At 43.7% G+C, this 72089-nt stretch overlaps 1 protein-coding gene across 2 annotated transcripts; it reads right to left on the reverse strand.

The window, feature by feature from the left end:
- Window positions 1–223: 223 nt before the first annotated feature.
- On the reverse strand, window positions 224–30903 carry LOC138663618 (oocyte zinc finger protein XlCOF22-like). Of its 2 annotated transcripts, none has more exons than XM_069749890.1 (7): window positions 30853–30903; window positions 13407–13556; window positions 13098–13277; window positions 12892–13015; window positions 12720–12817; window positions 12070–12160; window positions 224–2031 (listed from the first exon to the last, which is right to left on the reverse strand). In XM_069749890.1, the coding sequence occupies exons 1-7, from the start codon at window positions 30877–30879 to the stop codon at window positions 842–844; spliced, it is 1860 nt and encodes a 619-aa protein (XP_069605991.1). In that variant the 5' UTR covers window positions 30880–30903; the 3' UTR covers window positions 224–841. The 2 variants fall into 2 exon arrangements, with proteins under 2 accessions (XP_069605991.1, XP_069605992.1); XM_069749891.1 differs by having other exon boundaries at window positions 224–2028; window positions 30853–30894.
- Window positions 30904–72089: the final 41186 nt, after the last annotated feature.

Genomic DNA, 72089 nt, shown 5'->3' on the forward strand with positions numbered 1-72089 from the left:
CTCTGCATAATATTTTCTTTTTACATGTTTTTATGTTTTGTTGAAATAAAAATATTGTATATCACGCTGAAATTGTGTTTATGGGAGTAATGTTTGTAGGCTATGTTGTTGATTTCTACTCCTGAATATATAGAGGACCTCATTTGGGCTTTTTATATATATATATGGTCAGACAAAGCAACTACATACTGCGACAAAAGGCGTATACATGATATCCTCATACTGCAAGGAAAGACATGTATTTTAGAACAACAAAGAAAGTGATAATACAACATGACAATATTTAGGAGTATTTCACCAAACTCCATTACAATCCATAAATCCCCATGTTCCTTTTAACTAATGTTGTTACTCCCATAACTCTTCACATATTGATAACTGTATTATCCTTGTCAGAGACACTACTTACTACCATATGACACCACTTATTGACTCTCAGAATCGCCTGCATCTACTCATATTAACCTTTGTGTATGCCAACTATACCTGCAAATGGCTCTGATGTCATTTTAGGTCTCCATTCTGGCTAGAGATCCCATAACGGCATCTCATTAGCTGAAAAGTTAGTTAACAAAAGATTTTCCAAGATGGCAGCTCAGTCCAACATGGCTGTTCAACATATTTAGTACTGATAATTCTCAAACAATAAGTGTTTTTATTTTAACGTGGCCAAACAAGAGGAATGACAAGGGGATGTCCTAGTAGTGGTCAACCCCTTTAAAAAGATGTAAATTTCAGTTAAAATATTTCCAACATTTTGAACATGAAAAAGACTTCTACCCACTGTGTGACTTCCCTGATGTTTATTAAGAGTTGATTTCGGTGGAAAGGACTTCCCACATTAAGAACATGAAAAAGGCTTCTCCCCTGTGTGAGTCCTTTGGTGACTAAGAAGAGATGATTTCTTCACAAAACATTTTCCACATTCCGAACATGAAAAAGGCTTCTCTCCTGTGTGAGTTCTCTGGTGTCTAACAAAATTTGATTGATGGTTAAAACATTTCCCACATTCTAAGCAGGAAAAAGGCTTGTCCCCTGAGTGAGTTCTTTGGTGACTAAGAAGAGATGATTTCTTCACAAAACATTTTCCACATTCCGAACATGAAAAAGGCTTCTCTCCTGTGTGAGTTCTCTGGTGTCTAACAAAATTTGATTGATGGTTAAAACATTTCCCACATTCTAAACAGGAAAAAGGCTTGTCCCCTGTGTGAGTTCTTTGGTGCTTAACAATATTTGATTGCTGGTTAAAACATTTACCACATTCTGAACAGGAAAAAGGCTTGTCCCCTGTGTGAGTTCTTTGGTGCTTAACCATATCTGATTTCTGGATAAAACATTTACCACATTCTGAACATGAAAAAGGCTTCTCTCCTGTGTGATTTCTTTGATGCACAACAAGATTACATTTCTGGTTAAAACATTTCCCACATTCTGAACAGCAAAAAGGCTTCTCCCCTGTGTGAGTTTTCTGGTGCTTAACAAAATTTGATTTATGGTTAAAACATTTCCCACATTCTGAACAGGAAAAACGCTTCTCCCCTGCATGATTTCTTTGATGTATAACAAGATTACATTTCTGGTTAAAACATTTACCACATTCTGAACAGGAAAAAGGCTTCTCCCCTGTGTGAGTTCTCTGGTGCTTAACCAAATCTGATTTCTGGATAAAACATTTCCCACATTCTGAACATGAAAATCTATTCTCTGCTGTGTGATTTTTTTCATGTTTAAGAAAAGTCTTTTTGAGAAAACTATTTCCATATTCTGAATATGAAAATGGCTTCTTTCTTTTAGAATCAATTTGTTTTTTAATGCTTATATTGTTACTTTGATTTTCTTTAGTAGACGGTAATGAACCAGAAGACAGAACCTGTTTCAAAGGATCAGATGGCAGATCTTTGCTGTGAAGGAATGATGGTATATCTGGAGTAATGGCATTCACTTCATTTGTATCCCGTGGGATCTCAAGATCAACTGATTTAAAAACTGAAGATGTCAGCTGTCCCTCCAATCTCCTGGTGCAGTCATCTGCTAAAAATAAAACCAATTATTAATTTTGAATAAAATATCCTCAGATTTTATACTTATAAAAATTTCTACTTAAGCTGTCCATAAAAATTAAAAGTTATGTAAAAATATTGAATTGTGGGGGGGCGTGTCCTGGCCATGATGGAGGAAGGCTGCTAATCCCTGAGCTCCTGCTTCCACGGACGAATAAAGCCCTGCAACAGCCCAGAAACTGACTTTACCGGAGCCTATGCCTGCTAAACGGAAGTCTGCACGCCCCACCACCCCTTCTGGACCCCCTGTGGAGTTCCCTGGGAGTATATCTTGCTTTTTAAGAAGATCTGGGAAGGGGCCTTGGAGCTGCACTGATCCTAAGATGGCTGATCCCGCCCCCAAGCCCTGCAGCACTACACATGAGGCAAAAAACAAACAGAGAGAAGGAGACACCACAGGCCTGCACGGAGGTTTCCAGAGTGTCTCACCAGACTGTTTACTCAGGAGAGGCCCCCCTGCAGGGGGTCTCAGATGAAGGTACTGGAGGGGAGAGGGAGGATGGTGGGGGCTCGGATCATGAGACTGTACAAACAGAGGGAGAAGCTGTGAAGTCTTAGACACAGAGAGCTGAGCTCTATCCCTCCCAAACTGAGTGGCCTGTGCTGCAGGAGATTCAGCTGCCTCCTAGCCTGTCACCTTGGCCACTTACACCTACAGAGGGGATGCTTCAACAACTCTCTATTCAGAAACCGGGCTGTGGAGCAGGTTATCTCCCCCCTCTACTAAACCACCCCACAGAAGCCACAGGGGGTGAGCGACGAGTGGAGCTGACCATCAGTGGAGGCCCCAGTGGTTCCCCTATTCTACCAAATATGCGGCCACAAGATAGCCCTGACCCAGACTTGTGGGAAGCTTTTAAGGCCCGTATTAGCAACGTTCCAACTAAAGAGGAACTTGCGGGCTTTATCTCCAGGGTGGAGAACTCCTTTAAAGTTGAAACAATGGCCCTGAGAGGGGATGTCTCAGCTCTGGCGGGCAGAGTCACACTTACTGACACTACTGTGGAAAATCTCTCCAGCAAGATCCTAGCCATTGAGGATAAACTGTCAGCCCAGATGTCCACCTTTGAGAGCTTTCTAGACCATATGGAGGACTTGGAGAATCGGGAGAGAAGGCAAAATCTGAGAGTGAGGGGTCTACCGGAATCAGTCCAAGCCAGTGACCTAACTGCGACTCTTCAAGCTTTGTTCAATTCCGTTAGGAATACTGCCCCAGAGTTGGGTATTGAATTTGACAGAGCTCATAGGTCGCTGGATCCTCCCCTTGAGGATGGAGGTCTGCCTAGAGACGTGATTTGTCGTTTTCATAGGTACCAAGTGAAGGAAGAAATCCTGAACTGTTCCAGAAAGACCCAGGAGATCCGATTCCAAGATTACCAATTACAGTTCCTTTCGGATCTGTCACGGAGAACCCTCCAAAAGAGGAGAGCTCTGCGACCTCTACTTAACCTCCTTCGCCAGAGCCAGATCCCCTATTCTTGGGGATATCCGTTCCGCCTTCAGGTTCGGCGGGGAACCCAGATGGTTTCCTTATCTCACCCCAGGGAGCATCGTTCATTTCTCTCCCTTCTGAACCTCGAGGATCCGGGCCTACAATTCCCTGACTGGCCTTATCCCGTTGGTCAGGATATGGGCCCTATGCCACAGCGCCGAAAGAGGGCGCGTCGCAACCGTGGAAGAGGCCGCACTAGATCTCGTGGTAGAGGACAGAACTGTAATGATGTATCTGAAGACGGCTGATATGCAAGCGTCCAGTATTTTTGGTTCAGTCGGTTGTGGACCCTTAGGTCTTTGGTCTAGCTTTAGGCAGTAATGGCCGTGTTGATATATGCTTTGCTCTTTTCCCTTGATCATTTTCCCTTCCCTTTCCACTATTCCATTCTCTTCCTTTCCCCTTCATATTCTTCCCCCTCCCTCTCCTCTCCTTTGATTACCCCTTCCTCCCCCTTTTTTCTTCTCCCTTTCCCTCCCCCTCTGGTGGTTCGGTTGTACTGGGTAATTTTGTGTATTTTCTTTGTCTCAGGGAAGTTCGCCGGGGAACATAGTGTGTTATACAGATATATTGTTTATCGAATCCGTCGGTATACGATTTATTTTGTTATATATTGTTTTGACTTTCTTCCTTTCTTCAGTGGAAAGGACACGACCCGTTAAGGGGTTATACGGTTGGTCCAAACCGTGATATTCGTGAAACGACTATACCCCATATCTTAAGTAAGAGTTTTTAATTTTCAGCTCCCCCAGGGGTACAATTTACTGCTACATTCCTTTTTTCTTCTATATTTGCCTACTCTTTTTCTTTTCTTTTTCTTCTAATTTGCTGCGTCTTGTTTTCTGCTCTCATCTCTCAGGTGGCAGGATAACCCCTTTTTGGGGCCTAACAGTTGGGTACTCGACGTTCTATTGAAAAATGGGTGTGACGGGGTGTACGGCAGAGCAAGAAGGGACAACAGGCCGAGGGATGATTCAACAGATTTATTATCAAGAACGCTGGAACAACACATGCAGGTAGATCTACAGAGTCCACAATTAGTCCAGTGGAACAGGTTCAGGGGCACCTGCCGATAATCCTTGTGCCAGGTAACAAAGCAATAGTCCACAATTAGTCCAAGGGATCCCAAAACAATCTCACGAACAACGAGATATGTCCTCAGCTCAAGTCTCGCCCCGTTCGCTTCCGCAGTCCCAGATGGACATGGGGTCTTGCCTCAGCTAAGAATCCCCACTCCTTCTCCTTCAAGGATCAACTCACATCTGATCTCAAAATAAGAATGGATTGTCTGAGCTCCTGGGATCCGCCCATGAAGGGGTAGGGGTTACACCTTCTATTCAATGGTTGGGTCCACCAGAAGATTCAAGACTGGTGGGCTCCAGGCAGTCTATGTAATATGTACATTTGACTAGCCACCTGCTGTGAGGAAGAATGGCTATTCCTCCACTAGTGATGTTGACAAAGCTTAATTACATTAGAGCTTAGGGCTGCAAGTATTGGGGGAAGGAGACATTGTTACAGGTGAACTCCCAGCCAAGAAAATACATAAATTACAGCTAATAGAAACCAGAGAACAGTTACATACATTAAATGGCATATTATTCAAATACAGGACAGGGCAAAAGTACATATCATGACAATGGGTTCCTTAAAATTTGGTTCCCTAAATGTACGGGGATTCAATACTCCCCAAAAACGAAGTCACGTACTTTCAGAAATGCACAAGCTAGGGGTTCAGATACTTTTTCTTCAAGAAACTCATTTTAGAACTGACCGGATACCAGTTGTCGGGGGTAGACTTTATGATAGATGGTCCCATAGTTCCAACCCCGATTCGAGGACAAAAGGTGTCTCAATAGCCTTTTGTAAGAATTTAAATATCACATTGATAGACACGGTCATAGATGAAGGGGGACGCTATATTTTTATGAAAGTTAAAGTTGCTGAACGGATCCTGACCCTAGTTAACTGGTATCTCCCGAACCGGGAACAGCCTAAGGTCCGCAAGTCTCTATTGTTGAAACTGTCTTCATTTGCGGAGGGCCAGGTTGTGATAGGTGGAAATTTTAACTTTGTCTTTGATCCCAAACTAGATACCTCCTCTGGTCGGGGGGCGGTCCCATCGAGAAAGGTGAGAGCCCTACAAAAATTCTTACTTAAACTACATCTGATAGATATCTGGAGAATCCTCAATCCTAGAGGTAAGGATTATACTTTCTATTCTACTCCACATAACTCCTACAGCAGAATTGACCTTTTTCTGGTCAGCAGGGGAGTCTTATCTTGGAGGCCTGATGCCAAAATTGGTAATATGGTTCAGTCGGATCATTGCCCTATTTTTCTGTCCTTGGAGATACCCAGGCTGGCTATGAAAAAATTCTCATGGAAATTGAATGGCAACCTTTTACGAGACACTACCTGTTTGAGTGATTTGAAATCTGACATTGCAGCGTTTGCCCATACTCATGCGACAGATCCCACACCTCAGGCAATTAAATGGGAAGCATTGAAGTGCGTCATGAGAGGCACCTTAATCAAACATGGGGCTAGAATCAAAAAACTCCAGACTGAGGAAATAGACGCTTTGCTGTCACAAATTCAGACCCTGGAAAGCAGGCATTCGAGGTCCTCTGAGACTTTGGTCGAGCTTACTACAAAAAGGCTTGAACTTAAAGGCCTGCTGGATAGACGGTTTATGGGTGACAAGGAAAGAACTAAAGGGTTTTTCTACAAAAGAGCTAATGTTTGTGGGCGCCCTCTAGCACGACTGCTTCATCCCAGATCGGGTCCCACCCTTATCTCATCACTCAAAAATGATAAGGGCCAACTGGTCCATAGTAATGAGGAGATCCTAGAGGTCTTTCAAAAGTTCTATAAATCCCTATACAACATTAGGGGCAGGTTCGCTGATTTGGATCCCACCACGTTGAAAAATAAAATTACATCTTATATGAATAGGATCAAGGTCCGGTCCCTTCTTGAGGCGGATTTGGCGGTCCTGGAAAAGGATGTAACCCCTGAGGAGCTGGCAGAAGCTGTTAAATCCACGTCCACCTCTAAATGTCCTGGGCCGGATGGGTTCACTCCCTTATTCTATAAATCCCTTCTATCTGACTTGCTTCCCCAAATGGTCCTCACCTTTAATGCGATTTCTGAGGAGAATAGTTTTACCCCCCAGTCCCTAGAGGCTCATATTTCTGTTCTGCCAAAGCCTAATAAAGATCCCCTGCTGGCCGGGAGTTATAGGCCAATCTCCCTGATCAACGTCGATGTAAAATTATTTGCTAAGGTATTGGCTGACAGATTGTCGGGACTTCTCCCATCTATTATTGACCTTGATCAGGTGGGCTTTGTCAGAGGCCGGGAGGCGCGGGACAGCATTATCAGGTCTCTTCTCCTTATCGAGAGGTCCAAGATGCAAAAGTCCCCTCTTTGTCTTCTGTCGATTGACGCAGAAAAGGCCTTTGATAGAGTCTATTGGGATTTTTTACGGGAGACCCTGACCCATATTGGCTTACAACCCAATTTCCTGGGGAAAATTATGTCATTATATTCAAAACCCTCAGGTCGTGTTAGAGTCAATGGATCTTTGTCCGATCGTTTTTATATCCAGAACGGTACTAGACAAGGCTGCCCGTTGTCGCCCCTTTTATATGTTTTAGTTATTGAGCATTTGGCTAAGGCTATCCGAGTTAATGACAGTATCTTAGGGATTCAGGTTGGAAACTCTAACCATAAAACGGCCCTATTTGCCGACGACATCCTCCTCTTCGTCTCTAACCCAGTCGTCTCTTTTTCTCTTTTCCAGTGCTTATGAAGGAGTTCGAATCCTTCGGGGATTTAAGTAACTTCAAGATTAATTACTCCAAAACTGAGGTCCTAAACATTTCTCTATCTTCTTCCGTGGTGGCTTCCTTGAAGCAGACCTTCCCCTTCAGATGGCAACAGGATCAGATTTCATATCTCGGGGTGAACCTCACCTCGGATCCTCTTCAATTATTTTCTTTGAACCATCAGGTCATTTTGAACAGGGTGGGATCCCTTCTGGAGTCTTACGGCCCATTGAGGCTGTCGTGGCTCGGTAGGATTCAGGTGGTTAAGATGGATATCCTGCCGAGATTTCTTTATATCTTTCAGGCGATTCCCATTTGGCCACATAAATCGTTTTTTATTAAAATACAGTCCTTGATTTCCCGTTTTATCTGGAAGGGGAAAACACCGAGTGAGTTACAAGGTTTTATCTAGGCCACGCCAGTTTGGTGGGGTTGGTCTACCCAACCTCCGAGACTATTGCAGGGCGGCTATATTAGTTCGCCTCTTGGACTGGAAATATAAAATTAAATTTAAAAAATGGGTAGAGTTGGAACAAGAATGGTCCGATTTGCCTCTTCATTATCTTCAGTGGATCCCAAAGCAATATGCTCTTCAATGGGGGAGATTTTCCTTCCTAACCTCAGAGGCTATGAGGGCATGGCACTGCAGTGGTGTGAAGGGGTCCGCTCCTGCTGGGGCGAGCCTTCTTACACCTATTTTTTGCAACCCGGCATTTCCTCCGGGCATTCACAGGAAAGCCTTCATGGGATGGAAATACGAGGATGACATACGGGTTGGTGATATCTTTCAGCGTGGCGAGATTCCCACCTTCTGTTCCCTGCAAACCCAATCTCCCTCCACTAAACTTCTATGGTGGGAGTACTTGCAGGTCCGGTCCTTCCTGGCCTCTTTGAATTTGCCAAGGGGTTCGAACTGTAGACTCTCTCCCTTGGAACTGTTGTTTGCCGGTGGTGACGCCCCGAGCAGGGGAATCTCTTCCCTCTACTCAATTTTTTCAACACCTGACTCTGACGCAAGGCTCTATTTCCAGTCTGCTTGGGAGAAGGATTTAGGGCGAATTCTGTCGGATGAGGAATGGGAGCGATGCTTCCTGATGAACCATAAACTCCCGAGTTCCAGTGAGGCCTCGGAGAAGGGGTATCAACTGCAATATAGGTGGTACCTCACTCCTGACAGATTACACAAATTTTCTTCCACAATTTCAAACTGCTGTTGGAGGTGTGGAAATGGCATTGGCTCCCTTTTGCATATCTGGTGGGGCTGCCCCTTGATTAGAACATTCTGGGACCAAGTGTTCAGAAATTATGGTTTGATCACAGGCAAGCACATCACCGGTACTCCGGAGATGGCATTGCTCTCCATGATTCCCAGTTCGGTGAGATCCCAAAAAAAGGACATCCTCAAATTTTGTCTAGCGGCTGCTAGAACGGTGATCCCCCGCCGATGGCGAGACCCGGTCCCCCCCGATATTGTGGAGTGGTTTTCAGAATTTGAAACCATCTTTAGGATGGAGGAAATTGATGCAGACCTTTCACAGACAAGGGTCTCCTTTTTAGGTATCTGGACTTTTGGATTCTATTTAAAGATTCTGCTCGTTTCCCTGACCTGTTTACCTGAATACACCTGTCTATTCTACAGTCGATTACTATGCTACTCTTCCTTTCTTTTCGTGTTCTCATTTTATATTTCTTTTCTTGAGCCCCACCTACTCGGGCTCCCCCTCTATTTCCTCTTCTTTCAATCTCCCCCCTGGGTGAGCTGTTCACCTTCCACCAGCTCGGTGTGATAGGTCTATACCATGATTTATCAGTTACTTTTATAATGATACTATTTGCGTGCATGTCTCGCTCTAGGGGACATGGGCGAACTGATTTTAGGTATGCTTTATTTTATTCACGGTAAGGAAAGTCCTCGCCTGTTGCGGAGGAAAGGAGTTATTGCTTATATGTTAAAGATACCGTAGTCATTCTAGAGGGTTTACTCCCTCTAATTTTTTTTTTTTTATTCTTTCTCTCTTTTATGTAAGATTTATGCAAGGTTTGTGAACGAGTGTTTTTTGTGTTACTCTTCTCGAATTGTATATTATAAGAAAAAGTACTTTGATCATTGACGTAGTTTTCAACTACTGTTTTTCTTGTAAAATTCTCTTCTCTTTAATAAAAATATATTTAACCACATAAAAATATTGAATTGTTCACCAAGACAATGACAGTCTAATTGAAAGCCTCACAGCATGAACCAGTGGAGCGTGGTGTTCAACTGTTTGTTCATTCTGCCTCCCAAACATGGAATAAAAAGCCACCAAACAATGTTATGTAGGTGAAAATTATACCAATAAAACTTCTACTCGTCTCAAGAAACATAGTAACATAGTAACATAGTTAGTAAGGCCGAAAAAAGACATTTGTCCATCCAGTTCAGCCTATATTCCATCATAATAAATCCCCAGATCTACGTCCTTCTACAGAACCTAATAATTGTATGATACAATATTGTTCTGCTCCAGGAAGACATCCAGGGCTTTCTTGAAATATAAGACACTACTAAGGTCCATCATCTGTCAATGGAAAAACAACATGGTTTCCATAAACCAATCCAGCAATATCCGCTCTCCCAAAGTCAAATTTCCACTCTCTTTTGTGTGTCCCATCTCCACTGGAATCTGCTCCTGCGGTGTCTGCTTCCATCACCAGTCAGCGCCTTATTTATTGTGCACGCATTGCTGGTAGTAGAGGAGACATCGAAACCAGAAGCTCTGGGTGGCGCTGACTCTATCCAGCCACCAAGATTAGGGTGTCTGAGACCAGTAGTACCATCCAGTCTGGCAGTATGGGTTTGTGTGCTGTCCAGCTGGAGCAATCTACTACCTGCTTAAGCCAACTGGAAAGCACCAAACTCTACTAAAGCTTGAAATATATTGCCAGAAACTGCCAGATACAGCCTTGTTTTCCTCTGGTTCAGTCCTCTGCTCAGCTCCCGGATTTTGTATTTGTTTCCTGTTGTGATCTCAGACCGCTTACTGCGTCTTCTCATTTTGTACTTTTTCTGCCCTCCTGGTTCTGACCCATCTATTTGACTATTACTCTTACCATCTGACACCAAAGAATAGCAGGTAACACGATGGCCCAAGCCTAGGGGTCCCTGTGTAAGTCCAGATCTATGTAGAGGGCTTAAAGGATGATGAGCAAGGGATCTGGAAAATGGAGTAGATAGAGCCAAGCCTTCTTGTAGTGGCCATATTTTGATCTGCCAGGTGATCACTAACAGTACTCCTAATACATTGTGTCTGCAAATTATTCCAGCAAGATCTGTGTTCAAATAGCTAAATGGCGCTCCTTCCTTTCTTAACCCTGCCATGTGCCCAGAAAGTAGTGTACAACCATATATAGGGTATTGTCGGATTCAAGAGATGTCGGAAAAAAAATTGTTAGGTCCATTGGTTTCCTATTATCTTGGTGAAAACTCTTTGGCTAATTAGAGTATGAAGCTTGGTTGCTATTGGCAATCTAAACAATCATAAGGGCCAATTTTTTCTGTCAGATGAGTTTCCACAAGAAATATTAGACATTCATAGAGAACTTTTTATAATAGAACAGAGCTGAGGTGTCTAAAACTTAGATCTCAGGCATTTGGAAGCGGTAATGGAGACCTTCTTTTAAAGGCTACTAGGTAGTTGCAGACTCACATAAGTGAGGCAGGCCGTTCCCACCATCATAAAACTACAATACAAAATGTACCTGTAAAAAAAGACATAGAATAAAAAAAATGTTATATCCCCAACAACAACATATGTCTGTAGGAAAGCTCCATCACTAAACCAGAGTTGCACTAATTTATGATGGACCATTGGAGCTACTGATTTCTGAAATTATTTATTGCTCCCCGTATCAGGAGAGATTGTGCAGTAATCTCAAATCCTTAGGATCGAAAACATAATGCAATTTATGACGTTGGCTGATTCCATGAACCCAAGGCTCGAGCCATGCCAACACATCTCCTTCAGGTGTGAAAAATGTATATTACAGCCATCAGCCACGCACAGCTAAGAGATATATTATGGCACAGGTGTAATATTTTATGTAGTTTATCACAATCCTGTTTGAAGTTCGTTGGTTTTAAAAGAAATTGAAAAGTCAAGATAAAAGGAAATCTGCTGTTATTGTACAGAAATTCACACTTGGCCCTCACTGCTCATTTAATGTTGTTGATCAAAAAAGTGAAGTTTGACCAGAAAGACTGGACCTGGTCTTGTAGGGACCATATGAGCACATTCAGCAGCACAGAAGGGAGAGAAGGTAGATTCATCCAAAAAGATATCAGGGTTCTAGGTAGCCAACAGCATCATTACCCTCCGTTTTCTTACAGGCCCATCATAATATTTTTCTTCAAGTGATTTTCTAACTTGTCAGCACATTCAACATACGCTGTCATTTGGCTTTGTAGTTTACAGGTCTGTATCTTCTAATTGAAGTAGGTGGATCTCCCAGGTTGTAAGTTCTATATAAAAGGGCTTTCAATGTCCAAACTCATTTGAATAGTTTGGCGGAGGAGAATGTTGTGGTCTAGAGGAAAACTGGTGACCGTACTATTCTGACACGGCCGGACTACATGACCGATAAAGCACTCACAGCAGGTGACTGAGAAGAATCTGTGACTTCTCTGCATTTATTGATCACTACTCACCTGGGTAGTCATATGTAAGAATCTCTTCTTTACACCGCTCATCACCCCTCACATATGTCTCTGTAGTATTAATATAGGTCAGATCTTCACCCTAAAAGAAATATTGTAAAAGTCACAGATAGATGGAGAAGTCACATCTATGATCAGCTCTAATCCTGCCATTTCCACCGTTCTCATTACACAAGTTCTAGGATGTGTTAAGAGAAGCATAGAGTCTAGATCACGTCAAGTAATTATTCTCGTCTACTCCTGCTTGGTCAGATCTTTTCTGGAATACTGTGTCCAGTTCTGGACACCACATTAAAAAAAAAACATTGAAACATTGAAAAGTGGGATCAAGTTCAGAGAAGAGCTACCAGGATGGTGAGCGTACTGCAAAAGGAACGGCTAAAGGATTTGGGAATGTTTATCTTGCAAAAAAGAAGGCTAAAAGGAGACTTAAAAACTGCCTACAAATATTTGAATGGATGTCACAGTGTAGAGGGATCATCCTTTTTCTAATTTACACATGGAAACCCGCGGAGCAATGGAAACTATGATTCTAAGTATAATAAATATAATACTGGTGGATAAAACAAGACTGGACACAAGACCTTCACAGCCATCTACACATTATAGGGGAGATCTCATGACACCTTCTCTCCATCTACCTGATGATCCTGAGGAACATTGTGATCTTCTTGTTTACAGTCCTGTGGAAGAAGAGGATGGGGACATCTCTCTGGTGTTGTCCTCTTAGTGGATAGAACTGGAGGAAACACATACAGGTACTAAATTTATGTAGATAATTATATTCCGTGTGCATTTAGTCCTGTCTATTACCTGGTGATGTGAGGGGCTGGGAAACCTTTATCATGACGTCCTTGTACAGATCTTTGTGTCCTTCTAAATAATCCCACTCCTCCATGGAGAAATAGACAGCGACATCCTGACACCTTATAGGAACCTGACACATACAATGATACCATCATCCCTCCATCCCTTTATAGCATTATTGTATAATGTCCCAGCATTCCCAGCAGTGTCACCTCGCCAGTCAGCAGCTCAATCATCTTGTAGGTGAGTTCTAGGATCTTCTGGTCATTCATGTCCTCATGTATCAGGGGTTGAGATGGAGGCCCAGTGATTGGGCTCTGGGGTCTTCCCCATCCCTCAGACACAGGGTCCTGACAGCGCTCACTAGAGGTCTTCTTCACTACTGTGTAATCCTAGTTATGGAGAGACACATTAATAAATCTCACTACAGACATTTCCAGAGTCCTCACCTCTCCCGTTCTGTCCATCTGTTATTCCCATAGATAAGAATGATGTAATGTGACGTCATCAGAATCTCTCACCTCTCCAGTAAGCCGGAAGAGGATCTCTAGGGTGAGGTGTATTATCCTCGCCGCCATCTTGTCCCTGTCCATATCCATCTTTGATGGATAAAACAGGAAAATTATCTTATATAAAAGATCTTCACTGAGAGGATCCGATATTGTAGAGACCTGAATGAGAAGAAGATGAGCCGATGTAATATCATAAAAATCCTGTGTAATTATACAATTACTGGAGATAATAAGGGAAACATATGAGGTTTATTATTTTACAGTATTTAGTTTTCTTCTTTACATCTACTAATAAAACCTTTATATTTTAAGCCACAGACAAGCAGTTTCTTCCTCGGAGTCGGCAGCTTAATACGTTTCTCGTAGACTCGTCTTCCATAATGCTAATTCTCGTCTCATTTACCGACATTAGCAATACTGCAGGAGATATTCATTACACGTGACAGGAGAAATAACTACTTCATGATGAGGACGACATCTTCATCTTCTACTATGGCTCTAGGAACATATTTGGCCAGAGTCCGTCACTGACTCCATCACCACCGGCCGTCTATATGAAGGTTTCCCGTCTTCCCCGCACTGTAATCTTCTATCACATGAGATCTCAGGTCTGATTCACACACAGAAGTTTGAGGCTTTTATAAAAGTTTTTTTATTTGCAGAAACACCGTGGACAGAAATGATCTGATCCCAAAGTCTCCATGTACAGTGTTTTATGGGGTTTATTTCTGGCCTTAGGCTTTTCTATATTACAGGAAAAACACCAGAAAAAAGTAGATATTAAAATAGAAAAAGGGAATAATATAAAAAAAAGTTTAACATTTGTCTTACATTTTTTTAAAACTCTTTTGGGCATCAGAACATACAGCTCTGGGAAAAATTTACAGACCACTTCAAAAGTTTCAGTTTGTCTGATTTTTCTTTTTATGGGTATATTTTTGAGTAAAATGTAAATTGCAATGCATTTTTTTGTTATTTTAATCATTTCTCATTTTCAGAAAATAAATGCAAAATTTGTTGCTTGGAACTTCGGAGACATGTTATCAGTAGTTTATAGAATAAAAGAACAATTTACATTTTACTCAAAAATCTACTATATAAAGCTGAATGTGTGTGTGTGTATATGTATGTCCAGGATTGGCATCTGCACCGTCGCAGCTACAGCCACAAAATTTTGCACAGTCACACGTCTGGACCCCGAGAGCGTCATAGGCTATATTGTGAGGCGAAATTTTAACCCCGCGCGTTCCAATTCGCCAAACAATTTTGCCCCTATCTACATAATGGGGAAAAAAGTGAAAGGAAAAGTATTGGAGGCGTCACAGCTACAGCAACAAAATTTTGCACAGTCACACGTCTGGACCCTGAGAGCGTCATAGGCTACGTTGTGAGGTGAAATTTTAACCCCGAGCTTTCCAATTCACCAAACAATTTTGCCCCTATCTACATAATGGGGAAAAAGTGAAATGAAAAGTGTTGGAGGCGTCGCAGCTACAGCCACAAAATTTTGCACAGTCACACGTCTGGACCCTGAGAGCGTCATAGGCTATGTTGTGAGGTGAAATTTTAACTCCGCGCTTTCCAATTCACCAAACTATTTTTCCCCTATCTACATAATGGGGAAAAGTGAAAGGAAAAGTGTTGGAGGCAAATTGACAGCTGCCAGATGTGAACAAGGGGGACTTAAAGAATGAGAGCGATGGCGCCAAAGAGTATATACCGTACAGTTGCTAAGGTGGGGCCCCGGAATGGGATACTCACCACACACGGGGATATGAACACACACACAAAATGCGCCACACACTACCACGTGCTTGAACACATATACCACCCTCAGCACACATTTCACCACACATACACCAACCTCGCCACATAAAAGTCGAAACACAAAAGTCGCCGCTCAAAACTCGCCACGCGCAAAACTCGCCACATGCAAAAATTAGGCTCACGCAAAACTCGCCACAAGTGCAAAACTCACCTCATGGAAAACTCGCCACATGCAAAACTTGCACACGCGGAAAAATTGCCACATGCACAAAATTTGCAACACATGCAAAAGTTGCCTCCCACAAAACTTGCACATACTCAAAAGGCACCACACATAAAACTCGCCACGCGCAAAACTCGCCATGCGCAAAACTTGCTGCACACAACCTGTCACATGCAACTCGACACACAAAAAGTTGCTACACGCATGTCGCCACACAAAACTCCTCTCACAAAAGTCACTACATGCATGTAGCCACATGCAACTCAACACACACAACTTGACACATGAAACTCGCCCTAAAACACACACAAGTCTGGTATTATCCTTCAAAAATAAAAATCTGATTAATAAGCAGACAAACTACAAGAGCAACAAATGTACCATATAGGAAATACGGCAGCTGTCAGTCACATGACCTGCCTATTATGTGTATGTGTGAGCTAATATATACTGCCAGGGGGAGGGCTTCCTGTTGGCTGGGGATTTATCAGGCTGCCAATTTATCTTACAAATACTGAGGTAAAAATACTGAGCAAATAACGTGTGAACGAGGTCTAATACAGGAGATCACACAGGTATATACTATATACAGGGGAGATGACACACAGATATATACTATATACAGGAGAGATGACACACAGGTATATACTATATAGAGGAGGAGATGACATACAGGTACATACTATATACAGGAGGAGATGACATACAGGTATATACTATATACAGGAGGAGATGACACACAGGTATATACTATATACAGGAGCAGATTACCTACAGGTATATACTATATACAGGAGGAGATGACACACAGGTATATGCTATATATAGAAGATGACATACAGGTATATACTATATACAGGAGGAGATGACACACAGATATATACTATATACAGGGGAGATGACACACAGGTATATACTATATACAGGAGGAGATGACATACAGGTATATACTATATATAGAAGGAGATGACATACAGGTATATACTATATATAGGAGGAGATGACATACAGGTATATACTATATATAGGAGGAGATGACATACAGGTATATACTATATACAGGAGCAGATTACCTACAGGTATATACTATATACAGGAGGAGATGACACACAGGTATATGCTATATATAGAAGATGACATACAGGTATATACTATATACAGGAGGAGATGACACACAGATATATACTATATACAGGGGAGATGACACACAGGTATATACTATATACAGGAGGAGATGACATACAGGTATATACTATATATAGAAGGAGATGACATACAGGTATATACTATATATAGGAGGAGATGACATACAGGTATATACTATATATAGGAGGAGATGACATACAGGTATATACTATATATAGGAGGAGATGACATACAGGTATATACAATATACAGGGGAGATGACACACAGCAGGTATATACTATATACAGGGGAGATGACATACAGGTATATACTATATACAGGAGATGACATACAGGTGTATACTATATATAAGGGAGATGACAAACATGTATATACTGAGGTGAAAATGAGAGGTGTGAGGTGAAAATGAAAAGGTGTGAGTGCAAAATGAGAGGAGTGAGGGAAAATAGTGGAGTGATCGGAAAATGACAGATGTGAGGTCGAAATGACAAGTGTTACGGGGGAATGAGAGGAGTGAGGGAGAAAATGAGAGGTGTGAGGGAGAAAATGAGAGATGTGAGGTGGAAAATTAAAGATGTGATTGGGAAAATGAGAGGCGTGATGGGAAAATAAGAGAAGTGAGGTGCTATAACTAACCACAGATATTTACTATGCCCAGGCAACGCCGGGCTCTTCAGCTAGTATACTTATAAAGAGAATAATCAGACAAACTGAATATTTAAACCACTCCCTGTTGTCAAAAGCAAACATGGCAATTAAGAAGGTGTTACAGAGTTCGGCTAAATGCCCCTCCTACCCCAAGTACTCAATAGTATGGGGCAGCCCAGTTACGATACTTATATGCCTAATAATGGTGTCTGGGCCTGCAATGTACGAAGGTCTATTAGGCCGGGCCAGAGGCAGCATCTAATAAGTTACCTTCTATTGCCCCCATACACATTAGAGTAAAATACATGAAAGCACTGATTTTGGGGGGTTTGGGCGACTATATAATGTATTTGGGTGCCTCCCGACAGATGATGTCATGGCAGAGAAGGATCTGGCATCCTGAATTTCAGAGGCTAGGCTGTTTGTTCTTCTTGTAGACAATCCTCCGCTAGAGGAGTCTGGGGGCAACTCTCTCATACAGACCACAGGAAAGCTGGAATATTTGTGTGTATGGGGGAGTCAGGAGAGATAGCCATCTGCCAAATAACCATTCAGCCAACACTTATCTCATGTGTATGGGGCCATTAGTATTACACTGACAGGCAGTGATGGTACACGGCTCTACAGTAGTACAGTGCATCACCCGAGCCATCAGAGGCTTGTATGTTGTATGATCACACTAATCAGAGTTGTTTAAAAAAAGATTAAAAAAGGTTTAAAGTGAAAAAAAAAAATCACAGTTTTGGCAAAAAGAAATATCCGTAACTATAGGGAAAACAGAGTCACTGTACAATGTTAGTTAAGTCTCGTCCATAACAACTTTATTATACTCTACTATCCTATACACAGTGGAGTAGATAGAAATCACAGCAATAGCTATAATTGGGCCCCCGAACTTAAAGGAAAAAGATATCTATATATATAATTGTCTAAGGGTTTTTCCGTCTGTTTGTCTGTCTGTCTGTCTGTCTGTCCTGGAAATCCTAGCTCTCTGATTGGTCGAGGCCGCCAGGCCTCGACCAATCAGAGACCGGCACAGCATCAACGTAGAAATCTTGCGTCTCTGATTGGTCGAGGCCGCTAGGCCTCGACCAATCAGCAACGGGCACAGCGACGATGATGTCATAAAGGACGTAGAAATCCCGCGTCTGATTGGTCGAGGCCGCCAGGCCTCGACCAATCAGCAACGGGCACAGTGACGATGATGTCATAATGGTTGCCATGGCGGCAATGATGTCATAAAGGTTGCCTCGACCAATCAGCAACAGGCACAGCGAGGATGATGTCATAATGGTTGCCATGGCGGCGATGATGTCATAAAGGTTGCCTCGACCAATCAGCAACGGGCACAGCGACGATGATGTCATAAAGGACGTAGACATCTCACGTTTCTGATTCAGCGACGGGCACAGTATCGACGTAGATGTCATAAAGGTTGCCTCGATCAATCAGCGACGGACACAGTCTGCCGCGAATTCTGGAATCATCATTGTCCATATATTACAGGGACATGCATATTCTAGAATACCCGATGCGTTAGAATCGGGCTACAATCTAGTATCAGATATATTTGTCAGAGTCATATTTCTAGGCTCAGAAGGCATATTGCCTTTGTCATTTTAAGTCTGCAAATAGACCAAAAGTCTGCATTTCTCACTTACTAATCCCTATCTGACTCATCATCAGAAAATATTCCCCCTAGTGACCCAAGTAACTCAGAATGAGGTCTCCCACACAGTATGATGGACCCCACAGAACCCACACAATACGATGGTCCAAACAGCACCTCACACAGTATTATGGTCACCACAGCCTGCTACACAATTTAAGGACCACCACTCAGGATGAAGTGGATTGCGGTATTATGGGAACATTATACTGTGTATGGGGGGGATGATGGTACTTTGGTGGCATTGTACTCTGTGTAGGGGGATAACGGTACTATGGGGACAGTATACTGTGTGGAAGAAAGACAGATATTTCTTACTGGTAATGTGTTTTTTCGTAACCCATGACTGCTCAATGAGAGAGGGGATCCGCCCTTCAAGGACAGGAAACCGTCAAGATAAAAAGGGTGGCTCCTCTCTCCGCATCAGTTGGTTTACAGAGCATAAGAGGAAACTCCCAGGTTAGTGTACACATAAATCATATACTCGTAATCCTATTCATTCTTGACTACCAACACCCAAATGAGTGCATGAACCAAAACAAATATCCATTAAACCTAAAAGAGTGATTAGAAAGGGAGTGAATATAAGGGAGCCATCATGGGTTATGAAAAAAACCATTACCGTTAAGTAATATCCGTGTTTTTCAGTCACCCTTGACATCACCACAAGAGAATTTCAGAGACTTATATTCTTAGGGAGGGACCACAGCCTGTAAAAACCCTTCTCCTGAATGTGAAGTCAGAGGAGGCAGACAGATCCAGCCTATAGTGTTTAAAGAACGTGGATGGAGAGGACCAAGTGGCCGCCTTACAAATCTGGTCGAGGGAGACATCTGCTTTCTCCTCCTAGGATGTCGCCACGGCTCTTGTAGAAAGGGATTTCAGACCTTCAGGAATGGGTGCTGGGATTAGAACAAAAAGATGGCAATACTATTTCCTAAGAGGAAATATGGAAAGAGGGAGGCATATCTAAAGAAGAATATAATACTGCCTGCAGAACCTGCAGGGCACGAATCATATTCTCTAAAGTTGACAATGAATTAAGGCTTGCAAGAGCCGTCAAAAGCAATAAAAAAGTATTTTTGGGATATGACAAAAGTAAAAGTCAAAGATGCTATAGGATTTTTACAGGATGAAAATAATGAAATTGTAAGAAAGGATGTTGAGAAGACTGAACTTTTAAATTCCTATTTTGCATCTGTTTTCTCTCAGAAAGAAAATGTAACAATAACTGATCTTCACTGTCCTTTTAAAGGAATAGAAGAATCCAGGATATTTACAAACAGAAAGATAGTGAGGAAACACTTAGCTAGCATAATTGAATCTAAGTCTTCAGGTCCAGATGAATTATACCCCAGAGTACAGAAGGAGATAGCAGAATAAATTTTTGAACCACTCTCCATAATCTTTGAAAATTCTTGGCGAACAGAAGACTGGAGAAGAGCAAATGTTGTTCCTATGTTCAAAAAGGGGAAGAAGGTGGACCCAGGGAACTATAGGCCGGTGAGTCTGACGTCTATACTAGGAAAGATCTTTGAACAAATTATTAAACAACATGTATGCAAGTACTTGGATAAGAATGAAGTGATTAAACGGAGTCAGCATGGGTTTGTAACTAATAAGTCATGTCAGACTAACTTAATTTCCTTCTATGACAGAATTACTGACTGGGTGGATCAGGGAAATGCTGTAGATATAGTATATCTTGACTTCAGCAAAGCATTTGAAAAAGTATCTCACACAATCCTTATTGAAAAATGACTAAGTATGGAATGGACAAGGCAACTGTTAGGTGGATTCATAAGTGGCTTAGGCTAGGTTCACATTTGCGTTCAGGAGGGCTGCGGATGGCTGCGTACTTCCTCCCTTCTTCCTCCCTGAAGCTCTGCTTATGCTCCACCTACTTCTTTATGCATCCTGTATACCTATCTTTAACATTGGATACGCAGCGACATGCGTTGTATGCGGATGCGTCCGAATGCTGTGCTTTCACGTGTGTGGCGACTGGCCAAAAATGCTAAATTTTGCATTTCCGGGCGCTCGCCGCACACGTCAAATCGCCACATATTAACGCATCCGCATACAACGCATATCCCTGCGTACCCAATGTTAAAGATAGGTACACAGGGAAACGCAGGACGCATACAGAAGTAGGCGGAGCTTCAGGAAGGAAGAAGGGAGGAAGTACACAGCCATCCGCAGCCCTCCTGAACGCAAATGTGAAACCAGCCTTAGTAATCGGACCCAAAAAGTGGTCGTAAATGGCTGCACATCCAGTTGGAAGAATGTTTCAAGTGGGGTACCACATGGCTTTGTCCTGGGCCCTGTATTGTTCAACATCTGTATCAATGATTTAGATGAAGGAATTGAGGGTAAATAGATTAAATTTGCTGATGACACAAAGCTAGGAGGGATAGCTAATACTAGAGGAGACAGAAAATTCAAAAAGACATAAATAAACTGGAGCAGTGGACAGCAATTAACAGAATGGTTTTTAATAGAGAAAAATGCAAAGTACTACATCTGGGCAATAAAAATGAAAAAAGCATATACAGAATGGGAGGAATAGGGCTAAGCAACAGCACATGTGAAAAAGACTTGGGTACACTAATAGATCACAGACTGAACATGAGTCACCAGTGTGATGCAGCATCCAAAAAGGCAAATACAATTCTGGGATGTATTAACAGAAGCATACAGTCTGGATCACCTGAAGTCATTATTGCCCTCTACTCCTCTTTGGTCATACCTCATCTTGAATACTGTGTCCAGTTTTGGGCACCACATTTTAAAAAAGACATCAACAAACTGGAGCAAGTTCAGAGGAGAGTGACCAGAATGGTGACTGGTCTGCAAACCATGTCCTATGAGGAATGTTTACAGGATTTGAGAATGTTTAGTTTGGCAAAAAGAACACAGAGGAGACTTCAAAGCTATCTACAAATCTCTCAAGGGCTGTCACATTGTAGAAGGATTATCTTTATTCTCATTTGCACAAGGAAAGACTAAAAGCAATGTGATGAAACTGAATGGGAGGAGAGACAGATTAGATACTAGAAAAAAACTTTTGACAGTTAGGGTGATCAATGAGTTGAACAGGCTGACACGAGAGGTGGTGAGTTCTCTTTCAATGGAAGTCTTCAAATAGAGGCTGGACAGACATCTGTCTGGGATGATTTAGTGAATCCTGCTTTGAGCAGGGGGTTGGACCAGATGACCCAGGAAGTCCCTTTCAACTCTACCATTCCATGATTCTATGATCCCTGTGGAATTTTGTAACCACCTTATTGAAGTGAGCTGGGTCTAACCTTAAAACCACCCTATCTTCCATGACCTGAGTGTAAGGAGGGTCTGCTGACAAAAATTGTATGTAACTTATTGTGCGGGCTAATGTAAGTGTCATCAGAAGAGTTGTTTTTAAACAGATTACTTTCTTTGAGATAGAGACTATGGCTCAAAGGGGCTCTCCGTTAATGCGATTAATACTAAATTCAGATCCCATGGAGGGGTTCTACAGGACGGAACCGACCTGGCTCTACCACAGGCCTTATTAAATCGGGAAACTCATCTATTACCCGTTAGGTCAGAATTATAAATAGCCCCTAGGACCGAGACCTGCAATTTAAGGGTGCTAACAGAAAGGCCAAGCTCTAGCCCCTTCTGGAGGACCTCCAGAACGGGACTTCTCCTTCTCGTTGCACCCCCAAAAAGGATAGGAACTTTCTCCAGGTCCTCTTGTAGATCTTAGTGTTCACCGGCTTCCTGCTATAAAGCAGGGTAGGAACTAACCTAGCCAAGAACCCTTTTCTTTCTAAAACTGACCTCTCAAATTACACGCTGTTAAATGCAGCCCAGACATCTGAGGATGTAGAAACGGCCCCTGGAATAGAAGATCCTGGTCCTCCGGAAGGACCGATGAATCCAAAACTGACATCTATAGCCATTAAAACCAAGGTCTCTCTGTGGCCAAAACGGGGCTATCAGGATAATTCTGGCTGTCTTTTCCGATTTTCCTCAAGACTGCCGGGATGAGGCACACCGGGGGAAGGCATAGAGTAGACTGGACGTCCATTCCATCCTGAAGGCATCTATTATGTAAGTGTTGTCTGCTGGACTCAGAGAACAGAACTTCCAGACCTTCCTGTTGTCCTGTGAGGTGAAAAGATCTATCTGGGGCAGACCCCACATGTCTACATCTGATTGAACACTGTATCCTTCTGGGACTATTCTCCCTGACTTAGCTGACCTTGGCTTAGGAGGTCGGCCTTGACATTCTCTGAACCTCTGATATGAGGGGCCGATAATGAGAGATGTTTTTCTGCCAGTAGAAACACCAACTCTGCAACTGACATTAACAACCAGGAACAAGTGCCCCCCTGGTGATTTATATAGGCTACTGTAGTCCGGTTGTCGGAGAGCATTCTCACATGGTGGCCCTGCAGAAAAGGTAACAGTCCTTTAATGCCTTTTCCACTGTGAGAAGCTCCCAGTTGTTCGATAAGAGTAACCTCTCCTCCTGCGACCAGGCCTCTTGTAGCCAGTGGACATCTAGGTGGGCTCCCCAGTGACTGAAACCCGTCGAGACTACTCTGGATATCTCGTTCACCCAGAAAACTCCCCTGGGTGTTGACTCGATCTCTAGCCACCAGCGGAGGGAGGGAATCACTAGAAGGTTTGGCTTGTCTTTCAACCCCCCCGCAAGACTGTCTCATTCTCCAAGACACACCACTGAAGACTTCGCGTGTGGTACTGGGCCCATTTGACAGCCAATATACAAGCGGTTAGAGATCCCAACAATGACGTTGCTCTTCTGAAAGACATTCTTGAACCTGCTACAGCTGATGAGATAAGGCTTTTGAGGTTTCTTTCCATTTCAGTTCCAAAATTAGTTTCGTAAATACACTGGTCAAAAAAATAAAGGGAACACTTAAACAACAGAATATAACTCCAAGTAAATCAAACTTATGTGAAGTCAATCTGTCCACTTAGGAAGCAACACTGTTTGACAATCAATTTCACATGCTCTTGTGCAAATGGAACAGACAACAGATGGAAATTATTGGCAATTATCAAGACACACTCAATAAAAGAGTGACTCTGCAGGTGGGGACCACAGACCACATCTCAGTACCAACGCTTTTTGGCTGATATTTTGGTCACTTTTGAATGTTGGTTGTGCTTTCACACTCGTGGTAGCATGAGATGGACTCTACAACCCACACAAGTGGCTCAGGTAGAGCAGCTCATCCAGGATGGCATATCAATGCGAGCTGTGGCAAGAAGGGTTGCTGTATCTGTCAGCGTAGTGTCCAGAGGCTGGAGGTGCTGCCAGGAGACAGGCCAGTACACCAAGAGACCTGGAGGGGGCCATAGGTGGGCAACAACCCAGCAGCAGTATAACCACTACCTCAGTCTTTGTGCAAGGAGGAACAGGAGGAGCACTGCCAGAGCCCTGCAAAATGACCTCCAGCAGGCCACAAATGTGCATGTGTCTGCACAAACGGTTAGAAACCGACTCCATGAGGATGGTCTGAGTGCCCGATGTCCACAGATGGGGTTGTGCTCACAGCCCAACACCGTGCAGGACACTTAGCATTTGCCACAGAACACCAGGATTGGCAAATTCGCCACTGGCACCCTTTGTTCTTCACAGATAAAAGCAGATTCACACTGAGCACATGTGACAGATGTCACAGAGTCTGGAGATGCCGTGGAGAGTGATCTGCTGCCTGCAACATCCTTCAGCATGACTGGTTTGGCTGTGGGTCAGTAATGGTGTGGGGTGGCATTTCTTTGGAGGGCCGTACAGCCCTCCATGTTCTAGCCTGACTGCCATTAGGTACCGAGATGAGATCCTCAGACCCCTTGTGAGACCATATGTTGGTGCGGTTGGCCCTGGGTTCCTCCTAATGCCGGACAATGCCAGACTTCATGTGGAAACTATTGGACTGGCCCACCCATGGCCATTGAAACTATGGACTGGCCCACCCATTCCCCAGACCTGAATCTGAGTGAATACATCTGGGACATCAAGTCTCGCACCAACCACCAGCGCCAAGTTGCACCACAGACTGTCCAGGAGTTGGCGGATGCTTTAGTCCAGGTCTGGGAGGAGATCCCTCAGGAGACCATCCCTGCCTCATCAAGAGCATGCCCAGGCGTTGTAAAGAGATCATACAGGCATGTGGAGGCCACACACACACTACTGAGCATCATTTCCTTGTCTTGAGGCATTTCCACTGAAGTTGGATCACCCTGTAACTTCATTTTCCACTTTTATTTTGATTATCATTCCAACTCCAGACCTCCGTGGGATATTAGTTGTGATTTGCGTTGATCATTTTTAGGTTTTATTGTTCTCAACACATTCCACTATGTAGTAAAGATTTACAACCGGAATATTTCATTCAGCAATATCTAAGATGTGGGATTTTAGTGTTCTCTTTATTTTTTGGAGCAGTGTATATGGGGGACGAGCCCAAAGGAAAGAGCCCTGTACTGGAAGTGTCTGATTTGTGACTGAATCTGTTCTGCCACTCTGAGGAATCTGCGATGTTGTTTGTAAATAGGTACATGATAATAGGCATCCTTGTGGTCCAGAACTGCCATGTAACAGCCTGGAAACAGGACCTTCACTGCTATTCTCACCAACATCATCATCTTGAATGATGGGACTACTAAGAACTTGTTTAATGCCTTTAAATTTATAATGGTCCTCAGAGATGCATCTGTTCTTTTAATCAGAAATAGGGGGTAGAACCCCTTCTTTCTTTCCCCTAGGTGAATTTCTTCCAGTATATTCTTCTCGCTGAGAGACAGGACCTCTATTACCAGCTCTAGTTGTTTGTGCGAAGATGGTTGTTCAGGAGTCTCCAAATATCTCTCATAGGGTGGAGTGTAGAATTTTAAATTCAGACCAACCTTCCTCAGGGGGACAAGGTTTATCGCCGAAACGTGCGTTGGGGAGGGCGCACGGACCCTGGATCTGGTCCACTCTTTTGCCCTGTTCTTTAGGTAAGGTATAATCATGATACTTACAATATTGGGCTCTTTTTAGTATCCATGTACGTTGATACTAAATATCAATATGTACTTATATTTTATAACATAGTGGTAATGATTTCTCAATCCACCTGGTATTGGTTATGAGTGGACTTTGACCCCGGCTCCGTGCGCTCTGTTTATGCTCTTTTCAGTGGTGTCCCTGTGCACCCTGTGGTGCTGAGCCACATCTGTTCTGTTGTTTATATGTATACATTTTTTCTTTTATACAATAAAGTTGATATTTATATAGTTATATTGGGTTTCTGATCGTTTTTGGGGTCTCTGTTGATCCATATTTTGGTTGGTCTGTAGTTGGTAGCGATTTACCCTTTAATATATATATAGATATTAGTCCCTATGGCATGGCATTTTCATTAATATCTTTTTGATTATATTATTTTGCTATGCATATTCTTGTCGTGTGCTTGTTTTCTAATTTTAAATTCAGGCCTGATCCTACGATGTGAAGGATGCAGGCACTGGAAGAAATTTTCTCCCAGGCCAGGAGGAAGAGAGAAAGCCTTCCCTCCACCAGGGAAACCGAGTCATTGGGATGTCTTTTTGGTCTCCGAGAAGGGCTTTCGGAAAAAGAAACTTCTCCTTTAGGCCGTCTCTCTGGTCTGTCCTGGTCCCTGAGTGGTTTCTTGTGGGAATAGTGACCCTTTTGAAAGGACCGCTGAAAGGATGGAAAGGTGCTCTAGGGAAACATTTTTTACTATACCCTGCTTTCTCGAGGATCTCGTCGAGGGCTGGACCAAATAGAAATTTTCCTTCACAGGTAAGAAAACAAAGCTTAATCTTTGCCTGAATGTCTCCTCGCCATCATTTTAGGCAGACCGCTCTGTGACCTGCATTGGACAGCATTCAGAAAAGAAAGACAGCGGGCACCGCTAAATTAAATTAATGTAATATCACCAGGGTGCGACAGTTGTACCCAAAAGCAGTAAATGTACAAAAGGAAGAAAAAGAAGGTACAAAAATAGTGCACTCAACCGGTAGCAATGTAGAAAATAGCTTTATCCCCAATTAAAGCTTTACCCCCAAATGGTGGGGGATCATTCATGCTGTCTTACATTGAATATTTGGTGAGTTTATATTATCCTCTTATTTCTCTAACAATATCACCACAACCTCTGGGTGACACTTGTTATACAGGCATTGCATGTAATGATCAGGATTCAGAGTTCATAATCATTTTGTAAGTAGCCTATGACCCCGCTGACTTGCACTAATTTTAGTCTATGCTTTATTCCTGAACAATAGTCATAGCTACATATTAACAGCTTATGGGTGGTTTAATCATGGTATAATATGCCTTCATCCATTATTTAATTATAGAGCATTATCAGTTAACATTTCTATCTTGATAGGCCATATTTTGGCTGCCATATGGTAATTTGAATCCTTGTGTTTGTTTTAAGTGTTTTTAAATGGTCTTGTTATGTATGTGCACTTTCTTTTGTTACCAATAAAGCTATTTTCTACATTGCTACCGGTTGAGTGCACCATTTTTGTACCTTTTTTCTTCCTTTTGTACATTTACTGCATTGGACAGCACGGCCGATCTAGCTGCTAATCTCACCGAGTCTGCCGGGATGGTTGGGACTGACGCCAGGTTGGTCTCCCTCGGTATTTGCTGCTCCAACTGGTTCTCCAATTTGTCCAGCCAAACCTTCAAGGACCTAGTTATGCATGTGGCTGCGATGGCCGGTCTCAGGGTCCCTGCTGAGGACTTCCAGTCCGCCTTAAAGAAGCTGGCAGTCTTCCTGTCCAATGGCTCTTTTAATGATCCCAAGTTCTCAAATGGTAGGGAATATCTCCTAGAAATCTTGGATACTGGCAAGTCCAACTTTGGGGCTTTATCCCACGGGGAGGATGCTTCCTCTTCAAAGGGGTTCTTCCTTTTAAGGGAGGCCAAACCTTGTCCCTTAGTATCAGGTGTTTTCCACTCTCTTTTAATGAGATACTGTACATGCTTGTTCACCGGGGAGGATGTCAATGGGACCAGGGATTCCCAGCCAGCCTCACATCTGGGTACTTGACCAGCTCCGGGCCCAGCGAGTCTGCTGGGGCGCTTGCTTCCTTCCCTCATGAGGACGTGACGGGTGACTTTTCTCTAGCTGCTGGGGTAACTCCTGTTGCTCTAGCTGACATGGTGGCTGTAGCTGCTCAGGCTATCGCTGAGCTTCCATCCTGACGCCACCATCTGCCTGCCGGCGGTCCCCCTTCATACATGGGACCGCAGATGGAGGAAGTCCTGCAGCCCCTACAGGTGAGGCTGCAGCGCTGCCTGCCTGCTATTCTTCACCCAGAACGCTGATGCGTCCAGACAGCATAGCATGGAGGCACCGTGCACCATTGCCCAACACATACCCACTCAGGGAGGGCACCCCACCAGGACCTCCGAGGCACTACCAAAACCTGGTGATGGCCGCAGCAGACCAATCCCCGACTGTCACAGGCATCTTCTATCTTCACCGTCGATCTTACTGCGGGTTTCCCATCAAGGGCAGGAAACCAACTGTTGTGGAGAGAGGAGCAGCCCTTCTTATCTTGAAGGTATCCTGTCCTTGAAGGGCAGATCCCCTCTCTCGTTGTGCTGTCATGGGTTACGAAAAAACACATTACCAGTAAGTAATATCCGTCTTTCCTCAACACAGTATACTGTTCCCATAGTACTGTTATCCCCCTACACAGAGTACAATGCTACCAAAGTACCATCATCCCCCCATACACAGTATAATGTTCCCACTGTACTGCAATCCCCTCCATACTGAGTGTCGCTCCTTAAATTGTGTAGCAGGCTGTAGTGACCATAATACTGTGAGGTGCTGTTTGGACCATCATATTGTTTGGGTTCTGTGGGGTCCATCATACTGTGTGGGAGACCTCATTCTGAGTTACCTGGGTCACTAGGGGGAACATTTTCTGGTGATGAGTCAGATAGGGATTAGTAAGTGAAAAATGCAGACTTTTGGTCTAACTATTTGCAGACTTAAATTGACAAAGGCAATATGCCTTCTTAGTCTAGAGATATGACTCCAACATATATATATCTGTATATCTTTTTCCTTTTCTTGAAAAATGACTGTGGGAGCATTATACTATGCATGGTGGAATGGTGGTATTGTGGGAATATTATACTGTGTGGAGGGAATGGTGGTACTGTAAGAAGATTTTACGGTGTGTCGTGGATTTGTGGTACTATGAGGACATTATACTGTGTGTGGTGATGATGGTACTGAGGAAACATTATACTGTGTGTGGGGGAATGGCATTGCCATGGGAACATTATACTGTGTGTGGTGGGATGATGGTACTGTGGAAATATTATACTATGTGGAGGGAATGGTGGTACTGTAAGAAGATTATACTGTGTGTGGTTGATTTGTCATACTATGAGAACATCATACTGTGAGAGTGGGTGGCGGGACCATGGAAATATCTTTTCTGTGAGATGTCAGCACTGTTTGAACATTATACTGTGTGAATGATGTCATACATACTGCATAAGGGATTTTAAAAAGGCGTGCCATAGGAAGCGGGAATTCTCAGAAATGTGCGGCATTTGTACAAAAAGACGACAATTTGCCCTCCGGGCTTGACCCTGAGGAATCAATGGGTAGAGGGAGAGTTTCGCCAAGGAAGATTCTAGATGACACCTTGATGATGCAGTTTCTTGATATAAAATGCCAGTACAAAAAAGAAGCAAATTTGACGGCAAGCAAAGAATGAGCAGGACGTGTGTCAGGGAAGAAACTGAGGCCGAGGTACCAGGCCGTGGTAAAGTGCCCGAGGAAGCGGGTTGTGGCATGCAAAGAAGCTGAACCCAGGCAGCACCAGATGAGTCCCAGAATCCAGGCTACGCCAGCCAAGTCATGAGAACCAGACATGCGCCAGTCAAGACCCGGAGTCCAGACCACCCCAGGCAACAGCTGAGTCAAAGCCCTCACTACTTCAGGTACGAGAGATGTCCGCCATTAGTCAAACACTGAAGATCTGAGAGGAGATTCTGCTCAAGAGTCTACGCCTGCAGTGAAGAGCAAGAGGCGCGAGTAATCTGGACCGCTGCTTCCAGCACTGACGTACAGTAAAGGGGTTGGTCTGAGATAGTACAACAGTCAGGACAGGTGCAGGTTGAACTGAAGGCAGTTCAGCGAGCCTTAATAGACTTTGTCAGGAGAATCAGAGATCTCAACTATGACCTGTGTTGCAGAAAAGCAGTATTGATGCCTATATGTTTTGGGACCATCACCTTTGTCAGTAGCTAAGGTAGCATATGGTTAGAGGCTTCTGTTACAGTGATAGTGAGCCGGAGAATTTATTGTATTTATGATATTGTATATTTCACCTCGTAATCACCCTGTTTTGCATTATTCACTGTTGCCATAGTGATCACAATTCTGTCACGTCAGGGAACTAAATAATGATATTGGTTACTTCTGCCTTGTGCTTGTGTGTTGTATCAGGTCACTCAATACAGGGACATAATGGGGGCATTACACTGTGTGGGGGGGATGCGGTCTGTGGGAACATTACACTGTGTGTAGGGGATGGCAGTACTGTGGGAATATTACACTGTGTGGGGGGGGGATGACGGTACTGTGGGAACATTATATTGTGTGGGGGAGGATGGCGATAATGTGGGATCATTATACTGTGTGGGGTGATGGCGGTACAGTGGGAACATTATACTGTGTGGAGGGCACCATACATATTGCATAAGGAGCATTATGGGAGCATTACACTGTGTTGCCAAGAAAGGGGCCCTGTACTATGAGAACAATACGTTTCCTCACTTCCTGTCTTCCATAGTTGGGTCGTATGTATCTATTACAGGAAACAGAACAAAAACGTTATGATTCTTTTAAAGTGGCAACAAAACCCCCAAAAGAGTCTCAGTGTTGAAGGGGTTAATGTCCCTCGCACCCAGTAATGGGGAATCTCCAGCACCTACCTCCACCTGCAGAGCCGCACACCACATATATGGTAAATCTGTGCGCACAGGACCTGTGATGAGGTCACAGGAGGGGAGGAGTCAGGGGTCACATGATCAGGGGCCTCAGTGAATGATATCCGCAGTGTAGACCCTACATGGAAACTTCTCAGTCAGTGACATTTCCGCCATTATTTCCCCTCACTACTGGCACAATTACCCCGCGCCGCCTTTTCTACACAGTGTTATGTGTGGAATGTAACGTGTGATTTCTCTGCTTGGAGACAAATAGACCCCACACGTTAGCCCCAGTTTTTTAATTTTCACAAGGGTAACCGGACATAGACTACATGGTGGCATATATCTTGAAAAAAAATCAGAAATTTAGTGACAATTTTGAAAATTTCGCAGTTATCAAACTTTTAATTTTCATGCCATTAAAACAGAGAGATATGTCACACAAAATAGTTAATAAATAACATTTCCCACATGTCTACTTTACATCAGCACAATTTTTGAAACATAATTTTTTTGTTAGGAAGTTAAAAGGGTTAAATCTTGAGCAGAAACTTTTATTATTTTTACTAAAAAAAATTAACAAAACCATTTTTTTTAGGGACCACCTCACATTTGAAATAACTTTGAGGGGCCTATCTGACAGAAAATAAAGTGACACCATTCTAAAAACTGCACCATTCAGGTTTCTCAAAACCTCATTCAACAAGTTTATTAACCCTTCAGGTTTTCAGGAATAAGTGGGCACCATTAGACACCATTTTTTATATTTTCACAAGGGGGAAAACGAACTGCAAAATTTGTTGTGCATTTTTTCCTGAGCACCCCGATAGCCCATATGTTGAGGAAAACTACTGTTTGGGCGCACGGCAGGCCTCGGAAGGAAAGGAGCACTATTTTACTTTTTGAATCCAAAAAATTTGCTGGAATCATTACCAAACACTGTGTCGCATTTGGAGAGCCCCTGTAGAGTGGAAATTCCCTCAAGTGACCCCATTTTGGAAACTAGTCCTCTCAAGGAACTTATCTAGATGTGTAGTGAGCACTTTAAACCCCCAGGTGCTTCATAAAAATTCATAACCTTGAGCAACGACAAAAAAAAAATCGCATTTTCCAATCAAAATAATCTTTTTGACCCCCAATTTTTTTTTTATAAGGTTAACATGAGAAAATTAACCTTAAAATTGGTTTTGCAATTTCTCCTGAGTTATGATGGGCGAACCCCTGGATATTTGGGGTTCGACCGAACAGTTAAAAGCAGTACCCGAACATGGAACCCTTTCACTTGAATAGGGGGCTGAACATTCGGTATTTGCCACACTGTCATGTACATGACAGCGTGGCAAACACTGCCTCTGATTAGCTGGTCAGAGAGCTGCGACTGTGACATTAAGTAAAATGTTTACTTCCAGTCACTGGCATAGGGTGATGGGACTACTACTCCCATCAAATTGAAAACATTAAGATGCTTAGTACATACTGTAATTTGGCAAATATATTCATGCCCAGCGGCCAATGATAAAGCGGTCACAAAACTGTTGGGAACCTACGTGTCTAGTGTGAATACCTCTCTTAAGGTACCTTCACACTAAGCGACGCTGCAGCGATACCGACAACGATGTCGATCGCTGCAGCGTCACTGTTTGGTCGCTGGCGAGCTGTCACACAGACAGCTCTCCAGCGACCAACGATGCGGGTAACCAGGGTAAACATCGTGTTACTAAGCACAGGGCCCCGCTTAGTAACCCGATGTTTACCCTGGTTACCATCGTAAAAGTAAAAAAAACAAACACTACATACTTACCTTCAGCTGTCTGTCTCCGGCGCTCTGCTTTCCTGCACTGACTGTGAGCACAGCGGCCGGAAAGCAGAGCGGTGACGTCACCACTGTACTTTCCGGCTGGCCGGCGCTGACACAGGATGCAGGAGGAGTGCAGAGAAGCAGAGCGCCGGGGACAGACAGCTGAAGGTAAGTATGTAGTGTTTGTTTTTTTTACTTTTACGATGGTAACCAGGGTAAACATCGGGTTACTAAGCGCAGCCCTGCGCTTAGTAACCCGATGTTTACCCTGGTTACCAGTGAAGACATCACTGAATCGGCATCACACACACCGATTCAGCGATGTCTGCAGGGAGTCCAGCGACGAAATAAAGTTCTGGACTTTCTGCAGTGACCAACGACATCACAGCAGGATCCTGATCGCTGCTGCGTGTCAAACTGAACGATATCGCTAGCCAGGACGCTGCAACGTCACGGATCGCTAGTGATATCGTTCAGTGTGAAGGTACCTTTAGGCTGAAGTCAGAAAGACTAGATGTGAATACCTCTTTTTAAAGCCTGAATTTATGGGTAGGTAGTAGAGATGAGCGAATATGTTCAGAAAATGATTGCCAAACATAAATTCGGGATGAATATGGCACATTCGGGTTCCTGATCGGAAACACCAGTGTCACAACTCGATGTCAGGTGACCCGGGACAGGGGCTTCTTCCCTGTCCCTAACGCTAAGGGTATGTTCACACGTTCCTGATTTCCATCCTTTTTTTTTCAGGACTGTTTTTTAAAAAACTGCAGCTCTTGGCAGAAAACGCAGGTCCTTTTTTTGTCCTTTTTTGATGCGTTTTTTGATCCTTTTTTTGATCCTTTTTTTTATGCAGTTTTCTATGCAGAGTCTGTGTGTTTTCTAGGAAGTTTTTTAGGGTTAAAATGGCTGAAAATACCCTAACCCTACCCCTAACCCTAACCCTACCCCTAACCCTACCCCTAACCCTATTGGAAAAAAAAAATTCTTAATTTTTTTTTATTGTCCCTACCTATGGGGGTGACAAAGGGGGGGGGGGGTGTCATTTACTATTTTTTTTTATTTTGATCACTGAGATAGATTATATCTCAGTGATCAAAATGCACTTTGGAACGAATCTGCCGGCCGCCCAGGCGGCGCCCAGGGAGAAGATGGCCGGACGGACACCGGGACGCCGGGTAAATATAAGGGGGGGAGATTAGGGCACGGGGGGGGCATCGGAGCACTGGGGGGGACATCGGAGCACGGGGCGGTGGGATTGGAGCACGGGGGGGCGGGATCGGAGTACGGGGGGGGGCAGCCACACTCCGCCCACGCACTTCCGCCCGCTTCCCCGCACTTCCTGCTGCAGCGGTTCTGCACCACAAACCGCAGTAAAACCCGCAGATATTTTTTTCATCTGCGGGTTTTACTGCGGGTTTGACCTCACAATGGAGGTCAATGGGTGCAGAACCGCTGCGGCTCCGAAAAAAGAAGTGACATGGTACTTCTTTTTTCCCGCAGCTATTCAGCGCGGCTTTTTTTTTTATTTTCCGCATTGTGGGCACAGCAGTTCCTGTTTTCCATAGGGTACAATGTAATGTACCCTGCATGGAAAACAGCTGCAGACCCGCAGCGGGAAAATCGCGGCAATTCCGCATGAAAAAAAGGATCGTGTGAACATGGCCTAAAGGTAACCTTAGCTTGCCCCGTTTCCCGGGTTACTTCTGAAGGTGAATATGCCTGGGCCACGTACTGTGCCTTGTTAAGTGATGATATTAGAGAAGGGAATGAGGATGTCGAGTCCATATGGGTCGAAATACATGGAGGGAAAAATAGTAACAAAATTCTCATTGGGGTCTGTTATAAACCCCCAAATATAACAGAAATCATGGAAAGTCTACTACTAAGGTAGATAGATGAAGCTTGAAGCTGCAACCCATAATGAGGTCCTGGTTATGGGGGACTTTAACTACCCGGATATTAACTGGGAAACAGAGACCTGCGAAATCCATACAGGCAACAGGTTTCTGCTAATAACCAAGAAAAATTATCTTTCACAATTGGTGCAGAATCCAACCAGAGGAGCAGCACTTTTAGACCTAATACTATCTAATAGACATGACAGAATAGCAAATCTGCAGGTCATCGGGCATCTAGGAAATAGCGACCACAATATTGTACAGTTTCACTTGTCTTTTGCTAGGGGTCTTGTCAGGGAGTCACGAAAACACTGAACTTTAGGAAGGCAAATAGGAAGGCAAAGTTTGACCAGCTTAGAGATGCCCTTAATCTGGTAGACTGGGACATTGTCCTCAGAAATAAGAATACAGATAATAAATGGGAAATGTTTAAGAACATCCTAAATAGGCACTGTAAGTGGTTTATACCTTGTGGGAATAAAAGGGACTAGAAATAGGAAAAACCCAATGTGGCTAAACAAAGAAGAGGGGCAATTATCAGGAAAAAGAAAGCATTTAAACTACTAAAGCAGGATGGCACCATTGAAGCTCTAAACAACTATAGGGAGAAAAATACTTTATCTAAAAAACTAATTAAAGCTGCCAAAAAAGAAACAGAGAAGCACATTGCTAAGAAGAGAAAAACTAAACCCCAAACTGTTCTTCAACTATATCAATAGTAAAAGAATTATAACTGAAAGTGTAGGCCCCTTAAAAAATAGTGAGGAAAGAATGGTTGTAGATGACGAGGAAAAAGCTACCATATTAAACACCTTCTTCTCCACGGTATTCACGGTGGAAAATTAAATGCTAGGTGAAATGCCCTATATTAAGGGTCACCAATCTAACCCAAGAACTATGGTGGCTCAGTGGATAGCCTTGCAGCGCTGTATTCCTGGGTTCAAATCCCAACAAGGACAACATCTGCAAGGAGATTGTATGTTCTTTCCGTGTTTGCGTGGGTTTCCTCTGGGTACTCCAGTTTTCTCCCACATTACAAAGACATACTGATAGGGAATTTAGATTGTGAGCCCCATCGGGGACAGCAATGATAATGTGTGCAAACTGTAAAGCGCTCCGGGTCCGGATGGCATACACCAACGAGTACTAGGAGAAATAAGTAGTGTAATAGACCAGCCATTATTTCTTATATTTAGGGACTCTAGTGACGGGGTCTGTTCCACAGGACTGGCGCATAGCAAATGTGGTACCAATATTCAAAAAGGGCTCTAAAAGTGAACCTGGAAACTATAGGCCAGTAAGTCTAATCTCTATTGTTGGTAAAATAGTTGAAGGGTTTCTGAGGGATGTTATTCTGGATTATCTCAATGAGAAGAACTGTTTAACTCCATATCAGCATGGGTTTATGAGGAATCGCTCCTGTCAAACCAATCGAATCAGTTTTTATGAAGAGTTAAGCTATAGACTGGACCAAGGTGTGTCATTGGACGTGGTATATCTTGATTTTTCCAAAGCCTTTGATACTGTGCCACACAAGAGGTTGGTACACAAAATGAGAATACTGGGTCAGGGGAAAATGTGCGTAAATGGGTAAGTAACTGGCTTAGTGATAGAAAGCAGAGGGTGGTTATAAATGGTATATTCTGCAACTTGGTCGCTGTGGCCAGTAGGGTACCGCAGGGGTCCATGTTGGGACCAATTGTCTTAAACACATTTATTAACAATCTGGTAGAAGGTTTACACAGTAAAATATCGATATTTGCAGATGATACAAAACTATGTAAAGCAGTCAATACAAGAGAAGATAGTATTCTGCTACAGATGGATCTGGATAAGTTTGAAACTTATGCCGAAAGGTGGCAGATGCGGTTTAACAATGAAATATGTTAAAGGTTATAACATGGGCACGTGGTTATACACATGCCACGTGCCCATGTGGCCTAATATACGTAGGCCTCACGTCTAGGGAACTACGTATAAGAACTAGGGAGCATGTGAGGGACATCAGGGCTGCTGTATCTGCTGTTGATGTAGCGTCCCTTAAAATGATTCCCCGCCACTTCAGGCTGTGCCATGCCTGCAACCCTGATCTGCTCCGAATCTGGGGCATTGATCGCATACACGGTGGAGTCAGGGGTGGTGATCTAAAGCGCAGGCTGGCGCAGCTTGAATGTCGATGGATCATTACCCTGGACACTATGGCCCCTTCGGGGTTGAATGAGAACATTAGTTTCTCGTCATTTTTATAGCTTATGCGTCTTTTTGGAATTCCCTTCTTGGCAGTTTTGGTCATTTGCCCTTGGAGTCCGTGTTTTAATTTGATTTTAATTTTGTGTGGTTTTGTGTTTTTTTTTCACTTATTCCTTTAGTGTCTATCATACTGGATGCCTGAGGCTTTATATGCCATGTGCTGTCTTATATGTGATGGATGTACCTGGTGGCCTGGATCCTTCCCCATTGGTGACATAACATTTGAGTCAGCAACGCACCCTGAATACCGGACTATTGTTACCTACTCCTCATGATGTGTGGATAACATTTGTATTATGTACTATTGATATATATGCATCATTTGTCGCCATATATTTTGTACCTTATGGTTCCCATTTTTGGGACCTATACTTGTGCATTGTTTACATTGTATTGATACTATTTGCTGCGGCCTCCCAGGTATATGGTCCCCATTCACATTTGTCCCCCTATCTTTTGTTCACCTTTTCCCTGTTGTACGCTGCGGCTCACATCGCGATAGTGATATTGGGAATCCTCCGTCACTATTCTCGCGCATTCTATCCGCCGCGGGTAACGCATGCGCGCTGGTGCATCCTCCCCTCTCATCCACGGTGGTGTCTGCTTGATGCGATGAGTGTCTAGTTACCATGGGAACTTTTCCCAGCACTCTCCGCTTCTTGCCGTCAGCCTGGATGATTGGGCGGTTCAGGCTCCGCCCACATGCGCTCGTCAGATGCGGCGGGGGCCTCTCCGGCTCCACACAGGTGTTTGCTTGTGAATCGCACATGGGACTATATATAGCCTCGCTTTTGGCACAATGTCACACTGCCCCTTGAAAAAGCAGCAGCGAAACGTGCGTTGGGGTATCTGCGCAGCGGGTCACGGTGTCCATAGGTGAGATATACCTATTATTTTATATGTATGTATATTTGACACTGCATTGCCAGTCTTTTGGGAACATGGCTAGCTTGTTATATGTTACATTGTTTGCCTGTTACTCTTTGTGACACGTGGTATATCTTGTCCTTATTTATCTCAGTGTACTTTTATCTGGCTGCTCTGTTACTCATACATACTATGTTATATGACACTTGGTCGGCGATTTATTATGTATCAGGTATGTGTGTTTGTTATATACTTGTGAGCGCCCTTTTTTGTTATGGATTGCCGGCCCCTGCTAGTTTGCATCATCTTCCTATAGACCTGTCCAGTTTGTTTTGTTCTCTTGTTTTTATGTAACGTATTTGTGTGTTTGGCCTATATATTTATATATTAATAAAGCTATATTTCCTATATTTTATGGCCTTACACTAGTCAATTTTTTCTTATGTTTGGATTATGTTTTGGGATTTAAAGACTCTTGGTTCTTTATGTTTTTCCTATAGCTCTGGCAGAGTTTTCCTCTTAATATAGTCACGCTACTATATCAGTTCTGGTATGCTATTGTAAATGGGTAAGTAACTGGCTTAGTGATAGAAAGCAGAGGATGGTTATAAATGGTATATTCTGTAACTTGGTCGCTGTGGCCAGTAGGGTACCACAGGGGTCCATGTTGGGACCAATTGTCTTAAACACACTAATTAACAATCTGGTAGAAGGTTTACACAGCAAAATATCGATATTTGCAGATGATACAAAACTATGTAAAGCAGTTAATACAAGAGAAGATAGTATTCTGCTACAGATGGATCTGGATAAGTTTGAAACTTATGCCGAAAGGTGGCAGATGAGGTTTAACAATGAAATATGTAAGGTTATACACATGGGAAGAAGGAATCAATATCACCATTACACACTGAATGGGAAACCACTGGGTAAATCTGACATGGAGAAGGACTTGGGGATCCTAGTTAACGATAAACAGGATCATGGGGTGCATTAAAAGAGGTCTGGATACACATGATGAGAGCATTATACTGCCTCTGTACAAATCCCTGGTTAGACCGCACATAGAGTACTGTGTACAGTTTTGGGCACCAATTCTCAGGAAGGATATAATAGAACTAGAGCAAACAAAGGAGGCCAACAAAATTAATAAAGGGGATGAGGGAACCACAATACCCAAAGAGATTAGAAAAATTAGGATTATTTAGTCTAGAAAAAAGATGTTTGAGGGGCGATCTAATAACCATGTATAAGTATATAAGGAGACAATACAAATATCTCTCAGTGGATCTGTTTATACCAAGGATGGTGATGGTCACAAGGGGGCATTCTTTGCATCTGGAGGAGAGAAGGTTTTTCCACCAACATAGAAGAGGATTCTTTATTGTTAGGGCAGTGAGAATCTGGAATTTATTGCCTGAGCTGGTGGTGATGGCAAACTCAGTCGAGGGGTTCAAGAGAGGCCTGGATGTCTTCCTGGAGGGTAACAATATTGTATATTACAGTTATTAGGTTCTTTGGAAGAACATAGATCTGGGGATTTATTCTGAAGGAATATAGGCTGAACTGGATGGACAAATGTATTTTTTCGGCCTTGCCAACTAAGTTACTATGTTACTATGACACAACGGCTTGTGTCATTGGCTGCTGAAATCACATGTCCCTCTCTATATAAAGAGCGAACATCTTGTTTTAGCTCCATTTTGTCACTGTAACAGCACAGAGGGGCTGCTCCTGATGCTGGGACTGTTTGCCGATAGATTTTAACTAATTAGCAAGGCAGTTGTTTCTAAGTCAGATAGTTTAGATATCTAGTGTCTTGTGTGCCGTGAAATCGACCTTCCAGCACATTCTTTTTTTCTTGTGCCATTAGTGAGGTCCACAAAGACAGCAGGGCACATTTCATAGAAGTGTATTGTGCACTGCTTATATTGTGCTCCATGCAGGAGTAGACCTTCCAAAATTTATTTTTTAAGTTGCTAAACGTGATTCAGCAAGGCATATGTCACCTTGTCATTTAGTGCCGCAGAACTTAATCTGTGTGCAGATCTGTTGCAGAGTAAAAAAATACTTTCTTCTGTTAGTAATGTCATACAGCAGGCCAGATGTCAGTTTGAAATTTATGGGTGCTGATATTGTTCCCCATACAGGGGGTACACATGATAAAATTGATATTGGTTTTCTCATTATTCTAAAGCAAGCTACATTTTATCTTTTCATTCTTTGGTGCAGATATTGTTCTCCATACAGGGGTACACATGATAAAATACTAATTTGTTCTGTTACTACCGTGTTCCAAAAAGTTGGCCATATCTGACATTGTAATTCTTTTATGCTGAGATTCTGCTGTATCCAAGGCTCATCCACAGTAAAAAATCTAATTTTTTCTGTTACTACCGTGCTACATAAAGCAGGATACATTTTATCTTTATATACTTGAGTATAAGCCGACACGACGGACAACAGAGAGGGAATCATTATCCTTTTCATCACCTAATTGTTGCGTGTCCATCACGTCTTCCTCCTCATCCTTCATTTGTTCCTCCTCATGGCAGAAATATTGTTAACCCTTCAGCATCGTCCTTTGCTTCCTCCTCTTTCCCCAGGACCACCACCACCTGCTCCTGAAGACTATTCAAAGTGTGCTACAGCATGTAGATGACAGTAATAGTGATGCTGATGATGGCATCGTCAGCACTAACCATCTTAGTAGCCATTTCCAAAACGTGCAGAAGGGTGCAGAGGTCCTTCATCTGTGTCCACTCCGCAAGTGTGAATTGCACCACGTCCATACTGCATTAGGCCAGGCTGTGCAAAATGTTGCTGCAACATGTGCACAGTTGAATTCCATGGAGTCATCACATCGCATATCAACTGGTTAAAGATCTTTATACCAACATAAGTGGAATGTTGAAAGTCAGCACTCAACGACAGTGGTTTCTGCAATAGCGCATTCAGGCTGGGACATTGGTGGAGGAATTACTGTACCATGAGGTTGAGGATGCGAGCCATGCCAGGCACGTGTGTGAAGTTGCCCTGATGTAGGGCCGCCACCAGGTTTGCACCAGGTGGTCCAGGTTCAGTGGAGACAGCCATGGCTCAAACTTAGAAAAAACTAGGATGAAAAATACAGCACAATAGGGTTCTATTCAGGGGAGATAAAACTGTTTAAATAAGGTTATACTAACATGATTTAGGCTTTACATTTGCGTTCAGGGGCTTTGCGGAGGGCTGTGTACATCCCCTGTTAAGCCCCACCTACGCTCCGCCTACTTCCACATATTTCTGCATGAGTCCTGCGTACCTATCTTTAACATTGGGTACGCAGGACATGCGGATGTATGCAGATGTATGCAAATGGGTCGTTTTGACGTGCCCGCCGTCCGCACAAAACGCAACTTGTTGCATTCCCGTGCAGTCTGCAGGCGCGTCAAAACAACGCATCCGCATACATCCGTATACATCCACATGTTCTGCATACCCAATGTTAAAGATAGGCACAAAGCCCACATGCAGAAGTATTCAGAAGTAGGCGGGGCTTAATGGAGGATGTATGCAGCCCTCCGCAAAGCCCCCGAACGCAAATGTGAACTTAGGCTTAGTTGTGTATACACAACATTTCAATCACTTGTACATCCAGTTGCTGCAGGTTCATAGGGTCTTCAGACCGAGAAAACACAGATAAGGAGGGTTTGCGGATAATCTGCGCTGCTGGTATCCCATATAATAAATCCAGACAGAAAGTACAAGCAGTTATTCTTTATTTAGTCTATGCGTTTCTTACTACTACAGACGTCTTCATCAGGACAAGAAAAGCCGAGCTCACACTACAATGCTGTTACATTTATAGCGATGAAAGTGCAAATCTTGGAGCCAAATAGACACATGATGGCAGGGTCGGACTGGCCCACCGGGATACTGGTGAAATGCCCGGTGGGCCCCGACCCAGAGAGGAGGAGGAGGAAGAAAAAAAAAAAAAGACGCGGGCCCTTTAAATCTTCGGGCTGCGCCGACTGCCGCCACGACCAGGGTCCCCCCCCGGTGCCAGCGCTGGCATCGAGCCCCCGTTCTAATACTCACCTCTCCTGGTTCCTGCGGCAGCTGCAGCGTCTTCAGCGCCCTCTGACGTCTCAGGGCAGAGGGCGCGATGACGTCATCACTGTGCGCTCAGCCTCTCTGTCCTGAGCGTTGCAGAGCCGGAGAGTCGCTGAGTGCACCGGACCTGCGCTGGGAACGGGAGAGGTGAGGATTGTTTTTTTCTTTATGTCTATTCTATGGGGGCTGTGCTGTATTACATTCTATGGGGGCTGTGCTGTATTACATTCTATGGGGCTGGCTGCATTACATTCTATGGGGGCTGTGCTGCATTACATTCTATGGGGGCTGTGCTGTATTACATTCTATGGGGGCTGTGCTACATTACATTCTATGGGGTCAGGCTGTATTACATTCTATGGGAGCTGTGCTGTATTACATTCTATGGGAGCTGTGCTGTATTACATTCTATGGGGGCTGTGCTGCATTACATTCTATGGGGGCTGTGCTGCATTACATTCTATGGGGGCTGTGCTGCATTACATTCTATGGGGGCTGCCTGCATTACATTCTATGGGGGGGCTGTATTACATTCTATTGGGGAGGGCTGTATTACATTCTATGGGGGAGGGCTGTATTACATTCTATGTGGGAGGGCTGCATTACATTCTATCTGTGGCTGTATTACATTCTATGGGGGGGCTGTATTATATTCTATGGAGGGGCTACATTATATTCTATGGAGGCTGCATTATGCTCTATCAGGGGGCTACCATATATTATATATGCAGGGGCTGCCTTATACTATATGAGGGGGCTGCATTATATTCTCTGGGGGGTTACATTATACTCGGGGCTGCAATATATTCTGTGGGGTGGCTGCATTATACTCTGGCGTGGCATGATTATACTATATGTGGGCTGCATTATACTGTATCGAGGACTAGGGGGAATACATTATACTATATGAAGAACTATGGGTGCATTATACTATGTGAAGTGAATTGTACTACACGGATGATGGAGGACTATCTGATTGACTATAATACCGTATGGAGGACTATGAGGTGCCCGTAATACTGTATGGCGCACTGTGTGGTGCCTATATTTTGTACTATATCTGTTTTTTTATCTGTGCATCAGGAATCGTGGCATGTGTTAAAGGGGCTCATGAAAACCTGGAGCCAACCCTGGCAACAACGCACATCAAGATGAATACCGGCTGCTACTGTGACAGGGCGCTCTGCTCTGTGACAGGCCATGTGTTGAAGTCACATGGCAGTCATGTTAACCCCTTTCTGCCATATGACGTACTATCCCGTCGAGGTGGGGTGGGCCCGTATGCCCACCGACAGGATAGTACGTCATACACGATCGGCCGCGCTCACAGGGGGAGCACGGCCGATCGCGGCCGGGTGTCAGCTGCCTACCGCAGATGACATCCGGCACTATGTGCCAGGAGCGGTCACGGACCGCCCCGGCACATTAACCCCCGGCACACCGCAATCAAACATGATCGTGGTGTGCCGGCAGTGCAGGGAAGCATCGCGCAGGGAGGGCGCTCCCTGCGGGCTTCCCTGAGACCCACGCAGCAACGCGATGTGATCGCGTTGCTGCGAGGGTCTCCTACCTCCCTCCCTGCAGCAGGCCCGGATCCAATATGGCCGAGGCATCCGGGTCCTGCAGGGAGGGAGGTGGCTTACCAAGTGCCTGCTCAGAGCAGGCGCTTGATAAGCCTGCACTGCTGCAAGTCAGATCGGTGATCTGACAGAGTGCTGTGCAAACTGTCAGATCACCGATCTGTGATGTCCCCCCCTGGGACAAAGTAAAAAAGTAATTTAAAAAAAATTCCAAATGTGTAAAAAAAAAAATTCCTAAATTATGAAAAAATATATATATATTATTCCCATAAATACATTTCTTTATCTAAATAATTAAAAAAAAAACAATAAAAGTACACATATCTAGTATCGCCGCGTCCGTAACAACCCGACCTATAAAACTGGCACACTAGTTAACCCCTTCAGTAAACACCGTAATAAAAAAAACGAGGCAAAAAACAAAACAAAAACATACCGCCGAACAAAAAGTGGAATAACACGCGATCAAAAAGACAGATATAAATAACAATGGTACCGCTGAAAATGTCATCTTACCCCGCAAAAAACGAGCCGCCATACAGCATCATCAGCAAAAAAAATAAAAAAAGTTATAGTCCTCAGAATAAAGCGATGCAAAAATAATTATTTTTTCTATAAAATAGTTTTTATCATACAAAAGCGCGAAAACATAAAAAAATGATATAAATGAGGCATCGCTGTAATCGTACTGACCCGAAGAATAAAACTGCTTCATCAATTTTACCAAACGCGGAACGGTATAAACGCCTTCCCCCAAAAGAAATTCATGAATAGCTGGTTTTTGGTCATTCTGCCTCACAAAAATCGGAATAAAAAGCGATCAAAAAATGTCACGTGCTCGAAAATGTTACCAATAAAAACGTAAGCTCGTCCCGCAAAAAAACAAGACCTCATATGACTCTGTGGACCAAAATATGGAAAATTTATAGCTCTCAAAATGTGGTAACGCAAAAAATATTTTTTGCAATAAAAAGCGTCTTTCAGTGTGTGACGGCTGCCAATCATAAAAATCCGCTAAAAAACCCGCTATAAAAGTAAATCAAACCCCCCTTCATCACCCCCTTAGTTAGGGAAAAATTAAAAAAATGTATTTATTTCCATTTTCCCATTAGGGCTAGGGTTAGGGCTAGGGTTAAGGTTAGGGTTAGGGCTAGGGTTAGGGCTAGGGTTAGGGCTAAGGTTAGGGCTGGGGTTAGGGCTAGGGTTAGGGCTAGGGTTAGGGCTAGGGTTAGAGTTAGGGCTAGGGTTAGGGCTAGGGTTGGGGCTAGGGTTAAGGCTACAGTTAGGGTTGGGGCTAAAGTTATGTGCTCCTTCCCTTCCGAGCTCTCCCTTATGCCCAAACAGGGGTTTACCCCAACATATGGGGTATCAACGTACTCAGGACAAATAGGACAACAACTTTTGGGGTCCAATTTCTCCTGTTACCCTTGGGAAAATACAAAACTGGGGGCTAAAAAATAATTTTTGTGGGAAAAAAAAAGATTTTTTATTTTCTTGGCTCTGCATTATAAACTGTAGTGAAACACTTGGGGGCTCAAAGTTCTCACAACACATCTAGATAAGTTCCTTGGGGGTCTAGTTTCCAATATGGGGTCACTTTTGGGGGGTTTCTACTGTTTAGGTACATTAGGGGCTCTGCAAACGCAATGTGACGCCTGCAGACCATTCCATCTAAATCTGCATTCCAAATGACGCTCCTTCCCTTCCGAGCCCTCCCATGTGCCCAAACGGTGGTTCCCCCCACATATGGGCTATCAGCGTACTCAGGACAAATTGGACAACAACTTTTGGGGTTGAATTTCTCCTGTTACCCTCGGGAAAATACAAAACTGGGGGCTAAAAATAATTTTTAGGGGAAAGTTTATTTTTTTTATTTTCACGGCTCTGCGTTATAAACCGTAGTGAAACACTTGGGGGTTCGAAGCTCTCACAACACATCTAGATGAGTTCCTTAGGGGGTCTACTTTCCAAAATGGTGTCACTTGTGGGGGGTTTCTACTGTTTAGGTACATTAGGGGCTCTGCAAACGCAATGTGACGCCTGCAGACCATTCCATCTAAGTCTGCATTCCAAATGGCGCTCCTTCCCTTCCAAGCCCTCCCATGTGCCCAAACAGTGGTTCCCCCACACATATTTGGTATCAGCGCACTCACGACAAATTGGACAACAACTTTTGGGGTCGAATTTCTCCTGTTACCCTCAGGAAAATACAAAACTGGGGGCTAAAAATAATTTTTAGGGGAAAGTTTATTTTTTTTATTTTCACGGCTCTGCGTTATAAACCGTAGTGAAACACTTGGGGGTTCGAAGCTCTCACAACACATCTAGATGAGTTCCTTAGGGGGTCTACTTTCCAAAATGGTGTCACTTGTGGGGGGTTTCTACTGTTTAGGTACATTAGGGGCTCTGCAAACGCAATGTGACGCCTGCAGACCATTCCATCTAAGTCTGCATTCCAAATGGCGCTCCTTCCCTTCCGAGCCCTCCCATGTGCCCAAACAGTGGTTCCCCCACACATATGTGGTATCAGCGCACTCACGACAAATTGGACAACAAATTTTGGGGTCCAATTTCTCCTGTTACCCTCGGGAAAATACAAAACTGGGGGCTAAAAAATAATTTTTGTGGGAAAACATTTTTGTTTTATTTTTACGGCTCTGCATTATAAACTTCTGTGAAGCCCTCGGGGGGTCAAAGCGCTCACCACACATCTAGATAAGTTCCTTAGGGGGTCTACTTTCCAAAATGGTGTCACTTGTGGGGGGTTTCAATGTTTAGGCACATCAGTAGCTCTCCAAACGCAACACGGCGTCCCATGTCAATTCCAGTCAATTTTGCATTGAATTGTCAAACGGCGCTCCTTCCCTTCCGAGCTCTCCCATGCACCCAAACAGTGGTTTACCCCCACATATGGGGTATCAGCATACTCAGGACAAATTGTACAACAACTTTTGGTGTCCAATTTCTTCTCTTACACTTGGGAAAATAAAAAATTGGGGGCAAAAAGATAATTTTTGTGAAAAAATTTAATTTTTTTTTTCCGGTTCTGCATTATAAACTTCTGTGAAGCACTTGGTGGGTCAAAGTGCTCACCACACCTCTAGATAAGTTCCTTAGGGGGTCTACTTTCCAAAATGGTGTCACTTTTGGGGGGTTTCAATGTTTAGGCACATTAGTGGCTCTCCAAACGCAACATGGCGTCCCATCTCAATTCCTGTCAATTTTGCATTGAAAAGTCAAACGGCGCTCCTTCCCTTCCAAGCTCTCCTATGCGCCCAAACAGTGGTTTACCCCCACATTTGGGGTATCAGCGTACTCAGGACAAATTGTACAACTACTTTGGGGTCCAATTTCTTCTCTTAGCCTTGGGAAAATAAAAAATTGGGGGCGAAAAGATAATTTTTGTGAAAAAATATGATTTTTTATTTTTACGGTTCTGCATTATAAACTTCTGTAAAGCACTTGGTGGGTCAAAGTGCTCACCACACCTCTAGATAAGTTCCTTAGGGGGTCTACTTTCCAAAATGGTGTCACTTGTGGGGAGTTTCAATGTTTAGGCACATCAGTGGCTCTCCAAACGCAACATGGCATCCCATCTCAATTCCTGTCAATTTTGCATTGAATTGTCAAACGGCGCTCCTTCCCTTCCCTTCCGAGCTCTCCCATGCGCCCAAACAGTGGTTTACCTCTTACACTTGGGAAAATAAAAAATTGGGGGCGAAAAGATAATTTTTGTGAAAAAATATGATTTTTTATTTTTACGGTTCTGCGTTATAAACTTCTGTGAAGCACTTGGTGGGTCAAAGTGCTCACCACACCTCCAGTTAAGTTCCTTAGGGGGTCTACTTTACAAAATGGTGTCACTTGTGGGGGGTTTCAATGTTTAGGCACATCAGTGGCTCTCCAAACGCAACATGGCGTCCCATCTCAATTCCTGTCAATTTTGCATTGAAAAGTCAAACGGCGCTCCTTCCCTTCCAAGCTCTCCCATGCGCCCAAACAGTGGTTTACCCCCACATATGGGGTATCAGCGTACTCAGGACAAATTGTACAACAACTTTTGGGGTCCAATGTCTTCTCTTTCCCTTGGGAAAATAAAAAATTGGGGGCGAAAAGTGTTATGATCTGGTGGCCTAGGAGCAGCATGAGACGTACTCTGGAGAAGGTGGTACCTGTACTGACCGCAAACCCTGAACTTAGCACCGAACTAGAAGTAGCCGTGGGGAGTACCTAACATTCCCTAGACCACTCGACACAGCCGGAGGACTAACTTCCCCTAAAGACAGAAACGGGAAAACTATCTTGCCTCAGAGAAAATCCCCAAAGGATAGACAGCCCCCCACAAATATTGACTGTGAGAGGAGAGGGAAATAACATACGCAGACTTGAAATCAGAATTTAGCATAGGAGGCCATTCTAGCTAAACAGAAAGGATAGGACAGAGTACTATGCGGTCAGTATTAACCCCTCTGTGACCTTAGACGTACTATCCCGTCGAGGTGCCCTGGGCTTATCTGACCCTGGACGGGATAGTACGTCATAGCGATCGGCAGCGCTCACGGGGGGAGCGCCGCCGATCGCGGCCGGGTGTCAGCTGCTTATCGCAGCTGACATCCGGCACTATGTGCCAGGAGCGGTCACGGACTACCCCCAGCACATTAACCCCTGGCACACCGCGATCAAACATGATCGCGATGTGCCGGCGGTGCAGGGAAGCACCGCGCAGGGAGGGGGCCCCCTGCGGGCTTCCCTGAGCCCCCCGCAGCAACGCGATGTGATCGCGTTGCTGCGGGGGTCTTACCTCCCTCCCTCCCTGCTCGAGCCCCGGATCCAAGATGGCCGTGGATCCGGGTCCTGCAGGGAGGGAGGTGGCTTCACAGAGCCTGCTCAGAGCAGGCACTGTGAAGGCTGCAGCACTCTGAGACAGATCAGTGATCTGACAGAGTGCTGTGCAAACTGTCAGATCACTGATCTGTGATGTCCCTGTTGTGACCACAGAAGTGAATTCAGCCACAAAATTCACAAGTGGTATTGCAGTCTCTGGGCTTCCTCCCTCAGATGTTTTGGTGAGCTCGTTGGCTGCCTTGCTATTTAGCTCCACCTGAGTCTGTCTTCCTTGCTCCTTGTCAATGTTCCAGTGTTGGATCTGAGCTACTGCATCTTTCCTTTGGCCTGCTGCTCTGCTAGATAAGTGCTTCTAGTTTGTTTTCTGTTTTTTCTGTCCAGCTTGCTATTAACTTTTGCTGGAAGCTCTGAGAAGCAAAGGGGTGCACCGCCGTGCTGTTAGTTCGGCACGGTGGGTCTTTTTGCCCCTTTGCGTGGTTTTCGTTTTAGGGTTTTTTGTAGACTGCATAGTTCTCTTTGCTATCCTCGCTCTGTCTAGAATATCGGGCCTCACTTTGCTGAATCTATTTCATTCCTACGTTTGTCTTTTCATCTTGCTAACAGTCATTATATGTGGGGGGCTGCCTATTCCTTTGGGGTATTTCTCTGAGGTAAGTCAGGCTTGTATTTCTATCTTCAGGCTAGTCAGCTCCTCAGGCAGTGCCGAGTTGCATAGGTAGTGATAGGCGCAATCCACTGCTGCTTATAGTTGTGTGAGGATAGATCAGGTACTGCAGTCTACAGAGATTCCACGTCTCAGAGCTCGTCCTATTGTTTTTGGTTATTGTCAGATCTCTGTATGTGCGCTGATTACTGCACGCTGTGTTGCCTGATTGCCAGCCATAACATGTCCCCCCCTGGGACAAAGTAAAAAAGTAAAAAAAAAATTTTCAAAATGTGTAAAAAAAATATAAAAAAATATTCCAAAATAATGAAAAAAATATATATATATTATTCCCATAAATACATTTCTTCATCTAAACAAAAAAAAAACCAATAAAAGTACACATATTTAGTATCGCCACGTCTGTAACGACCCGACCTATAAAACTGTCCCACTAGTTAACCCCTTCAGTAAACACCGTAAGAAAAAAAAAAAAAACGAGGCAAAAAACGCTTTATTATCATACCGCCGAACAAAAAGTGGAATAACACGCGATCAAAAGGACAGATATAAATAACCATGGTACCGCTGAAAACGTCATATTGTCCCGCAAAAAACGAGCCGCCAAACAGCATCATTAGCAAAAAAATAAAAAAATTATAGTCCTGAGAATAAAGCGATGCAAAAATAATTATTTTTTCTGTAAAATAGTTTTTATCGTATAAAAGCGCCAAACCATAAAAAAATGATATAAATGAGATGTCGCTGTAATTGTACTGACCCGAAGAATAAAACTGCTTTATCAATTTTACCAAACGCGGAACGGTATAAACGCCTCCCCCAATAGAAATTCATGAATAGATGGTTTTTGGTCATTCCTCCTCACAAAAATCGGAATAAAAAGCGATCAAAAAATGTCACGTGCCCGAAAATGTTTTCAGTAAAAACGTCAACTCGTCCCGCAAAAAACAAGACCTCATATGACTCTGTGGACCAAAATATTGAAAAATTATAGCTCTCAAAATGTGGTATTGCAAAAAATATTTTTTGCAATAAAAAGCGTCTTTCAGTGTGTGACGGCTGCCAATCATAAAAATCCGCTAAAAAACTCGCTATAAAAATAAATCAAACCCCCCTTCATCACCCCCTTAGTTAGGGAAAAATAAAAAAAAATGTATTTATTTCCATTTTCCCATTAGGGCTAGGGTTAGGGCTAGGGTTAGGATTAGGGCTAGGGTTAGGGCTAGGGTTAGGGCTAGGGTTAGGGTTAGGGCTAGAGTTAGGGCTAGGATTAGGGCTAGGGTTAGGGCTAGGGTTAGGGCTAGGGTTAGGGTTGGGGCTACAGTTAGGGTTGGGGCTAAAGTTAGGGTTAGGGTTTAGATTACATTTACAGTTGGGAATAGGGTTGGGATTAGGGGTGTGTCAGGGTTAGGGGTGTGGTTAGGGTTACTGTTGGGATTAGGGTTAGGGGTGTGTTTAGATTAGGGTTTCAGTTATAATTGGGGGGTTTCCACTGTTTTGGCACATCAGGGGCTCTCCAAACACGACATGGCGTCCGATCTCAATTCCAGCCAATTCTGCGTTGAAAAAGTAAAACAGTGCTCCTTCCCTTCCGAGCTCTCCTGTGTGCCCAAACAGGGGTTTACCCTCACATATGGGGTATCAGCGTACTCAGGACAAATTGGACAACAACTTTTGTGGACCAATTTCTCCTGTTACCCTTGGAAAAATACAAAACTGGGGGCTAAAAAATAATTTTTGTGGGAAAACAAAAAGATTTTTTATTTTCACGGCTCTGCGTTATAAACTGTAGTGAAACACTTGGGGGTTCAAAGTTCTCACAACAAATCTAGATAAGTTCATTGAGGGGTCTAGTTTCCAATATGGGGTCACTTGTGGGGGGTTTCTACTGTTTAGGTACATTAGGGGCTCTGCAAACGCAATGTGACGCCTGCAGACCAATCCATCTAAGTCTGCATTCCAAATGATGCTCCTTCCCTTCCGAGCCCTCCCATGCGCCCAAACGGTGGTTCCCCCCCCACATATCGGGTATCAGCGTACTCAGGACAAATTGGACAACAACATTTAGGGTCCAATTTCTCCTGCTAACCTTGGAAAAATACAAAACTGGGGGCTAAAATATAATTTTTGTGGAAAAAAAAATATTTTTTATTTGCACGGCTCTGCGTTATAAACTGTAGTGAAATACTTGGGGGTTCAAAGCTCTCACAACACATCAAGAGGAGTTCCTTAGGGGGTCTACTTTCCAAAATGGTGTCACTTGTGGGGGGTTTCTACTGTTTAGGTATATTAGGGGCTCTGCAAACGCAATGTGACGCCTGCAGACCATTCCATCTAAGTCTGCATTCCAAATGGCGCTCCTTCCCTTCCGAGCCCTCCCATGCGCCCAAACGGTGGTTCCCCCCCCACATATGGGGTATCAGCGTACTCAGGACAAATTGGACAACAACTTGTGGGGTCCAATTTCTCCTGTTACCCTAGGGAAAATACAAAACTGGGGGCTAAAAAATAATTTTTGTGGGAAAAAGTTTTTGTTTTATTTTTATGGCTCTGCATTATAAACTTCTGTGAAGCCCTTGGAGGGTCAAAGTGCTCACCACACATCCAGATAAGTTCCTTAGGGGGTCTACTTTCCAAAATGGTGTCACTTGTGGGGGGTTTCAATGTTTAGGCACATCAGTGGCTCTCCAAACGCAACATGGCGTCCCATCTCAATTCCTGTCAATTTTGCATTGAAAAGTCAAACGGCGCTCCTTCCCTTCCGAGCTCTCCCATGCGCCCAAACAGTGGTTTACTGCCACATATGGGGTATCAGCGTACTCAGGACAAATTGGACAACAACTTTTGAGGTCCAATTTCTTCTCTTACCCTTGGAAAAATAAAAAATTGGGGGCAAAAATATAATTTTTGTGAAAAAATATGATTTTTTATTTTTACGGTTCTGCATTATAAACTTCTGTGAAGCACTTGGTGGGTCAAAGTGCTCACCACACATCCAGATAAGTTCCTTAGGGGGTCTACTTTCCAAAATGGTGTCACTTGTGGGGGGTTTCAATGTTTAGGCACATCAGTGATTCTCCAAACGCAACATGGCGTCCCATCTCAATTCCTGTCAATTTTGCATTGAAAAGTCAAACGGCGCTCCTTCCCTTCCGAGCTCTCCCATGCGCCCAAACAGTGGTTTACTGCCACATATGGGGTATCAGCGTACTCAGGACAAATTGGACAACAACTTTTGGGGTCCATTTTCTCCTGTTACCCTTGGTAAAATAAAACAAATTGGAGCTGAAGTAAATTTTTTGTGTAAAAAAGTTAAATGTTCATTTTTATTTAAACATTCAAAAAATTCCTATTAAACACCTGAATGGTTAATAAACTTCTTGAATGTGGTTTTGAGCACCTTGAGGGGTGCAGTTTTTAGAATGGTGTCACACTTGGGTATTTTCTATCATATAGACCCCTCAAAATGACTTCAAATGAGATGTGGTCCCTAAAAAAAAAATGGTGTTGGAAAAATTAGAAATTGCTGGTCAACTTTTAACCCTTATAACTCCCTAACAAAAAAAAAATTTGGTTCAAAAATTATGCTGATGTAAAGGAGACATGTGGGAAATGTTACTTATTAAGTATTTTGTGTGACATATCTCTGTGATTTAATTGCATAAAAATTCAAAGTTTGAAAATTGCGAAATTTTCAAAATCTTCGCCAAATTTCCGTTTTTTTCACAAATAAACGCAGGTACTATCAAAGAAATTTTACCACTATCATGAAGTACAATATGTCACGAGAAAACAATGTCAGAGTCACCAGGATCCGTTGAAGCGTTCCAGAGTTATATCCTCATAAAGGGACAGTGGTCAGAATTGTAAAAATTGGCCTGGTCATTGACGTGCAAACCACCCTTGGGGGTAAAGGGGTTAAAACTCTAGAAAATATCCACCACAGAAAATACAAATCTCCACATCTGACTAAAGACATGGAGGGTATATCTGCATCTCCAGAGACACAGCTTGGCTGCAAAAAATCCTTCACAGACAAAGCTGGACAAGACAAAACAAGAAAATGCACAGACATATAAGGTCCACAGCAGGTGGACAGCAAAAACAAAGCCAGAACTTATCTTTGTAGAAATGAACAGCAAACAGGAGAGACCAGGAATGGATGGGAATCCTCCAAAAACAATGGACAACTGGCACTGACTAAAGGATAAAGCAGGACTAAATAGCCCAGCCCAAACTGCAAAAAGTGGATACACCTGATAAATGCTGCGATCCAAAGACAGCAGCACTACCACTCATAACCACCGGAGGGAGCCCAAGAGCAGAATTCACAACAGAAAAGATAATTTTTGTGAAAAAATATGATTTTTTATTTTTACGGTCTTCATTATAAACTTCTGTAAAGCACTTGGTGGGTCAAAGTGCTCACCACACCTCTAGATAAGTTCAATGTTTAGGCACATCAGGGGCTCTCCAAATGCAACATGGTGTCCCATCTCGATTCCAGTCAATTTTGCATTGAAAAGTCAGATGGCGCTCCTTCGCTTCCGAGCTCTGTCATGCGCCCAAACAGTGGTTTACCCCCACACATGAGGTATCGGTGTACTCAGGACAAATTGTACAACAACTTTTGGGTTCCATTTTCTCTTGTTACCCTTGGTAAAATAAAACAAATTGGAGCTGAAGTAAATTTTTTGTGAAAAAAAGTTAAATGTTCATTTTTATTTAAACATTCCAAAAATTCCTGTGAAGCACCAGAAGGGTTAATAAACTTCTTGGATATGGTTTTGAGCACCTTGAGGGGTGCAGTTTTTAGAATGGTGTCACACTTGGGTATTTTCTATCATATAGACCCCTCAAAATGACTTCAAATGAGATGTGGTCCCTAAAAAAAAAATGGTGTTGGAAAAATGAGAAATTGCTGGTCAACTTTTAACCCTTATAACTCCCTAACAAAAAAAAGTTTTGGTTCCAAAATTGTGCTGATGTAAAGTAGACGTGTGGGAAATGTTACTTATTAAGTATTTTGTGTGACATATCTCTGAGATTTAATTGCATAAAAATTCAAAGTTGGGAAATTGCAAAATTTTCAAACTTTTCGCCAAAGTTCCGTTTTTTTCACAAATAAACGCAGGTAATATCAAAGAAATTTTACCACTATCATGAAGTACAATATGTCTCGAGAAAACAATGTCAGAATCACTGGGATCTGTTGAAGCGTTCCAGAGTTATAACCTCATAAAGGGACAGTGGTCAGAATTGTAAAAATTGGCCCGGTCATTAACGTGCAAACCACCCTTGGGGGTAAAGGGGTTAAATGACTCCTGCAGCCTTTGATAGGCCGGCGGCCTTTCAATGTTACTGCTATGTGACGTCAGCACGCGGCCTGTCACAGAGCAGAGCACCCTGTAACAGCTGCAGTCGGCAGTCGGCCATTGTAACAACCACGCCGAATATGAAGCCAAAAGAGGATGCTGTGGAGCGCAAGAAGGTGAGAAGAATCCCCCCTGTAGTTGGGCAAGGTAGTGGCCATAGGGATGGACATAGGGGCCCAGGATGAGGACATTATTACTGGAAGGGGCCCAGGATAGGGACCTTATTAAGGTGGACATTGGGGTCCAATATGGAGACATTAAATAAAGGGGCCAAGGATCTGGCACCTTATTAAATAAATGGGTGACATAATTACTATATTGAGGTCAGGAGGAGGAACATACATTATTGGTTTATGGTGGCAAATGGGGACATAATGGCTGTAGGGGCCAATCAGGGGACATTATTACTGCTGTAATTTACTTTTGATCTTACTGTCTTCCATGGAGAGAACAAAAGGGTCCTGCTACTGAGCAGGGTGGCACTATGTCTTTTTTTTCTTCATCTGACATAGTATAGAAGTCGGGGAAAATCGTGGGGAATGTGCTCTGGAAGCGATCAGCTATAGCTAACTGTGTTATTTTCTGTAGAGACAAGTCTTTGCTGGAAGAAGTAATGGTGGTCTGCACTGGATGAAGAAAAAAGACCTCAACTACGGATGTCACCGGTGAGTCAGTGTGTTGCTTGTACACTTACACTATATACTGTGTACAGAGCTCCTTTGTATAATGCCACTGGTGATCACTGTGTTATGTGTACACTGACACTATATACAGAGCTCCTGTGTGTAATGTCACTCACTGGTGGTCACTGTATTACCCGTACGCTATACAATATATACAGAGCTCCTGTGTATAATGTCACTGGTGATCACTGTATTACCTGTACACTGACACTATATACAGAGGCACTGTGTACATTGTCACTGGTGGTAATAACAGTGTTGTTAGTATTGTGGTTTGTATTCATAATCAATATTGTAGTATTCGGGCACTATGTGTTGGTAATTTGTGGTCTGGTCACGGCGTGGCAGTATTTCTCCTTGTATGTGGTATCATTTGGTCCCTATATGCTGGTAATATTTATTTTTATTTATTTTTACTCATTTATATAGCGCTATTAATTTCACAGCGCTTTACAGATATTATTGCCACTGTCCACGATGGGGCTCACAATCTAGATTCCCTAGCAGTATGTCTTTGTAAATGTGGGAGGAAACCAGAGACTCCAGAGGAAGCTCACGTAAACACGGGGAGAACATACAAACTCATTGCAGATGTTGTCCTTGGTGGGATTTGAACCCAGGACTCCAGCGCTGCAAGGCTGCAGTGCTAACCTCTGAACCGTGCTGCCCTAATATGTCATAATATTCGGTCACTGTGTGGTTGTAATATGTGATCTGTTCACGATGTGGTGGTATTTGTCCATTGTATGTAGTATTATTTGGTCACTATGTGGTCTGGTCATGGTGTGGTGGTATTTCTTCCTGTATGTGGTAATATTGGTCTTGGTATAATGGAGTGTGTTGTGTATGGCGGTCATTTGTTCTCTCTGATATTAATTAGGAGAAGATTCTTTATTTCCATTAGAGTTTTAATGCTTTGTACACAGCGGCGGAGATGCACTTACAGGGGGTTTCCTGTGGAAAAAAGTAATCACCTCTCCACAGGATAAGTGATAACGTATTGATTGGTGGGGGTCTGACTGCTTGGACCCATTCAGCAAAATGTGGAACTTTTTATCCCCATTAGACTGGAGTGGCATGTCCGACTAGATCACTGACCCATTCATTCCCTTAGTAGCTGCACTTGTTTTTTTCTGGAAGCCCCAAAGAGAATGAATGGAGCTGCGGTCAGATATCCCACCTACCGCTGCATTTTAAAATAGTGATAAAAGTGTCCTGTCAGGGATAAAACTTCCCCATTCTTCCGATCGGTGCAGTTTCTAATGGTCGGACCGAAGCGATCACCTATCCTGTGGAGCCCATGGATCGGTGATAACTTGTTTTAACCAAGAACCCCATTAATGTAAACTACCGTAGTTATACATCCCAGTTATTGGGGCACACGGTAGATGTGCAGCAGCCGCCGGTGTTTTACAGCCGATGCTCCACTATAATGACAGATATTTGCATATAGCTGTAGGGTGGGCCCCTAGAGTCCATTCCCCTGGTGGGCCCCAGACACCCCAGTCCGACGCTGCATGATGGACACCTGATAGACACATGCTGGACACCTGATGTGTTACAGTTCATCAAAGTTCATCAAGGGGAAAAAAAGAGAGAAAAAAGGATTCTTCACAGGTTGGTAGTATAGACTTATACTTTCATTTGTATTTATTTCTAACCCAAGAAAACACAAAGAAGAAAAAGAAAAACAAATTTTATATGAATTTAAAAGGTAAAAATATATATTTATGTGTAGATAAAATGGAGTTGAATTTAGGACATGAAAACGTTCTAATCTTACGTTGCACTGAGTTCCACGTTAAATAAAGGTAACAAGAAGAAATCATAGCCTCATGTGAAAAAAAAGAAAAATCTAAACAAAACAAAAACCATTATTATACAGTACATTCTTTAATTGACTATTTTTATGTGGTGAAACAAATATGTGTGAATATGTGCCGTAATAATTTAATAAATACAAAGGGTTCTGAATTAATCAGAGTGAAGTAACAAGGTGATCTGTCATCTGGAAAGTCTTTCTGCTGAACTCCACTGATCACGGCTTACCCTGGAATATCCCCTTGATGTAACTGAGTGGAAAAATATATAATAAAAATAAAAAATGAAAAATCACGTGGATAGGAAGAAAAAACATAAGGAAAGAAAAAAAGAAGGCTTTGACATAGTGAAGTTGCTTCATATACCAAAGGGCATCAACAGAGAAACGCCCATTAAAGACCTGTAGGAGCAGTGAGGAGACAGGATATCCAGAAGTCTTTTTTGTTGATATGTTATAATTATATTCTAGGGATATGTGCTAAAAGAGAAAGTTAAAATAAAAAAAAAAACATGAAACGATATGTTTAACACCTTCACCCCCGAAGCCTGTTTTCACCATCATGACCAGGCCAATTTTTACAATTCTGACCACTGTCACTTTGTGAGGTCATAATTCTACAATACTTCAACAGATCTTGGCAATTCTGAGATTTTTTTCTTGTGACATAATGGTAACATTTCTTTGATATAACTTGCGTTTATTTGTTAAAAAAAATGGAAATTTGGCGAAAATTCTGAAAATTTCGCAATTTTCAAACTTTTAATTTATATGACCTTAAATCAGAGAGTGGTGTCACACAAAATAATATAAAATTTGACCAGTGTTTTCTCATTTTTACAACAAACTTTGCAAAACCATTTTTTTAGGGACCACCTCACATTTGAAATGACTATGAGGGGCCTATATGACAGAAAATACCCAAAAATGACACCATTCTAAAAGCTGCAAACTTCAAGGTACTGAAAACCACATTCAAGAAGTTTATTAACCCTTCAGGTGCTTCACAAGAATTTTTGGAATGTGGAAGAAAAAAAATGAACATTTACTTTTCTTTCAGAAAAATTTTTTTTTTTTACTTTTGCAAGGGTAACAGGAGAAAATGGACCATACATTTTATTGTGTAATTTCTCCTGAGCATGTCGATACCCCATTTGTGGGGGAATTCTACTGTTTGGGTGCACGGCAGAGCTTGTGGAGTACGCCCAGACGCAGGGCCCTGGGTTACTCGGTACCGGTCCCCTCTGTCTCAGTTCTTAGGTTGTCACGGTGGCTGGACCCGGTCCGTGACCCTGCTAAGGGGCGTCCAATAAAAGGGGTGAAGAAAGTCGGCTAAAGTTTTGTGACGCCACCTGTGGTATTTGGTCAGGTCGACCGACGCTGCTTGGGGTCCACTGGGGTGATGTGATGGCAGCTAGATGGTTTACCTTCCCACAGGTGAAGTATATCCCCAGGGCTTCCCAGTAGTGTAGGTGGCGATGGTGTGAGGCGCAGTCAATAACGAGGACACAGGGTTGCAGTCTCTTTACCTTTTACTGAAGACTTCGGGATCCGCAATCCAGAGCACTGTTAACTGGGCTGTCTGAGACCGGCCGGTCAGAAGGCACATCCAGAGTTCCCTTTGCAGGTGGAAATCAGTGCCTACCACTAGCGCCTGTGTGTTGTGGTTCTTCCCTGCTGAGCATTCGGGATAGTCCTCACAACTTCTGTTCTTGTTCTTTATTTTTCGCTCTCTCCGTCCCCCAAGTTTATCTGGATAGGACGCACCCGTTTGACGGGAATGCTTGGAGCTATTATGGGACCCTAGAGACGCCCCTCTCCACGCTTGCCCCCTATGTCTGCTTAGGTGATGTATGGTAGACAGCCAACCTATAATCAACTGTCCTGCGGTATTTGAAGTAAGGCATAGAGTCAGTTACTTCCTCGGTGTTCCGGTCACCGGCTACGCGCCTCAGTAGGATGTTGCCGTTCTCGGGGCACGACTCCTACTGGCTCTCCTATGTGCTTTGATCTCATTTCTCACTGTGCACAATATCCTTCTCCTCGTGTCCTTAGGATACCGCCGCAAGGTAGTGCAGGCGCGGTTCCGTTGCTTTCTATTCGTTCTGCTAGGCACCTGTCAGGAACCCACCCCTGACAGGTCCTCCCTGGAGCTCTCCCAGGCTGCGTTCTCTCCTAACTTCCTATCCGACCCCTAGTTTTACCAGTGTGAGGAGTGGCCTAATACATAGTACCTTTTGCTCCCCCTAGTGGCCGGAGTGTGAAGTGTAATGTGTGCTTGTGATACCTGGTCAGGTGAACTCCTTTAGTGCAATCAGACATAACATCACTCCCCTTAGCGGCAGAGCGACATTACTGCAACGACCAGGACTCTGGGGCACTGCACTTGGAAGGGAAGGAGCAATGTATGTTGCTGAGTGAAAATTGCAAATTGCCTTTGTAGTGACAAGTACGCTGTAGTGACCAGTACATTATGCCCAGTTCATGCTTCCGGAGACTCGCACCTGTAAATTAGGCAGGCTCTCATCATTACAGAAATGCCAAACATGTGGGTGCTAAATGTGGTTTAGGCACACTGGGGCTCAGAAGGGAGGGGGGCATTTGGATTTGGGAGTGCAAAATTTGCTGAAGTTCTTTTGGGGAGCGCGAAGCCATTTTGCTTTCCAGAGCCCTTGTTCTACCAGTAGAGTGGAAGCCCCCTATATTTCCGTTAACAGATGACAGACCTGAGTGAGGACTTGCTTTTTTTGTGGATTGAGTTGAAGCTTTTATTGGAAACATTTTATATAACGTTAGGGATCACATTTATCTGACTCTCTACGCTGAGCACTTTGAGATTTCCATCTAAATCTCTGAGTGACATGGCAGATGAAACCCCCAAGGGATCCATTCACTATAATGAGGCAGCAGATTTACTCTGGACCCGCATCTTGCCTCTGTTCAGCGGTGTCCTTTTCAGAAGTGTACCAAACTGTGGCTGACGGCACTTTTATGCAATTCTAAAAAGACGGCCCCCACCGGATCACAGGTGCTATGGTGTCCACAGTGCCTCCATCTGCCTCATTATAGGGAATCTTTTACCAGGGGTTCTGTCTGAATCACGTATTTCAGAGATTTACACAGAATCCCCAGTGTAAGTGCCCAGAGCAGAGTGCAGGATAAATGTATGCCGAGCCTTACTGCGATATTTGGGAAGCAGAATGAAAAAAATCAAAAGCATGTGAAGGATTAGTATTTATTTTTTACGCCGTTCCTCGTGTGGTATAATTGATTAGGCAACTTTATTCTTCGGGTCGGTGCGATTGCAGCCATACCAGATTTATAGCGGGTTTTTATTATTGACAGCTGTCACACACTAAAAGACGCTTTTTGTTGCGAAAACTAGTTTTTGCATCACCATATTTTGAGAGCTATAATTTTTGCAGATTTTGTCTGACATGTGACATGAGTCATGTGAGGGCTTGATTTTTGCGGGACAAGCTGACTTTTTATTGCTACCATTTTCAGGCACATGACTTTTTTGATCGCTTTCTAATTCCAATTTTCGGGGGGACAGAATGAACAAAAACCAGCAATTCAGGAATTGTTTTTTTTTATAACGTTCCGCATGTGGTAAAATTGGGAAGGCAGCTTCATTCTTCGGGTCAGTACAATTACAGCAATACCTCAGTTATATCTTTTGTTATGTTTTGCCGCTTTTACACAACAAAAACTATTTTATAGAAAAAAATAATTATTTTTACATCACTTTATTCTGAGAACTATAACTTTTATTTTTCTGCTGATGAAGCTGTATAGCAGCATGTTTTTTGCAGGACAAGATGACGTTTTCAGCAGTACCATTATCATTTACATTCGTCTTTTTTATCGCGTTTTATTTTTGTTCGGTGGTATGATGATAAAGCATTGTTTTTTGCCTCGTTTTTGTATATTTTTTTACGGTGTTCATTGAAGGGGTTAAGTAGTAGGACAGCTTTATACAGCCGGTTGTTGGAAATAAAAAAATGTAAATTTATTGGAAATATATATATATATATATATATATATATATATATATATATATATATATTTTATTCAGGAATTTAAAACAAATATTTTTACACATTATAATATTTTTTATTTTTATTTTTTTACATTTTCCCATACTGGGACATCACTATATAATGTCAGATCTCTGATCTGACACTTTGCACTGCTTAGAATCAGATCAGCAATCTGACAGTCAGTGAAGGAGGCTTCTCAGGTTCTGCTCTCATTTTGGTGCCGTGGGTCTGATTCCCTGTGCGAAGCTTCTCTATGACGCTGTCACTACTGCCAGCGGCATCAAAGGGGTTAAATGCCCGCGATCAGTGCTAACACCGATCGTGGGCATTGCTACCCTGTAGCAGCTTTCAAATACAGCTGACACCCGCACCCGATCGCCGCAGCGCTCAGCGTGAGGCCGTGCACTCAATGCTCTGTACTAGTACTGCTGTTTGCGGTAATGCACCTCCTGCAGAGCAGTACTAATTTGTCGCGCATGTCGGTAAGGGGTTAAAATTGGCAAAGTGTATTAGCAGTTGCACATTACATAGCACAACCAAAAAACTCCTACTTTGAGAGTTGTATATTGATGTTGTCCTTTAGTATCTATTAGAAGTCTGTAATATTAACAGTATGTTTAATTAAATTAATTACCGTATTTTTCTGATTTTAAGATGCACCCCGAATTTTGAGGAGAAAAATAGGATTTTTTTAAAAATAAAATGGTGGTGCTTCTTATAATCCATGCATCTAATTGCTTACTGGGGGTGGTGGCTGCGGTGAAGCGGGGACCCAGGGTCGCTGCTGGAGGAGGCAGAAGTGGGGTGATGCTGCAGGCTGGGATGAGGGGGTGTTTCGATGTGTGGCACTGTAGAAATGCAGGAAACGGGATGTTGTCACGGACAGGAGGCAGATCAAGAGTTAAAAAATTTATTAACATAGTTAAACTACAGACAGGGAGAGAGGGAGTATGGGAAGTAAGGAATGGAGTGAATGAATAGGGAGAACAAGAGTAAGGCGAAAGTTCAAGAGAGAGTAAACTTATCAGTCATTGGTTTCTTGATTGCAGCATCTCGGTCTCCAACGATTGCGCCGACACCAGCGGTACGCCAAATTCCGGAAATATCCTGAGTAGATGGAGGTCCGATTCTCGATGCAAGCAGGGAGTCTTTACTGTTCTAGGTGGGCTCCTGTTCCCACGGTTTCCTAGTATAGGGCTCAGCTCAATGGGTGATACCGCCGGAACGTATCTCTGCTCCGCGGTGTATGCAGTTGAGGACTCAGTCACTTTTGGCCTAGTCACCTGTTCTCGCCGGGACCACAAGCAGGCAGCAGTCACGGGTCTAGAGTGTGAGTCACCTCCAGGAACGGGAGACAACGGAGGCTTTGCAGTTTGTAGTTCACAAACAGTGGACACTGTCACAGGGGATCTGCAAAGTGGGCCTGCGCTCACGCGAAGCTCCGCTGACAAGGCCTGCACTTTACACTGCTGAGCGCTCAGTCTTCCTGCCGCGTCTTCTTTCCTTTTCCCATGCACAGCACTTATAATGTCAGACTCGCCCCCTACTGTCCAGTGCAAAGGTCGTTCCGTGTCTGAAAGCTCTCTCCCATGCAACATTGGTGACAGTCCTGACAGTTCTGGAACCAGCGCAAGAGAGGTCCAGTTCATCTCCTTACTTTCCCCCTCTCTTTTTGCTCACCATTCCAAGGGCGAGAGTTTCTTTATCTCAAGTTGACACTCTTCTATTCCATGAATGATTTATCACCAAACACATTGATCTTGATTGTATTGATTGGGGGTATGCCAGCTGTTGTTCGTTCAAAGCGCCGTAAATCAGAAGGAGTAGTTGAGTCCAATTGAGTAATTGAATCAGGCTGTACAGGTGAAGACGGAGATGCACCCATTTCTGTTGGGATGGCTGCTTCACGTACTTCAGGCAATTGCCTCTCTCTTAAATCTACCAAAGGTGGTCAGAGCCTTCTTCCTCTTCACAATCAGCAACGACTGACGGGACTATTTCCTGAACACTTTGCACCTCTTCAACCTGGTCAGGAGTTGATTCTCCACTTTACCCAGTATGGGTTATTTTCCCAATGAGACTCCAGTTTATCTCGAGGACGTTTTTCTCACACCAATACATGGTCCCCAGCTTGAAGATCTGTCCCACACCAAGGAGCTGTTTCTGGATGTTCCAGTTCCTGAAATCTGGTCTGTACCAGACGATGTTGGGTCTGCAGCTGATGATGATGTTCTCGGACCCAGGTGGACACCCCCGTCCATGGGTAGTTCTCCTCAGACCCCAGCTCCAGCTCAGTAATCTCTCTTCCTGGTTTGCCGAACAGTAGGGTATAAGGCGTGTAGCAAGAGGTGCTGTGTCTTCGGTTATTGTACACCCACACTAACTCAGCTATGAACTCAGGCCACCAGGCCTTTCTATCTTCCTCCAATGTCCGCAACATCTGGATCAGAGTGCGGTTGAACCGTTCACAGGCCCCATTTCCTTGAGGGTGGTAAGGCATCGTCCGAGATTTCCGGATCTGATACAACCAGTGTAACTCCTCCATCACTTTCCCAAGAAAACAGGCACCGTGATTGGAGTGAATTTGCTTTGGGCAGCCGTATACCTGGATGAAGTTCTTAGGCTGGTTTCACATTTGCGTTTTTTTTTTGCATTTTTTGCGCAAAAAAAAGCATGCGTTTTTTTCCCTATACTTAACATTAAAAACGCATGCTTTTTTTTGCATGCGTTTTGACGCGTTTTGACAACGCATGTGTTTTTTCTCTGCATGCATTGTGTTGCAGAAATGCAACATGTAGTAATTTCTAGCTGCGTTTTTTGCAGCAAAAAAACGCATGCGTTTTTTGCGGCAAAAAAACTTATTGATGTCTATGTAAACGCATGCGTTTTTAAGCACATGCGTTTGCATGCGTTTTTATAGAAAAACACAAGAATACACACTGATAAGCCACCCCCCAACCCTAACCCTAAGGGATCCTACCTAAGGGATCCATACCCTAACCCTAAGGGTTAGGATCCCTAGGGTTAGGGTTCCTAGGGTTAGGGCTAGGGTTTGTGTTAGGGTTAGAGTTTGGGTTAGAGTTTGGGTTAGGGTTAGGATCCCCAGGGTTAGGGTTTGTGTTAGGGTTTGGGTTAGGGTTTGTGTTAGGGTTAGAGTTTTGGTTAGGGTTAGAGTTTGGGTTAGGGTTTGTGTTAGTGTTAGGGTTTGGGTTAGAGTTTGGGTTAGGGTTTGTGTTAGGGTTAGAGTTTGGGTTAGTGTTAGAGTTTGGGTTAGAGTTTGTGTTAGGGTTTGTGTTAGGGTTAGAGTTTGGGTTAGGGTTAGAGTTTGGGTTAGGGTTTGTGTTAGGGTTTGGGTTAGAGTTTGGGTTAGGGTTTGTGCTAGGGTTAGAGTTTGGGTTAGGGTTAGAGTTTGGGTTAGGGTTAGAGTTTGGGTTAGGGTTAGAGTTTGGGTTAGGGTTAGTGTTAGAGTTTGGGTTAGGGTTTGTGTTAGGGTTAGAGTTTGGGTTAGGGTTAGAGTTTGGGTTAGGGTTAGAGTTTGGGTTAGGGTTAGAGTTTGGGTTAGAGTTTGGGTTAGGGTTTGTATTAGGGTTTGAGTTAAGGTTAGAGTTTGGGTTAGGGTTAGAGTTTGGGTTAGGGTTAGAGTTTGGGTTAGGGTTTGTGTTAGGGTTAGGGTAAGAGTTTGGGTTAGGGTTACAGTTTGGGTTAGGGTTAGGATCCCTAGGGTTACTAGGGATCCTAACTCTAACCCTAGGTATTTCTGTTTATAGTGGGTTTTCTAGTTGATTTTGATGATTGGCAGCTGTCACACACTTCTCATCATGCGTTTCAAAAACGCAAACGCACAAAAAAACGCATGTAAACGCGTCAAAACGCCGCGTTTGTGTTAAAACATGCAAAAACGCATGCGCCTAAAAAACGTAGCGTTTAAACGTGTTTCAACGCGTTTTTTCACCAAATGCATTTGCGTTTAAAACGCTGCGTTTTTAAACGCAAATGTGAAACCAGCCTTACAGATGGCATATGCAGTGGATTCGGCGGTCTGGTCTCACGTCGGAGTCACGACAGCAAACTTAGTGAAGTGATCCTTCATCACCAAGCAATGTTCATATCCCTGATGCGCTGGGCCAATTGTCACATAGTCTATCAATAATACCTCTAGAGTGGCCGTAGTCACTATGGTCTGAGTGGGAGCCCTCTATTCCAGCGGTTTGGCCAATTCGCAGCTTCTACATAGCCGACAGGTCTCCTCTACTACTGCCTTCAGTCAAGGATGATAAACTAATCTTTGTAGCCACTGAAGAGTCTTCTCTGGACCTAAGTGAGCTCCTCTTTCATGTGCTTCTGTGGCGACCTTGTAAAACACCGCTTCAGGGATCAATGCCTGCCAGGTAATGCCCAGCTCCTGCTGAAGTTGGATTCTACGATATAATATTCCTTTCCTCAGCTAGAGTCTTTCCTACTGCCACAGTATCTGCAGAGCTCCATGGGACAGAGTTTCTATTTCTTGCTGGCTGGGCAATCGCTTTGTCGCTACCCACTGTCTCATCTGAGCGAGTTCTTCATCTTCTTGTTGCAACCGGACTCACTCGTCAAAAGATTGTCCAAGCACATACTCTCAGGGCTCCATCTGCACCTGCTCCAGCATGGCTGCCACCATCTTGGCAGAATCCAATAACTCACGAATTTCCTCAGCCTCAAGCTCTTCATCCCAGTTGGGCGCTGGCTTCCCCTGGGTCACTTGGGATAAGGCGTTAGCGTGGGTATTCTCGGCTCCTCTTGTAAGTGATCTTATATCGAAACGTTGCCATGCGAGCCACCCAGCTTTGCTTCAACGCCCCAAGCTTTGCTTTTTCCAGATGGACTAAAGGGTTATCTGTGCGTACCAGAACTTCGGAACCAGACAAATATTCAGCAAACTTCTCCGTCATGGCCCACATCAGTGCCAACAGCTCTAATTTAAAGGAACTGTAGTTATCCAGATTCCTCTCAGAGTCATGGAGGGACCAACTTACATAAGCGATTACTTGTTCTTTTCCATTCTGGATCTGAGACAGCACAGCTGTCCATGCAGGCTTCCATCAGTATCAAGGATAAACAGTTGGGGGAAATCAGCATAGGCTAGCACCGGTGCTTCATTCAAAGCCAATTGCAGAGCTCGAAATCTTTCTCCTGATGCTCTCCCCATTGGACAGTTCTGTTCCTTGCACTGGACGGTACCCTCTTGAACAGATCTAACATCTGGTTTACTATGCGAGTAAAGTTCTTCACAAATCACCGAAAGTATCTGGTGAACCCTAAGAAGGCCCGCATATCTTTCATGGTCTTTGGAGTAGGCCAATTCTGTAATGCAGCAATTTTCTAACGGGATGGTCTGACCCCTTCGGCAGAAACGACGTGTCCCAGGTACTTAATTTGGGTGCTGAACAGATGATATTTCTGGGGCTTTACTTTTAACCCTGCTGTTCTGTTCGGTCTGGGGAGACCTATTTTGAACTTTGGTATTTTTTGGGGTGTTCAAGATGCGGTTCTGAAACTTGTGGTTGATTGACTTAAATGAGGATGGGTCGGTCGGCCATGGGTTTCAGAGCCGCATCTTGAATATTTTAAAGAATATTGAAGTTCAAAGTCGGTCATTTTTGACCAACAGAACAGCAGGGTTAAACCATGCTGTTGAAGACGGTTCAACACCAGTTCTAGTGTACTGAGATGTTCCTCGAACGAGGCAGCATAAACAATGATATCGTCTGAATAAATAAAGGTGGCCTAGAAGTTCAAATCACCTAAAAACCCCTCCATTAACTATTGAAATGTACCCAGTGCGTTAGCCAGACCAAACGGCATCTGATTGAATTCCTATAATCCCATGGGGAGTATGAAGGTCGTCATTGCTCGATCTTGCTCGGACATTGGTACTTGCTAATAGCCGCTGGCTAGGTCCAACGTGGAGAAGTATTTGGCACTTCCAAGGGCAAACAAGGACTCCTCAATCCTTGGTAGCGGGTAGTAATTTCGTACAGTGCAGGTGTTGAGTTCATTTTAGTCCACACAGAAACGCAGCTTACCATCTTTCTTCTGCACCATAATGATAGGGACAGCCCAGGGGCTCTGACTCTCGGATTATACCATTTTGCAACAGTCAGCGTTCCTATCACCTCCTGATACATCTGCAGTGGAATTTGATGGTACCGTTCTCTTATGGGTGCAGTGTTTCCAGTTGGAATCTCATGCGTGATCACTGTGGGGCAGCCAAAATCGTCTTCATGATGCCCGAACACATCCTGGTATCTCCCTAATAGAGCTTCCACCTGCTGGACCTGCTGGGGTTTGAGTTTTGCCTGCATTTGTTCCCTTTCTCAGGTGTTGAGGCTCGGTTACCAGAGTAGTATCGTCCATGGATCCCTCTGTTTTACTGTCAATTGCATAGCCTGTGGTGATATCAATTCTTTCAGCATGCCCAAAACTTGAGCCACTTCACTTCTGGGTGGGAGCGTGACATCATTTTCCCCCAAACTGACACAATGCACAAGGACCATCCTGTCATGCACAGTAGCTAACGTTCGCACCACAAGGAGTCCCAGAGGTAATTGTTCCATGTTGGCTAGCTCTATCTGAACCTCGACTGTCATGATCCCAATGGCAGGGGATCACAAAAGGACAAGCACAAAAAACAAAACAAGCTCTAGGGTGATGGAAACTGAGCTGACCGCGATCCTGAACCTCAACACACAACTAGCTGTAGCTGGGGAACGTGCCTACGATGATTCTAGACGTCTCGCGCCAGCCGAAGAACTAACTTTCCCTATTAGAAGAAACACAGACCTCTCTTGCCTCCAGAGAAACACCCCACAGAAATAGCAGCCCCCCACATGTAATGACGGTGAAATGAGAGGAAAGCACATACGTAGTTATGAAAACAGATTCAGCAAAATGAGGCCCGCTAAAGCTAGATAGCAGAGGATACAAAAGTGAACTGCGCGGTCAGCGAAAAACCCTACAAAAAACCATCCTGAAATTACTTGAACTCATGTTCCAACTCATGGAACATGAGGAGTAATATCAGCCCACTAGAGCAATCAGCAAAAAGGAATCACATATCTGCAAGCTGGACTAAGACAAAAATTAAGCAAAACGTGGAACAGGAAAATCAAAAACTTAGCTTGTCCTGAAGAATACAGAAGCGGGAAGCAGAGGTAACAAGACACACTGATTACATTGATAGCCGGCGAGGAAATGACAAGAAAGCCAGGTTAAATAGGAAACTCCCATATCCTGATAGAACAGGTGGACACCAGAGAACGCAGAAAACACAAGTCACCCAGTACCATCTGTAACCACCAGAGGGAGCCCAAAAACAGAATCCACAACAGTACCCCCCCCTTGAGGAGGGGTCACCGAACCCTCACGAGAACCACCAGGGCGACCAGGATGAGCCCTATGAAATGCACGGACCAAATCAGCAGCATGAACATCAGAGGCAACCACCCAAGAATTATCCTCCTGACCATAACCCTTCCACTTGACCAAATATTGGAGTTTCCGTCTGGAAACACGAGAATCCAAGATCTTCTCCACAACATACTCCAATTCTCCCTCCACCAGCACCGGAGCAGGAGGCTCAAGCGAAGGAACAACAGGTACCTCATACTTCCGCAACAACGACCGATGGAACACATTATGAATAGCAAACGATGCCGGGAGATCCAAACGAAACGACACAGGGTTAAGAATTTCCAAGATCCTATAGGGACCGATGAACCGAGGCTTGAACTTAGAAGAAGAGACCTTCATAGGAACAAAACGAGAAGACAACCACACCAAGTCCCCAACACGAAGTCGAGGACCCACGCGGCGACGGCGATTAGCAAACTGCTGAGCCCTCTCCTGGGACAACTTCAAATTGTCCACCACATGACTCCAAATCTGATGCAACCTATCCACCACCATGTCCACTCCAGGACAATCAGAAGGCTCCACCTGACCAGAGGAAAAACGAGGATGAAACCCCGAATTACAAAAGAAAGGAGAAACCAAGGTAGCAGAACTAGCCCGATTATTAAGGGCAAATTCGGCAAGCGGCAAAAAGGTAACCCAGTCATCTTGATCAGCAGAAACAAAACACCTTAAATAAGTTTCCAAGGTCTGATTAGTTCGTTCCGTCTGGCCATTCGTCTGAGGATGGAATGCAAACGAAAAGGACAAATCAATGCCCATCTTAGCACAGAACGTCCGCCAAAATCTAGACACAAACTGGGATCCCCTGTCAGAAACGATGTTCTCCGGAATCCCATGCAAACGAACCACGTTCTGAAAAAACAGAGGGACCAACTCAGAGGAGGAAGGTAACTTAGGCAAGGGTACCAGATGAACCATCTTAGAAAAGCGGTCACACACAACCCAGATGACGGATATTTTTTGAGAGACAGGGAGATCCGAAATAAAGTCCATGGAAATGTGCGTCCAAGGCCTCTTCGGAATAGGCAAAGGTGACAACAATCCACTGGCCCGAGAACAGCAAGGCTTAGCCCGAGCGCAAACTTCACAAGACTGCACAAAAGAACGCACATCCCTCGACAAGGAAGGCCACCAAAAAGACCTGGCCACCAAGTCTCTAGTACCAAATATTCCAGGATGACCTGCCAACGCAGAAGAATGGACCTCGGAGATGACTCTACTGGTCCAATTATCCGGAACAAACAGTCTTTCAGGCGGACAACGATCAGGTTTATCCGCCTGAAACTCCTGCAAAGCACGTCGCAAGTCTGGGGAGACAGCCGACAAAATCACCCCATCCCTAAGGATACCAGTGGGCTCAGAATTTCCAGGGGAGTCAGGCACAAAACTCCTAGAAAGAGCATCCGCCTTCACATTCTTTGAACCTGGCAGGTATGAAACCACAAAATCGAAACGGGAGAAAAACAGTGACCAACGAGCCTGTCTAGGATTCAGACGCTTGCCAGACTCAAGGTAAATCAGATTTTTGTGATCAGTCAAGACCACCACACGATGTCTAGCACCCTCAAGCCAATGACGCCACTCCTCAAATGCCCACTTCATGGCCAAAAGCTCCCGATTACCCACATCATAATTCCGCTCAGTGGGCGAAAACTTTCTAGAAAAGAACGCACATGGCTTCATCACTGAGCAATCAGAGCTTCTCTGTGACAAAACCGCCCCCCGCTCCAATCTCGGAAGCATCAACCTCAACCTGAAAAGGAAGCGAAACATCTGGCTGACGCAACACAGGAGCAGAAGAAAACCGGCGCTTAAGTTCCTGAAAGGCCTCCACAGCCGCAGGAGACCAATCAGCAACATCAGCACCCTTCTTAGTCAAATCCGTCAAAGGCTTAACAACACTAGAAAAATTAGTTATGAAACGACGATAAAAATTAGCAAAGCCCAAGAACTTCTGTAGACTCTTAAGAGATGTAGGCTGCATCCAGTCACAAATAGCCTGAACCTTGACGGGATCCATCTCAATAGTAGAAGGGGAAAAAATATACCCCAAAAAAGAAATCTTCTGGACTCCAAAGAGACACTTTGAACCTTTTACAAACAAAGAATTGGCCCGCAGGACCTGAAACACCTTCCTGACCTGCTGAACATGGGACTCCCAGTCATCCGAAAAAACCAAAACATCATCCAAATACACAATCATAAATTTATCCAGATATTCACGGAAAATATCGTGCATAAAGGACTGGAAGACAGAAGGAGCATTAGAAAGTCCAAAAGGCATCACCAAATACTCAAAATGGCCCTCAGGCGTATTAAATGCGGTTTTCCACTCATCACCCTGCTTTATCCGCACAAGATTATACGCACCCCGAAGATCAATCTTAGTGAACCATTTAGCCCCCTTAATGCGAGCGAACAAATCAGTCAACAATGGCAAAGGATACTGATATTTAACTGTAATCTTATTCAAAAGACGGTAATCTATACAAGGCCTCAAGGAACCATCTTTTTTGGCCACAAAAAAAAAAACCTGCTCCCAAAGGGGACGAAGATTGGCGGATATGTCCCTTTTCCAAGGACTCCTTAACATAATCCCGCATAGCAGTATGCTCTGGCACTGACAGATTGAACAAACGACCTTTAGGAAATTTACTGCCAGGAATCAAATCTATAGCACAATCGCAATCCCTGTGAGGAGGAAGCGAATTGAGCTTAGGCTCCTCAAAAACATCCCGATAATCAGACAAAAATACCGGAACCTCAGAAGGAGTAGATGAAGCGATAGAAATCGGAGGTGCATCATCATGAACCCCCTGACATCCCCAGCTTAACACAGACATCGTTTTCCAGTCCAAGACTGGGTTATGAGTTTGTAACCATGGCAGACCAAGCACTAAGACATCATGTAAATTATACAGTACCAGGAAGCGAATCACCTCCTGATGAACGGGAGTCATACGCATGGTCACTTGTGTCCAGTACTGAGGTTTATTCATAGCCAAAGGTGTAGAGTCAATTCCTTTCAAAGGAATAGGGACTTCCAGAGGCTCCAGACTAAACCCACAGCGGTTGGCAAATGACCAATCCATAAGACTCAGGGCAGCGCCTGAATCCACATAGGCATCGACGGAAATGGCTGATAATGAACAAATCAGAGTCACAGACAGAATGAACTTAGACTGTAAAGTACTAATGGCAACAGACTTATCAACCTTTTTTGTGCGTTTAGAGCATGCTGATATAACATGAGCTGAATCACCACAATAAAAACACAACCCATTTTTCCGCCTATAGTTTTGCCGTTCACTTCTGGACTGAATTCTATCACATTGCATTGTCTCAGGTGCCTGTTCAGAAGACACCGCCAAATGGTGCACAGGTTTGCGCTCCCGTAAACGTCGATCAATCTGAATAGCCATAGTCATAGACTCATTCAGACCTGTAGGCGCAGGGAACCCCAACATGACATCTTTAATGGCCTCAGAAAGGCCATCTCTGAATCTTGCAGCCAGGGCGCACTCATTCCACTGAGTAAGCACCGACCATTTCCGAAATTTCTGACAATATATTTCTGCTTCATCTTGCCCCTGAGAGAGAGCCAATAAAGCTTTTTCAGCCTGAATCTCTAGGTTAGGTTCCTCATAGAGCAAACCCAATGCCAGAAAAAACGCATCCACATTGAGCAACGCAGGATCCCCTGGTGCCAATGCAAATGCCCAATTCTGAGGGTCACCCCGCAGGAAAGATATAACAATCTTGACTTGCTGAGCAGGGTCTCCAGAAGAGCGAGATTTCAAAGGAAGAAACAACTTGCAATTGTTCCTAAAATTCAGAAAACTAGATCTATCTCCAGAAAAAAACTCTG

Source organism: Ranitomeya imitator, chromosome 2 (assembly GCF_032444005.1).
Source record: "Ranitomeya imitator isolate aRanImi1 chromosome 2, aRanImi1.pri, whole genome shotgun sequence".
In the NCBI taxonomy this organism is placed as follows: Eukaryota; Metazoa; Chordata; class Amphibia; order Anura; family Dendrobatidae; genus Ranitomeya; species Ranitomeya imitator.

Coding starts and splice junctions, on each gene's coding strand:
- LOC138663618 (XM_069749890.1), bottom strand. CDS start 30,879: ATGTGGTGTGCGGCTCTGCAGGTGGAG. Junction 13,557..30,852: donor GTGCGGCTCTGCAGGTGGAG/GTAGGTGCTGGA, acceptor CTTCTCATTCAG/GTCTCTACAATATCGGATCC. Junction 13,278..13,406: donor TCTTCCGGCTTACTGGAGAG/GTGAGAGATTCT, acceptor CTCCATAACTAG/GATTACACAGTAGTGAAGAA.